Source organism: Phalacrocorax aristotelis, chromosome 2, assembly GCF_949628215.1.
Source record: "Phalacrocorax aristotelis chromosome 2, bGulAri2.1, whole genome shotgun sequence".
Taxonomy (NCBI): Eukaryota; Metazoa; Chordata; class Aves; order Suliformes; family Phalacrocoracidae; genus Phalacrocorax; species Phalacrocorax aristotelis.
Genome location: NC_134277.1, coordinates 125865914 through 125938002, shown reverse-complemented (window position 1 = coordinate 125938002; position 72089 = coordinate 125865914). Strand labels below are relative to the sequence as shown.

At 41.2% G+C, this 72089-nt stretch overlaps 2 protein-coding genes across 5 annotated transcripts; both read left to right on the top strand.

Annotated features, from left to right (window-relative positions):
* The first annotated feature begins 26328 nt into the window (after positions 1-26328).
* On the top strand, positions 26329-31131 carry PENK (proenkephalin). 2 transcript variants are annotated; one of them, XM_075085067.1, is made up of 3 exons: positions 26329-26463; positions 27148-27289; positions 30149-31131. In XM_075085067.1, exons 2-3 carry the CDS (start codon positions 27152-27154, stop codon positions 30812-30814), a joined length of 804 nt encoding a protein of 267 aa, XP_074941168.1. In that variant the 5' UTR covers positions 26329-26463; positions 27148-27151; the 3' UTR covers positions 30815-31131. The 2 variants fall into 2 exon arrangements, with proteins under 2 accessions (XP_074941168.1, XP_074941167.1); XM_075085066.1 differs by having other exon boundaries at positions 26366-26623.
* Positions 31132-43417: 12286 nt separating this feature from the next.
* On the top strand, positions 43418-54676 carry LOC142053423 (short-chain dehydrogenase/reductase family 16C member 6-like). Of its 3 annotated transcripts, XM_075085063.1 has the most exons (8): positions 43418-43507; positions 44338-44695; positions 48411-48542; positions 50030-50129; positions 51789-51933; positions 52947-53069; positions 53558-53700; positions 54031-54676. In XM_075085063.1, exons 2-7 carry the CDS (start codon positions 44366-44368, stop codon positions 53649-53651), a joined length of 924 nt encoding a protein of 307 aa, XP_074941164.1. In that variant the 5' UTR covers positions 43418-43507; positions 44338-44365; the 3' UTR covers positions 53652-53700; positions 54031-54676. The 3 variants fall into 3 exon arrangements, with proteins under 3 accessions (XP_074941164.1, XP_074941163.1, XP_074941166.1); XM_075085062.1 differs by lacking the exon at positions 54031-54676 and having other exon boundaries at positions 53558-53897; XM_075085065.1 differs by lacking the exon at positions 54031-54676 and having other exon boundaries at positions 52947-53051; positions 53539-53660.
* Positions 54677-72089: the final 17413 nt, after the last annotated feature.

Sequence of the window (72089 nt, the reverse complement as noted above, 5' to 3'; positions counted from 1 at the left end):
TACCTGCATAGGAGTAAAAGTGCCACAGTAAGGTCTAACAGGACTCTCACTATGGCCAGCCATTAAAGAACAACTTCACTCTCTCAGGCATATACAAGGAGAGGATATCATGAGCAGCATGAGAAGATACTTGGGTTCCTAAGAGGCTCCTGATTCCAGTCCCAAATACAATATATCCTGCTGTGATTTGGGGAAAAAAATAAAACATTGAAGCTGCTGAGTATGACGACTTCCGCGATTTGTTAAAAATTTCTCTAAGAGAGAGGTGCTTTAAAATGAAATATTTCTAACTTCTATTCTCTCAAAACACAGAGCCAGTAATGCCCAACTTGTTTCCTGCACTGTTCAGGAGGGATCCAAGATTGTAATACAGAAGGTGTTAATGATCTTTTAGGCTTAAGTGAGAGATATCTACTTCATATTTATGGTTTTCTTTTTTTATGCTCAAACATAGGACAGTGTTAAGTCTACAGCCATGACAGCATAACGTCAGGTGTTACCCTTTCTTCTTGCACGCACTGCCATCTTTTAACTAAACAACTATTTTAAGTAGTTCTTCTAGGGTTTCTTCTCCTTCGGTTCATGTCTGTGTCCACCTGGAGGCTTCCTTTCCTCCCCCTTTTAATAATGACCCCATAAACTATGACACACACATTGAATAAGAATATGCAATGTTGAATTCACACAAATCAGCAGAAGATGAATGTGTATTTTATGCAGATCTTTAATATTGTACCTTTGCTATTTCTCCCTGCGTTCTCCCCTGAAAGTGCCCTCATAAAGATGTGTTAATTTTTCTCTGTGGATGTCACACACGGCTGCGGCTGTCACTAGTAGCTTTTGGTGTTCATTCCAATACTGGAGCCCTGATCCTGGTGGACTTACTCAGAATTCATGTGAAAGGGGCACACATTCTGTTTCATTTTAATTTAGCAATTGTCAGGAGTCACAGTTTTTCCCATTTTTCATGCTGAAAGTAAGCCTTGTAACAGCTTTCAGGACTAACAAAGCTTTGAAGGGGTGACACTTGGGGAAGTTTCTAAAGATGAGCAATTTGATAAAGAGCAGAATTAACGAAACTCAAATTTAAGGTTTCTCTGTCTTTACTCTCCTCTGTGCATTCTGATGCCTGATAAAGGGTGAGCCTCTTTGCCTTTCCATCTGCATGGGGGCCAGTTCTCCTAAGTCTTGTAGGAACTTACCAGCTGAGAGGTTTCCACCCTTTTGTTAAAGGGGGTTGAAACTGAGCAAATTTCAAACTTGTTATAGGGAGTCTGATACAAGCACATGCGCACACAGTAGGACTGCACAGGTCTTATTTCATTCAGAAACCTAGGTATAAAAAACCAGCATATGAAAGTAAAACATACCTTTGGAGCAAAGGTGGGAAAATTGTAAGGAGAAACCCAACACCTTAGTCCTGGGAAAGAAAGAGTCACATAAAAAAGAAGCACAAGCAATCACAATTCCGCTCAGAAGTAATTTTGAGTATGCCATGACAGCCTGGTAAAAGAGAAATAACTTCATCCACTGAATGCTGACATGCCTTAAACTACACTTTGTCTTACAGCCTGACAAGCAAATTGGGGAGAAGGGAAGGGGGAATTTACGATACCCTTTGGGGTTTCCATTACCCCGTATGATTTTCTTGCATCTCATTTATTTTTGCTAACTTTTGTAATAGAGAAAGGCTACTAAGGAATGGAGGCATCAACATATTTAATGTATTTCACGTGTGTTGTTGCTGTATGTTTTATACTAATAAAGATAATGACATCAAAATATATCTCTTACCATGACAGGCATTCATGAAATGCAGAAAAAAAAGCCAGCGCACCGTCATCAATGGCAGATACACAGATGTGCCATGTCCCACTATGGTGCAAAAGGTCAGGGATTGGCAGAGGTCACAAAAGTTCTTGTTGATTTTGTCATTTTAGTGGTAGCTGGTAAAGCAAATACAGAAAACAGTTTTAGGTGGGTTAATAAGTACATATATAGAAAAATGTATATCTAGCATGTCACATCAAAATCTAACACTACATCTCTGTTTTAGTCTCCACAGTAAATTAAATTTTCACTTTCTGAAGCAAAACCATGTCTTTTCACAGAAAAAAATGTGTTTGTGAGTGGCAGACAAAAAAAGATGCTTATCTGATGAAATGTAGTTTTATGGAATGTGAATCAGGGCAATAATTCATCTTTCTTGCCATTGTTTTTACACATTAGTCATTGCCACAAGGTTTTCATCCCTGCAAATTACATCCTCCCAAATCACTACACTGAATCACAGATCTTTCTGATTAGCTGCTTTTATGTAGCCACCCCATAAACATTTGATTCTCTCCATGCAAGTAAAAAAACAGAGCTGTGATCCATCTGTTAAGTTATAGACCATAAGTTCCCATCTGTCATCCACAGACCAGTGGTAGTCCCCAGAGCACTCTCTGCCCATCTGCAGAGAATTGGCTGCTCTCCTTGTGCTGCCTTCTCTTCATCTCCAGCTGTTAAATCACATTAAGAGATGGGTAAAAAAACAAAGAAAAAATTGTGAACAACATTAATTTTCCATGTAAACAATTGCTTTAGCTGCAAGAGGGATGTTATACAATTGTGAATGCGCAGGGAGGAACCTCAGAGCCACATGCCTTTCTCGGTGGCAGCTTTGTGAACGCCAGGTCCCTGCCGGCAGCTGCCGCATGGGCTCCAAGTGGGGTCAGCTGTGGGGTGCTCCTCCAGAAACCCAGGGTCCTCATTTGAGTGTCAGTACCATTAATTGGTTCACTGCTCACCGCTTTGACAGAAAGGTCTACCACTTCAAGGAAGAAAGAGCTGGTTTCCCTAGATTAGGCTGGATCAGTTGCCTCCCCCACCAGCTGTTCATCTGGTCCTGCACCTAAAGCACCAGCTCGGACCATGGCTGAGCAGTCTTTGACAGCTCTCCTATCTCCACAGCTTACAGCCTGGGGTAGAAAACATAATTTCTGTTTACTTCAGTCTGCTAAGGTGCCGTAGTTCAGCAGTTGCTACAGATCCCACTCCTGAAGATGAGGAATTAGTGGGCCATTTCAGTCATCCCAATTTATTCTGACTCCACGCACAAAGCAACACTGCTGGGTCCCTACCCCTCGTTACGTCTGACAGCCCATGGTGGGGCAGCAGCAGCAGTGGTTTCTGTCCTCTCCACCTTCCCACCTCACCTGCCCAAGGCTACCAACCCCATCAACGCCACAGCTGAACGTGCTTTCCAACCACCTCACTCGCAGCCCAGCATGCAGATGGAAGTGCCATCAGTTCTGGTTTGTTTTAAAATAGCTCAGGGTTCTGCATCCTCAGTCCCTGCCAGATAACCTGCTGGGGTAAATTCTTCAGCTATCACAGTGAAATCTGACTGAGATCATGAAACCTGTAATACAATCCCAAACTGTCTCACAGACACCTGAACCCATCAAACTGTCCTTCAGCCAGCACCCTCCAGACACTGCAAACAATACTGCCATTACAGATCAGACTGAAAAGTAAGGATGCAAGAACAGCATAACCAATCAATATTTAATTTCATATAAGAGTACCTGAAGGGAGGGTAGGTGCAGAAGTGGTTCTGTTATCAGGTTTTACTCATAAGTAACTCAACAACATTTCCCATTTTAATGCGTGCCAAATACCTCAAAATGTTCCTGCACACCGTGCCAAAGAAACACAGTCAAGAGCCACATGGTAAAGGCAAGATTTAGGTGTTTGTGGAGTTGGCACATGATGTCAAATCTCACCTGGACAGGAGAGGCTGACACACATGGGTTACCACCCCATAGCCCTTTGCCCACCTGTCTCTATTTAATAAAGCAAATCTATTTCTGTGACCAACAGCTCACCAGAGAGTAGTACAGCTGACATCCATCATAAGTTCAAACATCCCAGTACCAATTTACTGCTGGGTCTGGTGGGAGCATCCTTACACACACAGCTGGGACAGAGCTTCAGTTCATACATGTGGATTAACACTGAGATGGCTCTGCAGTTCTGCTGCCAGTCCTGAGAGCACCAACATTTCTAAAAACAGGCTGATGCGGGAATACTCTGACGCAAAGCAAAATGTCATCCCTTACTCAACTATCCCCAAAAGTGCTGTTTCAAACCTTAACTCCCCATTCTTGGAGGACACATGTGTGTACTTACTTACTGCCTAGTAAAACCAGGCCTACTGACTATTTTGAATGACTCCATAAGTGAAGATGACCATGTTTGTAGGTGTCCACAGCAGTAGCTTCTTGGGGTCCATTGTGCCAGCCTCAGGGTTCTTTGGTCTCTTCAAATCCAGCATGTGTTTAAGAACTTTATAGTGCTTGATCCTGGGCTCACAGGAGCCCAGAATACTCCACTTACTATGTTAAGCAACTGACAGTCGGGACCCTGAGTGCCTCTGTTATTCATTTGGAACAAAAGGCTGTGCTTTTCTGGGACTTTATGCTTTGCTAGCCTGGAATTAGCACTTTGCCAGCCCCTAAAGCCCAAATCTGAGCTCATCCAAACTTTGGGAAAGATGGATCTGGCTCTAAGCCCTGTATTTCAAGGCCATCTTTAACCTAGTGTTAGCAAAGAGGTTTTTTTTTATGCTAATTCCCCACTTTCTCGTCAACTAATGGAACAAAAAAGAGGAAAAACTATCTGGGGATATTATTTTCCCTTTCTTTTGGAAATATATAGATGATGAACCAATCAGGCTATGAATGATAAACAACTGCTTTAAATAGATAAGAAGCAAATAGGCAAAGAGACAATAAGGTTATTAAGGGATAATACTGGGAAACTGAGTGACAGATGATTATCTGAACTTCATTTAATTTCAAATTTAGCATTTCTTTTATGTTCACTCCTATAATTTTTATTTCCCCTTTTGTTCACATACACTTTCTGCAGCAAAAAAAAAGGGGGATAGGTTCAGAATTTGTCATCATCTAAAGCAAAAATTAAACAACTGGCCAAAAACTTAGTGCTTTGCCACAGGTCTCCAGGGTCACATGCAGAGGCTTTCATGCAGATTGTTACCTCTGTTCTCTGTTCTTGCTTTTCGGACAGAAGCCAGCACTGGCTGATACAGGACTGGTTTAGTGCAGTTGGTAAGTTCTGGCCTGTCTGCCTACCCCTGAGACCTGAGCTGACTCTGTTCCATGCTGCCCTGGAGCATGGGCAGAGATGACATGTGGCTTTCTACCCCAATCATGCAGGCATCACTTCAGAAGCTTTTGTTAAAACAAACGTAAAGATAAAAAGTCTCACTTTTTTTTTTTTAATTAATAAGGAGAAACTTATTTGTGAGGCGTATCGGTTCATTTTGTTGTTCATTTCCCTCAGAACAAACAGGAAATTTGATTAACTGAGATAGTCTTGACTTCATAGGCCTGATGAGTGGTGTCCTCTTTTACTCAGGTACATGGGAAGGGCTAAATGCTCTTCTGAACAGTCTTGCTACTTTCTGTGGCACCTGGGGAGATGGAGGGAGAGGACTGGTTGTCCACCAAAATCATCTCACGGAAGGAGCAGCAATGCCCCACTCCTGTGGAAGCTGTCTATTTTTGAACGGCTGACCTGCAGCTCGATAGTTCTATCATATACTGCTCCCAACAGAGCTGACATCAAACCTTCACCAAACTGCACTCGGTCCTCTCTCCTTTTCTCTTGGAGCCCCAAAAACCATCTGGTAGCTTCCATTTTTTTACCCTTTGCTCTAAATCTTACCACCTTAAGCAAAAAGAAATCCTCATCCTCTCTTCTTCTCTATCCACACCTTATTCTATACTGTTTGGCTATTCAGGGATGAGTAACTTACCTCCTCTTTGAATAAAGCATCAGCAATTTTCCTATGCATGGTTTCATTCATTTGGCAGTTTTACAGCTGCTAATGCTACTGTGGATAGCATCCTTTTAAATAATGCCTGAAAATATTGTAATTTTACCATCAGAAAGTAGCAAAGTTATATGGTTCTATTGGTTTGTCCATGAATATGCCATTCCTGAACGAAAAAGGGTCACTAATTAGTTTAAAGTATTTTTTTAATCCCTACTAGAAGGAAAAAAATCTACTTTTTTACTAAATTAAGGCCAACAGTTCCTGCAATAGTATCTCTGATTTTATGTGCACAGGGCACACAAAATGATATAATAAGCAGAACTATAATGCTGATGTTTTTCATCAAAAGAATAATTCAGTATAGAATGACATCAGCATTCTAACTAATATTTCTTCATTGGTTTTAGGCAAAACATCAAAGAAATGTTGTGAGCTGATTTTTCATATATTTAGTTGAGGTCCCCAAGAAACATTTTATGACTTTCCAGATCAGACATTAGCTAGTAGGAAACGTTGGGTAGGAACTGGTAAACTCAAGTCATTGCCCAGCGCCATGGAAAACTACTTTTCCTTTGTGGAAAATCCAGACTTTTAATATCCCTTATAGGGATTCAACCAATCAGGCTCTAAAGAACTTCATCAAGGTTTTATTGACATTAACCTAAAAACTCAGGACTTCCTTAATTTGGGAGGGCAGGGGCTGCTGGTTTTTATGCACTCAGCGGAGATATTTTGCTAAACATTATTTGATTTTTTTTTTAAACTGTGTAAATGTTCTCAAATTCAGCTAAATCCTACAGGGCTGTAGACAAATAGTCCCTGTTGTAATACTGAAGAACACGGATAAAAGCAGGAGAGAGAGCCTTTTGGGAACACTGCTGCAAATCAGGGGAAATACATGTATCTTACCACGTGTTTAACTCCATGAATTTACGTACTGAATGAATTCCAACAAAATCCCACCTCTGAAGATAAGGAGATAATACAGACCCTTTCTAGTCATAAGTTTCTTTATCCCAATATATCCTGGGAGTAACATTTATGAGAAAATCCCCTGGCATTTATTTCACTGAAACAGTTTCACAGAGTTAGTTCATGAAAAATACAAAGCGGGCTAAACATAACCTCATTTGCCTTCTAGAAAGTGTAGTAGTTATGTTCTTTAGGGGACCTTTTTCATTTACACCAAGTTCTTTGGAAATCAGAGCAAGAGAAAGAGAGTTCCCATGTCCTCAAAGTGGAACTGTTGGGTTTCAATTGAAATCCAATTTCAGTCTAGAATTTAATCTGGATTTGAGCTTGTATCTCTCGACAATAAGGAAAATAAATGGACTACCACCCTACAACGATGTCTTTTAGAACCCATCAAGTGAGCACCAAAGTAAAGCAGAACAGCTGCTTCAGCAGTAGCAAGATAAAACAAAAAAAAATCTGTTGTGAAGAATACAGCAAACCTAAAAAAAAAATTAAGAAAAAAAAAAGCTGATGTGAACAGCCTGCTGTTCATTATCCTCTTGAGAAATATCTTCAGAGCCTCATATAGCCTGAGATATTGAAGAATCAGTAATGCTTTGACGTGCCTCTACAGTAGACTGCTTAGGAAAAAAGCACTGTTCTTGCTGCCAGTGAAGCTCGGAATTATATTTCCAATTATTCATTTTGCCTAACAGAGAACAATAAGGTAAAACCTTATTAGTATAAAGGTTGTGCAGAACTAGTATCTAGTGTAAAACTAAATCACATAACTACATAATGTGCACTACACTACTATTTGTGCTACAGTGCTATTTGTATCAAATACAGCTGCAGTTATGCAAAGAAAACCAATCCATCTACTCTCTATAGTTAATTAATATAGAAAAAAGGATAATCTGCATATTTTGGTATGCATTTTACTTTTACCTAAAATGTCTTTGTAAAATAAGCATATGCCTGAGCTGATATGAAAAACAAGTTTGCATTAATTTGTATTTGATAGCTATGTTCTAAAGGATAGAACCAATGTACAGAACAGGAGCACTGCTCATACACATCTTAACGTGGCTGGGAGCAACGGGGATGATGGTGACAGTAGCATAGAGCAGAGGGAAGGTTACTGAGGCTGCATGGTGGGTTTTTGTACACATAAAATGTGTTCAGCGGTCTTTAAAAATACCTCAGCCCAAAACAAGGAAAAGATATGTTCCTAAGCATATATACAGCAAGTATTTCAGCAAGTAGATAAACAGTCATGCTTATATATCGTTAGGTACATGCACAACCTTTTCCCTGAACTCCTAAGACAGTTATTGTATTTCCTTCCAGTATTCACTCCCATTCTTTCTAAAGGCAAATAGAAAAGCCAAAACTAATGAAATCATCCTCATAAATGTAATAAGCGGAAAACTTCACTGTACAAATCCATGGTTTATCCACATCAGGAACGTAACACACAGTTCTGATCTCCTCATCTTTAGGAAATACACAGAGCAGAACTGGAAAACTTTCAGAGAAGGGTAGGAAGAGAAATCAAGTTATAGACCGGTTTCTGTGTGAAGAACTGCTTCATAAGCCAATGTGTTTCAGTTTGGGGAAGAGAAGACTCATGGAGAGTACAAGAGAGAGCTGCAAAATCATTAGCGATGTGGAAAGGGTGGATAGGATTCAATACTTCACTGCCTCTTTTCATACCAGAACTACAAATGAAGCTACTAGGAGACAGCTTAAAAAAGGAGATGGGGAAGTTGCCGGTCACACCCGTATGGAGTGTTGCATCTGTAGAGCTCCTCAAGACATGACTCTGCGAATGGTAAAAACTGGCAAAGTTTCCAGGGGAGCTGCTCATATGAGAGTAGTCCTGTGCTACGGGACATGCAGAAACCAAGCCAGCTCAGGAGGCGCCTGTGCTGAAGTAAGTAAAGGCTAAGAAAATATAAGAGGGGAGCATTACAAATGCTTGGCCTGTTCTTGCACTTTCCTAGACAGTGATGTAACTGGGTACTTATGGACACGGTGGGATACTGGATGTGGAACAAAACAGATTGCTGGTCTAAGCCAGGATGGATCATTTTATTAGGATGAGAAGGGAGAAGGAATTTTTCAACAGGAAAAAAATATTACAAAATTTGCTTGGTTTATGATCATGAGTTCTTGTGTTTCACATTACCAAAGAGAAAATGCATCAATCTCCACCCAGATTTCTCCTTTTTTTTTTCTGCCATCAAAATGTCACTAGTATTCAGGTTAAAGACAATTCTAGTTCAGAAAAGCAGCATTTCACAACTACATCTTGTCTTCAGCTCCCACTGATTTCCAGGGCTCAGCAGTCATGAAATTCTGACTGCAAGATTGCAGAGGTAGGAAGGCAATCAAGTTATATTCTACAGTTGTACTAGAAAAAGAATAATTATTTTTCCTAGATAAAAAATTGTCACAAAATAGGAGTTATTTCATCAGGAAGCTCTACAAACCTCAGGTGTTTTCTGGCTACCCTCCTTCAAAGAACATGTCATGATCCTGCACATTAACAAGCCCAAGTCCGAGCCTTTCTCAAAACCATTCTCCACGGCTGACTCCTTTCTGTCAAAGGGGCAGCTAAGGAGCACACAGGACTCTGCATGTCCCAGCCTATAAGACAGAAATAACACTTCAGATCAATGAAGTTCATATCCTTCAGGGGTTTAGTTCAATGCAAGGAAGTATTTATAAGCTTTCTGCATTTTTCATCTTTCAATAAATGCTACAAAGATTATATTGTTTAATGTTTAAGTAGTAAAACCTTACTTAAGCCCTTTCAATTTCACAATTGTATGAAAGGATTGTGTGGAGTATTAACTACTTGGAAAAATAAATCATAAATACTCTTGCTAACAAGATAGCCATCAGCTACCTGGATGTAGTGCCAGTGGGTTGGCATAAATTGGAGTTGTCAGTGGGCTGGGGAGAAAGAAACAAGAGAAATAGTCAGGCTCAGTTCTAATTACTTCATTACTAAAATAACTGCAAAGGGAGACTAGTATGAGTCATTTTCTTTGGGGCCAAATTTTTCTTACTTTCAGTCACGTTGAGGAATACCATGCCGCACGCATGGTTCTGCAGAAATCAATGCTATTCTCATCAAATATTATTCAGTGTTAGTCAGAATATCTGCAGATGGCTTGTAGAGTTTGGGAATGAATTTTGAAACTAGCCTGGGATGAGGAAATACATCTTGGCATGAATAGAAGCCTTTTCTCCTTCCAGTCCTGAGATCAGAGAGGGCTGATATCCCTTTGCTATCTTTGCCCCTTCTTTCTAAACTTGCCAATTATCTCCTGACTTTGCATACAATATAGATCATCTGTCACATAGAGCAATCCCTCCTCCTGCCTTGAAAAAGTTATTTTGACACACCTGATTTTAAGAAACTGGAGGGGAGGGGAAGGGGGAAGCTAATCACTTTTTAAGGGAAACATGATATCTGTAGATTGTTAAGCATTTGGCACTCCTAAGGAGGTTGGAGGGAAAAAAAAATACTGGTGAGTTGATTTAGCATAAAAGTTTGTTGGAGTTCCTGTTTATGCTAGAGACAGGGAGACTACTTCTCCAGGTATGAGCTGAAGTAATTACAGATTCAATAGAAAATCACATAGCATTTACCAATAGGAAAAGGTCAATGTGGCAAAAGAGTTATGTCAAAAAGGTCTGATTTCCTCTTGAAGACAACAACATTGATAGAGATCAGTGCTGGAATGATGTGTCCACTTCTGGGATCGATGTTCTCCTGAGGCATTAGGAAAATAGAGGGACTACAAGAACTATTTCAAAGTTGGAAAAAATCCTTTACTGTGAGACACCAGACAAGACAAATCTTAATAGCTCGTTTGAAAAAGTACATTTAGAAAACATCTGATTACAGTGCATAAATACTGCCCTGGAAAGAAAACATCAACTAGGAAAGGCTGTGTAATCCTGCAGAAGAAGGATTAGAAGGATCAAGAGATGAATCCTAAGCAAAACTGATTTAAATTAAAAATTAGGCATCACTGCTTAATCGTGTAAAAAGAGGTTAATTACTGGAAAAAGCTATGAAAAGTACCTGATCATTCTCCATCTCTGGATACCCTTAGAACATGCATCTAAAGCCAAGATGTTGGTGTCATAACAGGGTAATCAGATGAAGTTGAATGACCTATGATAACAAGAGGACAAGACTAGCCTTAATAGCCAATTCTGGCTTAAAATCAGCAGAAAATAACATGATTCAAAATTTAGAAGGCTGAAAAATGTGGTAAAGAATTATTCTGCAGACTGGATGGAATCTGCTCTCACCTAATGCAAGTGTTGCTATTGGAGTACCACAGTACTCAGGAGCAAAATCGTAGACTTAGGAGCAACCTGCTGTACTAATACAACTCAGAAAAAAGCAAGCAAACATGCTTTGGTTATCTTGGTGCTTGAACAAAATGTAAACAAGTTCCCAGATATTTTGCAGCACTCGCATTCAGAATAACAAATGAAAAATTAAAGAACTTGCATCTTAAAGTCCTTTCAAAATCCTTTCAGTGATGCATCTGGGCTGATGGATCGTGATGGGATGATGCACACAGGAATGAAAAAGGAGTTTAAATTGAACCTGAGTCTTTCTAAAAACACAGGAATTGAAGGACGAAATTTAAATAGATAGTTTTACCCACATGTGACAAGACACACAATGGAAAGTCATTTCACAAACCCCAGATTTAACACTTGAGGTTTCTAATGAGAAATAAAGAGTGGTGGAAAACGGCAAACGAAATGCTGGGAATGTAGGCTGGTATTTATGTCACTTGATAATCAATGACACATATTCTCCATTGTATGCTGCTTTCTTCATTTAAACCCACTACCTTAAATTCTGAAATAAGGAAACTAACACTTCCAATTTAAATGGGCAGTTCTAAGGAGCTCTGCTGGTGAAGTGTCAACCATACAGCAGAACAATTTAATCAAACTTAACCAGTTTTCATCTTTACCTATATGTCAGCAAAACAAAAGTCCTGCAATTTAAATATAGGATTTTGTTTTTAATGTTAAATAGCATAGTTCTTTTTCACGGTGCTAATGTGGTTCATTAAGGCAAAATGGAAAGAGAGCTAAGAAGGCAGCTGAACAAGGCTCCTCTCCTTATGTAAAATTCAATTTTAACAATACATTATATATGCACTATTTTAATGGAATTTACTAAATGGAAGAGCCTCAAGAAAATACTTATTAGACCTTAGCATTGATTTATATGATGATTATCTGAAAATAATATTTTCTATGCTGGTGGCAGCTTGAAATGTCATAAATGTGACCTTTTTGTTATTCCTAAAATTAATCCTTTCCAATATCAGTGGTAAAAGGACATTAGGTGTTTTTCATCTTCATTTATATTATTCCTCATTAAAGAAATGTTTTTTTCACTCTTCATCATCTGACAATAAAAAAAGGACGCCTTTGATTTTCAGAGCAGCAGAGGGAGGGCTTGGACTTGAAAGAGAAACCAACATTTCTATTTGGTATTTTGCAATGATAAGGACTTATCAAGTTGGTTTTAGCCACATTTATTTATCAGCTGTCTGATAAAAAGGCTCTGTCTTTTTAAAAGCCAGGTAGTATGAACTCATTCTTGGGTACATGAGATTCAAATAAAAGCATAAGAACTTATTACTTGTTTTATTTCCTCTCTCATTATGAAAGTAATGTTAAATATCTTTATGTATATTGAATAAAGATAATGATGGTAAAAAGCATTAACAGGACACGGGGATATATGCGCTATTTCTTCAGGGAGCAGTATACAACAGACAGCAACAGATCAAATTCACACACAGCCGCACCACCTCACCCACGTACCACATTTCGGCAGGAGAAAGTAAGTGTAATGTCTGTGACGTTACAACACGGAATTAGATTGGATTTTCTGGCATATTTGGCAGAAACTACTAAAGTGCGTGAAAACTGAACATAGGTTGGATGAAACCTAAAATCCTCGTGAATTAGAGAAGGCAGATATGCTCCTGGGCCATGGAACTCCTCAAAAGAATAACAATGACCGTTCAAAATGCTATAATCTGTTGGTGACTCCTTACTGCCTTGTGCCTGCAAGCTGCTGTGTGCAGGTCATATCACTTGGCCACTGTTTCCTTCTGAGCTTCCTACTAAATTTTTTGGAGTATCCTCTGCCATTTCAGCACTCCGACTTAGCCAGAAGGTTTCTTGGTGTTGGCTCGTCATTGGCTTGTTTCACTCAGCAGCCTGAGTGAGTTGTGGCTTTTGTACCTTTGTCAGTGGCCCGTTTACTCCAGCACTTCTGTGCACCAGCAGGGGTGAAGAACTGCTTTCTTCCCTGTGTCTATAGATGAGACAGGCAGGGTTATGTTTCAAACTTCCAGGACAACATTTTGTTTAAAGGCCTACACATGATGAATAAACATAGGTTCTCATCCCTTGAAAGTCACCTTTAAAAATAAGAATAATAAACAGAGATCTCTATTATTAGGCAAGACTTACCAAGATAACGTGCTGCCTAGCTTGCTATTGACTCTGAAATCTAGGTTACTTTCCAAAGATTGGTTCCATATGGACCAATTTGCTATAGAGAAAATTGCTTTTCAGTTTAAGAAGTACATATAACACTATGACATGCCATCTGAAATGGAGGAAAGCTATCCTTTGTGCAAGTAATCCTATCTTACCGAATCTGTCTTCCAATAAACCAAGATGGAGGGAGTGATGGATGAGAAATAATCTACTCCTAAGATAACCTTAGTCTGAGTGAGCCTCTGCAAACTGCAGCTCCAAATTATTTATCAGAGTTTACAGAGTTTGTCTCGGATTTGACAAATGTAGACACATCTTAGGCAAAGCTCTGACTGCTTTAACTGAAATCTATAATCACATACATTTATTCTTTGCTTCATCTGTTTTGCATCCTGCTGCCTCGCTGCTGTTTCTGCTAAAACAAAAAAAGCTAATATTTCCATTAAAAATTTGTGTTATGAGAAGTTGGTACTGTCCTTGAATAGTAAAAGGCATCATTGTCTAATCAATGGAAATAAAATTTCATATCCATGATGCTACCAACAGCTTCTTAGACATAGTTCTCTTGTTTTCATAAACAATTCCTGTGACAGGCAGTTAACATTTTCTGATCATTATCTGCTGTTACCTACATTTTAAAAACTTGTTTACCAATTTGATTTGGAAACTTCAAGAAAATGAACTAAGTTTTTTTCCCTATCAACATAGAGCATGAGGAGTCATCTGTAATAGAACCACTAAATCTGCCACACGACAGAGTAAAACTCAAGCAACAGAAGGCTATAGCTGACTTTAAAATATATGTAAATACCTATTTAAATATGAAGAATTGTTTCACTGGTTTATATATGTATATTTATATGACAAATATGCAACTGTAATTTAGCTGAATTAATTTTGCAAAGGTCACCCTTGAAAGGTTTAGTAATCTGAAGCAGGTCTTCAGGTGAAGATCATCTCCCCCATATTTTTAGAGATGATTAGAGAAAATTGACAAAGTAAAACCAGAAAAGTTCAAACTATGTAGGAACACAATGAAGAAGTAAATGGCATATGGAAAGAAATACAACTAGGCTGAGAAGGAAGCTATTCGGGTAACACGGCAGCAGCAGGAAATGGCATAGATGAATGCATTCATCCCTAAACCACATAAAGAGCACTGCCCTCGCAGGAATGAGACTGACTAGCTTGGTCAATGCAAGTGCTTCGAGATGCTTGGATGGGAAGTGTATAGATACAAAAAAAACTGAGTGAAACTGTACTGAATTTTAAAAGAAATCAAACTTCTATTGATTCTTTCAAGATAAATTTGGCTTTGCCAATAGCAACAGAATTAACAAGGCTTATCTTCAGTATATAGATACTTATGGGCTTACAGATACATTCTCACTGAAATATACTGTGCGTTAAAACATCAAAATAGGAGGTGGAGTGACCTTCCCTAAACATCCTTATTGCACTGATATACTGTTCCCCATTGCATAATTAAATCAACTGGGTGAAACTAAATCAAGCAATAGGGGTGCCACCACTTACCTCATACGCAGCTTAATCTTGGGGAACAGTCTAAGCACTTCATTATGTTAAAACATTTTCCTGAAAAGTACATCAGATGTTAGCTCAGTTTAATGTCACTGCTCACAATCATGCATCTATCTTCTTCTTTTCTGACTGCTTTTCTTTATAATAAAGCAGTTATAAATCACTGTCTGTAATGGAATTAAATCAAATGATGCATAGCAACTAAAAAGATCAGTGCCATAAAAACTGGCAGACTGGAAAAACATTAACATGAGTACATGACACACAGACAAGGAAAAGTAGTTTTGAACTTCATCTAGAATATAAAATATGGTATCGCTGTAGCTACATTAATTTAGACCAGCCAAGATATTGGCAGTAAATTTCTAAAGGGTGACACATTGTCCTCCTTGGCCACAAAATTACTCCTCATGGGACTGAGACACGGGATCTTAATTCTTAGGTAAAGATTAAGTAAGATTAGGCAAGGAGGTTGTTGTGACCAGGCGGGGAAAGGTGGAGCACCAAAAATCTCTCGTGATTTCATGGGTTATTTTATTAAAGAGAGAGTTAAATGCTGGTATTTTGGGGCCACTCAAGAAGCCCAGATTACCCAGCAGAGTAAATTACCTGTCACCCTTTCCTCCTACTCAGAAAACATGGAACAAAACTGAAGAGTAACCTGGAGGGTAAACATTAGCATGGGTATTAATGAGATGAGTTTCTTTCCTGTAACATATTGTAATTGCTTTTTATTTTAAGTTGACGATAAAGAAGCAATGATCCATAAAAGTAGCAATTATTTAATACTTAGGTCACTGCACTTCAGATACTACTCCTCTGCAACTTTCATACGTTCTAATTTATAACGCAGATAACTGCACAACAGATACTAATCACAACTCAAAGTGAAGAGTTTCTTTTCACAAGATCAAGGAGGGAGTACATGATTAAAACTGAACCTCTCTCTGTTTCAAATAGGCCTCCTAGAACTGAATATCATACAGCCACATATAAACTACCCATAAACCCATACAGAAATGAAGAGTTTTACAGAATTACATTAGATCTGTGTTTGTAAAATGCATTTGAAAATACCAGATTCAGTGTGATTTTTCTTTCAGAAAGGCTTGCAGGAAAGTTCTCACCCTGTAAAAATATATGCACTACTCATTTCTCTGTCTGCATCAGTGGACATTACTGAATTCTGCATGCTCATAATGGTAAGCTTGTGCAGAAGCTCCAAGTCATAATTTAATTAAACTTTTAACTGAAGACATTATTAAGAGGTAAAGTCACCACCTTTCTTTGAACTTCGTATTGCTCCATACTACTTGCATTTAATTTAGCATTTTATTGCAATGTTTGATAAAACTCATTAATCCATATCTGATAAATTAAAAATGTACTCATCCTTTAAAAACTTAAAACTTACATCTCTCTCCATTATCCTCAACTCATTTTGCTGAGTATTTGCAATGTTTCACATTACAGTTCCCTTTTTTGAATGAATACGTAGTAATACAATGACTGTATTGTACTGCAAAATATTCTCATAAATAAAATAACACTACCTTTTGTTTTCATTTTTCTCCTTACTAGCTTAAAAACTATGATAATCCTTAAAGGGTCTCCCAGTCACCAGTTTTCAATTAGTATTCTGTCGTCTAACTTTTTGATGGAAAACTCTGGAGGTGTAAAATAGAAAATATTCACTCCTGTGAATGTTAGCAGAGAAGGCAGGGAGCTTATGGGAGAAAGTAAGATATGATTTTGACTCAAAACACTGAGATTCAGAAGCAATCAGCAGGGTTCTTCACAGCTAAACAGCCAAACCAAGCCCAAAGCACCAGCCTTGGATTTCAAACATTGGATTATGTCCACACAGAGCACATTTTTAGTAAAATGGGTTTCTCAGGCTCAAGTACACATTCAGACTACGCAAAAAAAAAAATATATTAGAGCAACCACTTCTCCCCTCCAAAGCTCCTTTCAACTGCCCGTGACAGAGGATAACACAAACGTGGATGTCAGACTAAACCTGATGACGGGTGGAAGTATTTCACCATAAAATAAAACAACTGGCAAAACTGGAAAACATGATGTGTCTTATACTTTCTCCTGCCTTTGTTTTCTGTTGCTGCAGCTCCATTCTTCATAAGAGCTAATCAGAGGAGATGTTAATTTGGTCATGGCCCACCACATGCAAAGAAAGGGAGCTCCCGCTTGGACATAGAGAACCTGGAGGCCATCAAACATCCAGAAGACAATTCTGCAGACAAGAAAAACCACTGGAACTTATCTGTCTAGCAGACCACCACAAGCACTTCATTTTTGAAAACTTGGAAATTACATTAATGAAGTATTTGGTCTGGCATTTTTCCTTATGAGCTCTAACTTTGAGCTTTACATATATAGTTACAGTTTATTGATTCATAGCTATAATTTACTAATTTATACTTTACTTCACACACCCCTTCAGTAGGTTTACATACGTTCAGCTTGTGTTGGTGTCATGGTTTCAGATGGGAGAGAGTTAATTTTCTTCACTGTAGCAGGTATAGTGCTGTGTTTCGGATTCAGTACGAGGATAATGTTGATAACACATAGATGTTTTAGCTGTTGCTAAGCAGTGCTTATACTAGTCAAGGATTTTTCCAGTCTCCCATGCTCTGCCAGGGGCACAAGAAGCCAGGAGGGGAGGGGGCACAGCCAAGACAGCTGATCCAAACAGACCAAAGGGATATTCCATATCATCTGACATCATGCCCAATATATTAACTGCGGGGAGCTGGCTGGGGGAAGCAGCAATCACGGCTCAGGGACTGGTGGCGGCGTTTGGCAGGTGGTCAGAAGTTGCATCACTTGTTATTACTATTACTATTACTGGGGTTTCTTATTATTAAACAATTCTTAGCTCAACCACGAGTTTCTTACTTTGGCCCTTCCAATTCTCTCCCCCATCCCTCTGGGGTGGGGGGAGTAAGCGAGCCGCTGCATGGTGCTTAGTTGCTGACTGGGGCTAAACCACAACAGTTGGGCATCCCATCTGCAACTGTGGTCCTGAGTTCATACACGGTCTTAACAAAAGAAGAACCAGAGGCTCAGCTGCTGAGCAGTCAGAGCCTCCACTGTTGTCCTAACAAAAACAGAAACTATCATGGAGAAAAAAACTCGACATCTCAGACATATTTAGAAGGCAACCAGCCTGCAATTCTTCAGTGATGAAACCTGACATGGGTGCCTTGGGGACCCCTCCATCCCCTGCAGGTATTCCTGTAAGTTTCTGCACTGTCTAAACAGGGGTAAAAACAATGGGCTAAGGTTCAAAATGACAGTCAGCTCTTACGTATGGGAATTACTTTATACACCCCATCTTCAAAGGGAAGCAAAGCAGCTGTGTGACAACATGCAGCTCTATCCTCAAGTGCTGAAACCAAGAGCTGAACAACCATACAGGTCACAACAGTCACCCTTGCCCAGAAGCACCCTGACCTCCTTGAAAGCCTCCCACTTCCTTCTGTTGGTTTACGGTGGTATTTTGATCAGTTGACCAGGCAACACAGATGCCAATTATTTTTGCCACATCATTCAGTTTGCTATAATTTTAAAGATGTTCATTAATATTTATTTTTGCAGTCTTTCGAATAACAAGCTTGCCGCTTTTCAAAACTAAGGCAACATTAAAAGAAACAGCAGGAAAACACCAGTACAGAAAGCTCCTCCAACTTCTGGCATCACTCTGTTGGCACACACGTTATATCCAGTTTTAGCACAAAGTATACACCAGACCAATCCTAAATATTCTGGAAATTGCAGCCTAGTTTAATCATAAAAAGCAAGATGATTAGACAAATGAGTCATTTTATTTATTGCCACAAGAAAATGGCTGAGCACTTTAGTCAACTTCGTAGGACAGAAAATTTGCTGCTGCATTTTTGGACGGTAGTCCTCATCTCAGTAAATTATTTATCTCTCATCATCGTGTCCCATGATGAAACTCTACCTCATCCCAAAGATCTGAGTGAGGTGACAAGGCAGTTACTAGGTTGCTCTCAGAAGCAGGTGGAGAGTCTGCCTCAGCCACTGACTAGCACTGCTGTCTGCAGGGAAAGGGGGAATACACAAAAGAAACGTCAGAAGAAGATAATCAGCTTGAGGAATGTTTTATGACATAAACTAGCCTAATCTCATAAAATCTTAACAACTGTGACTTTCCCCATTCTACCTCATCCAAAACTTAATTTTTCTTCTCTGTGAATTATTTGCTTACAGTACTCGTTCTCTATACCCAGTGTTGATGAATTTGAATAAGTTGAAGTACAACTTATTTATTAATGTTTAAAATATATTAGTATAATACTGTACTATTAGTATATTACTATTGTGATATTTGCATTATTTTCTATTCTATGTCTTTTTTTTTCTGAAAAGACACACCAGTTTGTTGACTCAGATGTGTCTGAATCCAGCTGATTAAATCCTAGGGTACCTGTGTAGACAAGGGACACTCCAAAGGTAGTTCAAATCACTACGTTAAAAGTCTAAAATATCTGATATTTTAATCCTGTCCTAGAGCTACAAATACTATATCTGATACTTTGAATGAACTCAGTCAAAAGCTATGAAATAGCATCACTTGCTTTGTCTAGCAAAATGCTGCCAAGCCAGGTTCTATCAGGTCGTAACTGATAGCATTTACATTAAATTAGAGGGAAGTGGTGAATTCACCACTTTGAGGTGACACAGAAAGCTTTTGGCAGAACTAAAAAAGACATGACAGCGCTGGTTAGCTGTGTGACAATGTCGTTCTGACCACTTTCATACTAAGAACAAACCCTGTATTATACCTCCACTTTAGCAGTGGTTGCCACTGTGATTTTATAAGCTTTCAGACTGACAAAGAAAAAGCTAGGTGTCATGATAGCAAGGCCTTATAACAACCAAAATGCGAGATATATCTTTGGAAGGTGGGAAAGGAGTCAACCACAAAGCAATCTCCTCCAATACATTTATGCCATCACAAAATAATCAGAATATTTACCACATCTGTCATTTTCCTTTAGTATCCACTGTCACCGCACCTACATTTTCACTCAACTCTTCCGCTTCCAAAATCATTCAGGATCTTCCCAGCCTCTGCATAAATTCAATCTTCATGTTAAACCTGGACCTCAGTCATATTCACAGCTTCAACCTTCAGGAAATATTTTCACCAGTTCTGCACAAGAAAAGCAATAAGGGCTCAGCTGGCCGAGGTCATTTTTTAGTTTCTGGAGTGTTCAATTATGCAGCAGGAGAAATGAAATTACTTTCAAGTATAAAGCAAGCAGCTTTAAAGAAAAGGAATGTAGATGGGTAAACTGAGACAGGAAAGGTCAGAGTTCAGTTTCCAGGTTTTTTAATAGAAATACAAAGTGCAGAGAGGTACAAACAATGGCTAGTGGAACAGGTCAAATATGTGTAAAATGAAGAAATGTGGTGATAATGTTTCTTATTTCCTTTTCAAACACTCTTAGGATATTTTCTTATGTTAGCATCTTCTTCCCTGTCCTAGCTAGATAACTTGATTAATTAGACCTCCAGCTTTCCTTCCTAAGGAAAACACCTTCTGGAACGTAACTGAAGCCCCAATTCATGTAAAGCGACTGAAAATCATTTACACTGAAAGAAAAATGGTGGGCCTTTCACAGGGTGCTTGTGAGAACCCTGTGCTTTATGTACCTTTCCCACTCCATTTTTTGCATGAACGTCATCTCTTCAGTATTTGCAATTCCGCAGGGTTTACCACTGTGCCTCTAGCTAATCTAGAGTGAACTCTACCATAAATGAGCATGAAGTTGCTTTTGCAGCTGAGGAATTTAGCCCACCATTAGACCAAGGTATGTTGTAAGAGAACAGAAGGCTCCATGCTGCTCGCACACGGGCTGTGCGCTACAGCCACAGCAGGCTGTAAGGCAGGCAGATTCCCGGTGTGGGCAAGGGAATTTCCAGCAGAGGTGTAATGAAATAAAGTATGACTCTCATTGCTATCCGGACCACCTCTGGGGAATCCCACCAGCGCAAGGCCAGGAGAGGGAGAGCACACATGGCCCTTTGCTGCTCCCTTCGTGGCCTGGAGAGGCACGAGAGAGGTCGTGCTCAGGCCACAGTGGGAGCGGAAGGGAGACAGCTCAGTGCTCAGCTGTAAAACACTCCCTGTTGGGCTGCTGGAAATCACAGCAACCACCAACACCGTTTTAAATTACATTCTGAACTGCCCAAAATATGGAAGTTTCAAGTCACCTCTGCCTGCCCCCTGAGGAGCACAGCAAGGAATCCAGATAGCCTGTACCCTGTCTGCATGTAATGCATCAGGCTCTCCTTACAGCTCCAGTCTGCAAAAACAACTTGTTTTGAATGTTGCGCTAAAGTGTGAACACAGCACTCCCCAACTGGGCAATAAAATACTAGCAATGAAAATGTGAGGCTGGAACTGGGGAAAAAGCTCCAAAATTCTGCTGTATGAATGTGAATAACGGGAATAGTTGAAGCTTGCACTCCAGATATATTATTTAGACTCTGCTTGTTTGTTTTTCTTAATATGACTGAAATGATCAAAATCTCTCATTTACAATTTTCAGCTAATCCTTCCACATATGCATTAGACACTGCAATCCTTTTCATAGATGGAATCTAATACTTCCTTTGTAATTCATGGCTGAGTTTTCTTAATTCAAAAAATGAGGATAAATCACTCCACTCATGTGGAGCAGTTATTGTCTTAAATAATAATCACTGTGCCTGGATTCCATCACAACGTATTTTGCTACTGAGCACCCTGTTTTCTTCTTATTTTATTGGAAATACCCCTCCCATGGCCTCTGTGGAAATGAGCAACATAATGCTTTTATAACGAATACGGATTTTGTACAGTTTGTTCAACTTACGCTGCAGAACATTCTTCTTACTGCAGTTCAGGCCTGATCTCAAAAATCCTTGAGAGCACATATTCGTGTGCCTGTGAGAAACAGAGAAGTGTGTAATAAAGTGAATCTCCGTGTTCCTCCACACAACAGTATAAACCTCTCCACTTTGTTCTTATCTTGTCTGATACAATCGCAGGTAAACTAATGCACCAAAAATTGTATTTGTGGTATGCTTATACCGCATGCATGTCACACTCTTTATCTCACTCAGAGAAAGTAGCGTGAAACCTTCTCCCCCGTTAGAAAGCTGCACGGCATCAGCCACGAGACAGGGACAGTAGCTGCCAGTGTTCCTTCAGTGCAAACATCTCCTTGTCGCCACTAGATCAGCGCATGGTTTTGCCTTCTAAAAAAGGTATAATTTGTTCAAGGGCAAAAATATTATTAGGAAGACCCAGCTTTGCCTGAGATGAAAAGTTAAGCATTCCGGTCTTCCGTACAAGATTGTCTTCAGCAGCCGTGAGCAGAAATATCTGCATCACTGATATCTTTCTTATTTCTTCATACCCTAAATTATACACTTAGATGTATATTAAGGGATATACAGAGACATGGGAAGCACGGGAACACCTCTGTCCTGTAAAGGCACACTTTGGGCAATGCCATACCAACCTTACCTTGAGCTTCTCTCTGTATTACAGTTCCTCTCTGCCTACATTAGACATAATTTAATAAAGATATTTTAAAAGTAGAAGTGCATACCTTATATCTATAGATTAATAACTCATGTCTCTGACTTACTTTGATGATAAGGTTGGTATAGGAGAGTTGACCTGCAATGCCTTTCTCGGCTCTGACATCAGTTATATATGTTTCCAGTAAAAATTAAGCCCATTTAGACTGAGCTAAATGGAACCTGACTGTTTGGTCTTAAGAAATGCTGTGACCTTTTGCACTGAGCTGAAGAAAATAACCAACATGCTGTTTTATATTCCCTATTCCTCATTTCAATTCTGTCAGAAAGGCTCTGTGTTGCGAGAAGGGTTGCTTGGGGTGCTAACAGCATGTTTATTTCACATTTCTATAAATCCATCTTCATTTAATGATTTTGTAGCAGCTCAGTTAGCATCATGAGTATAGCTTGGAAAGGAAAACTGGTCCTGCAGTAGAGATACTGATGTGAAATCCAAGAGAGAAAGATTTAGTTTCTAACTCGGCTGCCCGCTTTCGGCAAGACTTTGTAAAGTCATTCAAATTGTGTTCTCAGTCAGTAAAAATGAAGATTATTTCATCTTGGCTTCACCTTGTTCTAGCTTAAGTCTGGGAAGTCTGGACAAGCCGTAGGAGAACAGGGCCCTCGGGGCTGCAAACACTACTGTAATACAAACAAGTTTCTTTTGGCTGGTGTATTTTGATGACAGATAAAAGGCATTCGGTATCTGTGGTAATTTTGGATTATATAAATGCCAAAGTTTTTATCAACATCAGGACATTTTTATTATGAAGTTAGTAGGGAGCAACAAGTTATCATCTTTACTGCTGTGAAAAGTGTTCTCTTTCTTTTTATGCCTCCCTATTTCTTTCTCAGCCCTCTGTTGCTGAGGAAACATTATCCTCCACTCCTACAGTGAGTAATTTTCCTGATGTAGGTTTTGCTGTATTTTGTCAAAATTTTCCAAATTCTCTCCAGTTTTCATCCTCTCTCTGCAAAGAATACTTTCCCATACAAAACTGAACTCAGACTGGGAATTAAGGAGCTTTCTTCTGCTGACAGTGGGAAAGTGAGCTCTTCAAGAAGTATTTTCTTAATTCCTCCTTCCTTGTATTACTATTTATTGTCTTTCATGGCATCTTTCATGAGGAAGGAAAGGACTCTGTGTAGCAGGTACTGCTACACCTAGTGGGAAATGGGTAAAATGAGAGTCTGGCTGGGACTTTCTCCCCCCTTCCCACCCTGCCAGGCCCTGGGGACCCTCATAAACCTCCATAAGGGTGCAGGATGAGGACCAGCAATAGAGAGGAACCAGCCAAAGACTCAGACCACAAAGGATATGGAGAAGCAGATGAACCAAAGAGTCAGGGATATCTGTAGCACTTCCAACAGCCACAGCTGGATTTCTTCTGCCCAGTGCTGGCTGTGCACAGATACCTCTCCTCTCTTTCTTACAGTATCCTTGCACCTGTGCATTTCACACCTGGTCTCTTTCCATCTTTTCCTCCTCCCTGGTCCCCACCAGCAGCCATAAGACTTATACAGTGTAAAAATAAACCTCCCCATTACTCCCCTTCTACACAGAATTTACATGCCTTTTATTTGGTCCTTTTATATGCTTTATTCTTACTTCAGCATTTGTCTTTTCCTGTTATAGTCTGTATTTTATCTAAAGGGACTACCTGTACCTCTGTACACAGTGAGATTCTGACACTGGCTGGGTTTTCATCATGACCAGATAAAACACAAGAAGTGACATTAAGCAGAGTAATGAAGGACGTGGCAGCCTGAAAGGCTGAGTGGGCAGGCTGAGCATGGACGCTCGTGTGCAGAACGATGAAAGCAGGAGTCAGGCAGCCCAGGGACGTGGGATGTACACTGCAGGAGGAATAATCAGGAGGCTACTGGGCTATCTGTCCCATCACGCCATGCTGACTATTAGAGTGCAAACCAATAAATGATGGCAGAGCTGAGGGTCAGTAATCGACCCAGAGGACTAATCTGACGATGTCCATCAGGAAAAGCTCTGCTTGTAGAGAGCATCCTTATGACAAAAGAGGCACCAAATGTGTCACCTCTGGAGTTAGTCAGCGCTTTCCTAACCATCTTCAGAACAAACTTTATAGCATTCCTGCTGATTCAGTGGTGTGGCAATCTGCTCGTTGCTCCAAATGCAGATTCCTCACATGCTAACATAAATACAACCACTGGGATGATTTTTAAAACATCTACCTCTTCTCTTGAGGGTTCACTTACGAAGTTGGCCAATATTACTACATAAATGGAGAGCCTGATTCTGTTCTCATGTACACTGATCATACACAAGAGCTACGTCTTTCAATGGATCTCTGACAATCCAGACCTTCATTTGAGCATCCTTAATCTGAGTCAGATAGCTGATGTAAAGACTAACAGGTGGCAGAAAGCACAATTTCCATACAATAATAGTACTGGATTTTGTGTTAGTTCTGGCTGTATCTCAGTTACCAGACAAGTGTGTGACATCGATGTACTGCAGCATTAGGAAAGGCAAATGAGATCTGAGGAGGTATAAATTGAGGTGTCTTCCTCCTCCAGGGGAGATAATTATGCATTAATGCCCTAATGAAATTTCAGCTGACGTACTGTGTACTGTTCCCATCGCTCGTGCCCAGAAATTATGAACTCCAAGTATAGCAAATGCAGAGAAAAACATTTACATGAAAAGGCCCCATCTCAAGACAGAAAGCTGAAGAGCACAGCTTGTTCACTTCAGCAAAATGAGGTCTAGGGAGGAAAATAACCTTAACCCAGAAATACACTAGGAAGGGGAAAAATGCTCTTTAAACTGAAGGACAATGCTGAAAGGGGGTTGGTTCCAACTCAAACTATTCTATCACTCTATGAAAGAAGAACAAATAAATATAAACCAGCTAGAAATTGGGGCTGGAAGCAGAAGGTGGCTTCTGACAAAGACATGCAGCTTAACACAGCTGTGGCTGAGCCCCCTACAAACAAGAGGTGTCAGGGCTCAGTGCAACTGCCCCGCATCTGTTCCCCAGGACATCAAATGGAGCAGAGCAGCGAGCTGCCCCAGCTCCCTGGTTTGGCAACCTTGCAGAAGTGCTTGGAGTTTTGCCTCTGCCTGGTTCCTTCCTATTTGCGTTTTCCTGGTCACCAGCATTGTGAAAATAAGGCAAATCTACCCATACTTGTGAAATTTCGAAACTTTCAAGTCAAAACCCTTGTCTTCTCGCTCGCCCTAGTAAAACCTGCTTCCACCAAAGGCAGCGTTTTACACCGGGGGCCCAGTGAGCAAGGTGGAAGGCACACAGCCAGCACTTCTCAGCACCAGCGCTTGGGCTTTTGGCAGGGTGGCAGGGAGAGAAGGGGACCGAAAAAATTTTTAAAAATAAGAAAAAAAGAAAAAAAGCACACCTAAACCCAAAACCCCCAAACCCAGCTCCGCTCCCCGGCGCTGTGCAACGCTCTGGAGGGGAACGGCGCCCACCGCCCCGGGGAGCGCGGCTGCCGCCAGCCCCGGGGCCACTCTCTGCTCCCCCCCACCCCACCCCTCCCCAACTGCGTGATTCACGGCGGTGTCTCATCCACCCCCGCCCGCCCCCGCTGAAAACTTCCCCCGGCAACTTTCCCGGTGCCGGTCCCCGGCTCCCCCCGACGGCAGGGGCACCCCCCCACACACACCCCCCCACACCTCCCGCCCAAGCCCCGTCGGAGTCTCTGACGGCGGGGTGGGGGGGCGGGGGGGGATGTCGTAGGTGCTGCGTCAGCGGGAGCCCGACGGCGATTGGGAGAAGCCGCGCTCTCCCCGCGTTCACGAATTATAAAGTGCCGTCGCCGCCGCCCGCACCCGCTCCCGCACCGCTCCGCTGCGGCGCGCCCGGCCCCGGCCTCGGCAGCAGGCGCTCGGCTCGGCTCGGCGCCCCCCGCACTGTCAGGAACCGCAGGCTGTGAGTTCCTCCCGCCCCCCCACTCCCCTCCGCGCCCCCTCCGGGGTTTCTCCTCCAGAGGCTGCTCGGCCTCGCTATAAATAATAGCGGCTCCGACGCCGAGGCTCCAGCAAGGCGCAGCTCACTCCCCAGCAACTCCCGGGAGCCCCGAGGGGAGACGGTGTGTGAGTGAAGTGCGCTGCCTGCGGGGTGGGGGGGACCGGCGGGGGCCGGGGGCGGCTCTGTCGGGGCAGGAGCCCGTCGTCGGGGCGGCTACTCGGGGCGCTCCGACGGCAACCCCTTCCCGGGAGGGGCCGCCGTCCCGTCCGTGCGGTTCGTCTCCCCCTGAGGCGCGGGCTTTGCGGGAAGGGCGGGATAAAGTGTTTTGGGGCGAGCGCTTTCACCGGACGGGAGCTTCTGGGCGCTTCATCGTTGGGGTCCGCTCCTGCCGCGGACGCAGAGCCCTTGCCTTGCAGCTGCCAAGCGCCCGCTTACCTTAAGCGCCCGCGTACCTCGCAAGCGCAACCGCCCCGGCTCTACAAAGCGTGTGAGGTACGGGAGGTGCGTGCGCCCCAGAACTTGATTTTAAACAGTTTCGTGCCGCTTTTTCCTGCCCCGAAGCGGGGGGAGAGGGGGGGAAGGCAGTACCGGGGCTGGGAGCGGGGCGGGGAGGCGGCTGCCGGCTGATCTCTCTCCTTCTTGCAGCCCCATGGCGATGCTCCTGAGACTCGGCTGCTCGCTGCTGGCCCTCAGCACCTGCCTGCTGCCCCGGGCGCGGGCGGACTGCGGCCGCGACTGCGCCGCCTGCGCCTACCGCCTGGGACCCCGCGCCGCCATCCACCCCCTGGTAAGCGGGAGCGGGGCCGGTGGGACCCTGCCCCGCCTCAACTCTGGGAGGGAGGAAAGGGGGAGGGGGGCAAAGGAGCGAAAGAACACAAATTAATAGTGGGGGAAGCGGCCGGGGTCGCTTGGAAGACCCGTTGTTGGGGGGGGGGGGGAGGGAGGAGCGGGTCCCGGAGCGCAGGGGAGGGGGCGACACAAAGCCAGCGCCCCCCGAGGAGACCCCCCTCCCGGCCCTCCCGCTGCCCGTCAGCGAGCGGCGGCTCTCGGGGCGGGGACGAGGGACGGGGCACCCCGCGCCGGGCGGGCCCGCGGGGAGCAAGGGAAAAGCCGAGTGAAAACGTAAAGGGCAAAGGAAATCTGGCCGGAGAGGGCAGCTCTGCAGGGAAAGGTGGTCGGCAGGGCGGGGGGAAACCGGCAGGGACAGGGGTGGAGGGTCCCGACCCATGGTAGGGTGAGCTCTCTACAGGCAGGATGGCTGTCCAGCTGGAAAGGGGCAGATCTGCCTGAAATCTCACCAAAAAAAGTGGTTTTCAAGCCTGGTTTGAGTAGCAATACCTCCCGCTGCTCTTCCTCTGCTCTTCCTTCCTAACACGGTGCTGCACAGTGTTAGGAATGTGCCTGAGAAAGAGCCCTTTGACATTGTCTCCTAAGAAAAATCATGTTAAGAAAACTCCAGAATGCAGGGGCGGGGTGGGGGTGGGTGGGTGGGAGTGGCAGGGAGGGTTGGTGTATCTGTAATTTTAATTATATTGAAATTATTTAAAAGTATAGTCACAGAGGTAACTCAGCTTGAAATTTAAGGATTGGGGTCAGTGGAAGTCTGGGGTCTCTCAGCCCTCCCTGAAGAAGGTGGGAACTCAGGCTGCCGAGTCCTTTGCCAGTGGCACCTGCGGTTCCTGACCTCAGATAGATGCGTATGGAGGCATCATGCTCTCAGCACGCCTAAATGATCTGAAAAGTTTCGTTCCTAAGATGTCATCGATTATTTGGAAGCACACAAAAGGAAGGACTGGACCCTATTCTTATACAGAATTAGGAAACACTGAGTACTGCTTACTTCAAAAGCAAGGACTCACTCTTAACCACAGCAGGTTCATAAGAGCAGCATTCTCACGATGGCTGGCGAACAGGTTTTTGCTTACATTAGCTTTCATTCAAACTTTAGCTTTAATGTCAACTAGGGGAAAAAGCGGTAGTTTGCCCTTTTGGAGGGAGGGACGGATACATGCTTTTCAGAGTACGTGTTGTGGGTGTCTATATTGATATTGTCTCTTGTACACGTTCAGTAATTATTCAGGAAAGAATCAAAGTTTCATTCCGTAACATCACTTATTATTTGAAATGGGAAAATAAAGCAATGTGCTGTACCGCATATTCCTCATACAGGTACAAATAGCTTTAAGCAACAAATGTTTCTAATAATATAACTGATTTTATCACATTGTATCTGTAAGATACAAAATTTATCACATTGTACGTGGTCATTCACACCTATGAGGTAGCACATGTTGATTTGGCCAGAGGGGGTCATTTAAAATACTTGAGAAGAGAAAAGGAAGGGAAAGACCTATTCTTGCTTTGATTTAGAGCAATTTCAGTGTCAGACTGAAGCTGAGATCACATTCTCTTTATGGCGCAACTACAATAGATAACAAGCATGTAGTGCCAGTTAAATAAGTTGTTGTTGCAAAATACATAAATCCCTTTAAATTTTTTATCATATCAAAAAAATATAAATTTCTTAGAATAAAATTGGGCTTAACAGACAGGTAAGGCCAGAGGTAGAGAGCTGGTCAGTTAGCTATTAGAGAAAACTGTACTGGGGTTTAATTTCACACTTTTAACGCATATCAAGATCCTCAGAAAACATCATCTACAGGCAGAGTGAGTATCTCTCTTATTGAAAGCACTGATCATTTCCTGTTTAATTATTGTGTATAAAAACCATGGGCAAGAAAAATACCCCACTGGATTCACTTTTTTTCCAACTGAAGAGTGTGGCTTCACAAGAAGTAAACTCCTCTGACACAACAGAGATAGTAGTAGCTAGTATGTGTGTTATTATCTTTACATGACAGGCTACAAGATATGCATACAGGTACTGAAAATTTTTTATGTCTTAGCCTGAAAATTTTTCATTACAGTCAGAAGCAACACAGCTTAGGAATTTTCCCCCTCTTTCTGATTGTCACTACTTTGCCTGTCAAACTAGCAAAACCAGAAGTTTGATCCTGCCTAAGAGAGCCTGTATTTCTACATCTGAGTTGATACTCATTTGAAAGATCTGTTCCACAAAGAGAAACTGATGATAACAGACAGAAATGTAGTTTTAGAGCTGTGCAGTGTGTTGAAGATACCGAGCAGTTCAATACAGCTGGCTTCTTTGCAAAGACAATGCCATGTAACTCCTTCCTAAAATTTCTGTATGTCACTTTTAATTACGAAGATTGAATAGACTTCTACACTTTCATTATGAAGCAAACCACAATTGGTTCTTAGCTTCCCAGTAGTAAATAAAAAAAAAAAAAAACCCAAACCATAACAACACACCTGAGCGTAAGGCAGGTGGAGGAACTGTACATGTGGCTTCCTTTGAAACAGAAACATAGGGGCACCTTGACCTGCAGGACCCTTGATCCATCTTGTCCTGTATTCTCTCTCTTAGAGTGTCCTTCAGAGAGGGGTGAAGAACTTCAGAACAGACAGTTAGGAAATCAGCTGTTCACAAAGGGCAGTCCTTCTAAGCCACTCACAATAAGAGGCTCACACATGGTCTTTTAAAAACAAGAAAAGCTAAGACAAGGTGGCGGTGAGGTGCTTGTTACTATTGAATCCTTTTCAGTAAACCGCATCCATTTTTCAGGCATGTACACTAGAGTGTGAAGGAAAGTTGCCTTCTGCCAAAGCCTGGGAGACCTGCAAGGAGCTTCTGCAGCTGGCAAAGCTGGATCTTTCTGAGGACGGCAACATTGCTCCAGGAGACAAGAAAGAGCTGGATGAGAACCATTTGCTTGCAAAGAAGTATGGAGGCTTCATGAAAAGATACGGGGGGTTCATGAAGAAAATGGATGAGCTCTATCGGGTAGAACCAGAGGACGAAGCTAATGGAGGAGAAATCCTGGCTAAGAGGTATGGAGGGTTTATGAAGAAAGACTCGGACGACGATGCCCTTGCTAATTCCTCTGATCTGCTGAAGGAGCTTCTAGGAACAGGGGATAACCCTGAAGCAGGGCATTACCGAGAGATAAATGAAAACGATGGGGACGTCAGCAAAAGATATGGAGGCTTCATGAGAAGCATAAAGCGCAGCCCCGAGTTGGAAGATGAAGCCAAAGAGCTGCAAAAGAGATACGGTGGTTTCATGAGAAGAGTGGGCAGGCCAGAATGGTGGCTGGATTACCAGAAACGATACGGTGGGTTTCTTAAGCGCTTTGCCGACTCCATTCTCCCTTCAGAAGAAGATGGGGAAACTTATTCCAAAGAGATCCCAGAGATGGAAAAGAGATATGGTGGATTTATGAGATTTTAATACCTTTCCCTTTATCCCTTTCGTCCTAAACGAGAAAGACTGCCTTATTGGTCATAACTTATTGTAACGTGTTGCTTGTACTGTACAGTTTTTTACTGTCCTTGGTTAATGATGCGACCTGCAATCTGTTGTTTCGGGTTCTGTGTTCTTTCAAGTCAAATAACTAATTTCTGGTTTAGTCAAGTTTCAGTCTGTATTGTAGTTTCCATGCTAGAACTATTTTGATTACTGTATCCATTTTCTTTAAAGAGGAAGTACATCTACAGTAGAGTTGCTTAACTGTATATACAATAAATTCTTCATCCTAACTGCATAAATTCTGAAATGCTATTTATTTTCTCTCAGTCATTTAATCAAACATCATCTCAATTTTTCTTTACCCAGTCAGAGTAATGCCAAACTCTTTTCTGTAATTACAGAATTTGTACTGCACACACAACAGCTGAAACAAATTTTTGTCTTTAGTTTTCTCGGTTTCTTACCATACTAGAATAATAAATATACTCTAAAGCAGATATAACTGCATTTGCTCTAACTGCTCTCATTTTAACCAGTTAGCAGAATCAATGTTTAAAGCCTAAATTTATAATTCATAGTGTTCAGCCAATTCACATGAAAAAAAAAAAACAGAAGCGTGTTTGTCTTAAAGCACTAAAAACATTTCTTCAGTGCACAACACAATGCCACGTTCGATTAGTTACACCTTTTATATCCATCCAATATAGGATTGTACAGTTGGCCTTAAAGATATAAACACTAACTAAAAAATGAGTAAGGCCATTTGTACAAAATAAACATGACCCAAAACTGCATAACAAACTTCAAAATCCTAATTTTACAGAGCACCTGCCAAATGGTTTTCCATGGAACAGCTTTGTGTTTGATTCTTCAGCTGGTATAAATCAGTTTGACACTCCTGAAATATTGGAAACTGCTGATCAGTCTTTTCTATTTCAAACAAAGGCAGTATGAGTAAACCTGAGAACAAAAAGAAAACCCCATACTAACACTATAGATCCTTTGGCATTTACATAGGTGGCAGCTACATCAAAGGCCGGCTCCCATCATAGTGTACACTTCGTTCCATAATTCTGAGTGTCCCCTTAGTTTCCTCCAGCAGGTGTCTGTGAGCACATTTCCCCCACCTGCTGCTACTAGCTACTAGTTATTTCCCACTTGAATTAACATGACAAAAATGGCTTTGGCCACAGGCACTAACAATAATTCCACAACAGATGACCAAGACTTACAAAACTACAACTACAGTATTTAAAGCTTCTACAGCCCAGATCCTTGAAGAGGTTTAGATACCTGATTGTTGCTTAAATAGTTTATGGGAGCTAGATGTCCAAAGCCATCTGTGGCTCTGCATTCAGTATCTGTATTTCAGTTTTGCACAGTACTACCTGTTGACACAAAGGGGAAAATAAGCGTACGACTTTTCTTTAACTTCAAGTCAATGGGATCTTCTAGGTACTCAGGACTTTTAAAAATTAAGGTGTGTTTAAATATGCACTTAAAAGCCTCATCACATACAATTAGTTGTGATGATTTTTGGCTTGGTCCTTAGAGGATGACACAGGTGGTCTGAAGTGGCCAAAATCCTGCTGAAGGGTTGACAAACTGCAAGGCGTTCCTTTTGCTTCAGTAAAAAGCAGGGAACCTATTTTCCTCTTCCTGCTGTACAGAATTGGTGGTACCAAATTTTAAAAGGTGGAATATACAGATGCCTGTAGAAGTTCCATGGCATTTTCATCATTCAGTTGTGTTCCCTATCACCTTTCTAGAGAGTTCTTCAAGACGCCACCAGCCACAGGAAAAGTCTTCTACCCTTTCTTTCCCCCCATAGCACCTGCCCACTAGTGGCTGGAGGATATCCGTCGGGCTCCTGGAACACATTACCCTGAGTGGTTTCATCCACAAGGACCTCGGGCTGTGCATACGGAGCCTGCTCTGCAGCGCAGAGCCACGCATGGGATGCAGGCATCAGCAACAGGTTTGCTTCAAGCATACATTTCAGAAAGAACTAAAATGACAGTGCAGTTTCATCCTTAATCTTTCACTTCAACATTTATTCACTTCTTTTCCCTAAAACTTACTTAGCTTTAATCTAGTCGGAGAGGCCCTTGCCAGCCTTCTAACTAAAACAAGCATTGTTGTACTTGATGATGCAAAAGGTTTACCAGTTGTTGTCACCCGTCCTTCACAGTTCACAAAAATTGGTGATTTAATGAGAAATAAAACTCCCAAAGCTCTAGAGTCCTTGTATGTGTCTTGCAGAATGAAGTGTTTTGATCTACTAAACCTTACATTTATATAAATTTATATAGTAAAAAAAGTACTTGATACAAACATCTAACTGGAGTGTATGCATGCAACCCAAAGCAGCAGTGAGGGCAAGCAAAGTGGAGGAGTAAGTCTCTTCCAAGGTTGAACAGGCAGGTGGCAATGCACATGGAAGGGGGACGCGACTTTGATTCTCTGAATAAAATAGGAAAGCTGAATAGTCCTCTTGCCTTCCCTTGTAATTGAAAACCTCTCCAGACACTTTCGTGCTTTAATAATTATAATTTAAAAGATGTGAAATTAGAATAAAATCCAATTTCTTCTGTTGTCATGGAATTTCTTAGCTTATGACTTTCAGATGTGCCATCACTTAGGGGCTCTCTAACACTAAAGTGTTCCAACATTCTCAGTAATTAACATTTCATATGAAATCAGCTCAAAATGTGTCACTGAATCAAGCAAGGTTTGCTGAAGTCCACTTTGCTAAATCACAAATCAAAACTAAGGTTGAAGATGGGGTCTACTGGGCTGGGAGATGAAAAAGGGTATCTCGCTCTTGGTACAAGTTCGGAAAGGGTCACCTAGTTTTTCTCTTACAATACATTCCTAGAACTGTCACTTCACTGGAAGATTATTGAAACAGCTGTGTTGCTTTATATAAATAAAAGCAGAAAGGAGGGAAGCCTGGTGCCTAGAAATAAAATTAATTGCAAGAGTATTCTCAAGGAAGAAATGTCATCCTGAGACCAAAAAACAGATTCTACATTTCCTTTCCCTGGCTTTTATCATTGCCTTGGCATTTTTACATGGTGATCAATATTCCAGAGTATGGTCAAATATAGTATCATTGGTCTGAATACAGAGTAAGTATAACAAAAACTGAACACGAGCAATGAATGGTGGAAGGGTCAGTCCCAGAGACTAATGCCTAGCTGAGGTTGAGGCAAGGATGAGTTGGGCTTTTTAATAGGAATTAATTAGAGGAAGGAAGAGAAGGGGGAAAAAAGAGGATTTCCTGAATCAAACGGAGTTATCATACAGGAGTAGATCACAAGGGAGAGAGAAGCTGATGAATACAATGATTTCTGAATACAAACTGCATGCAGCTGGAGCTTTGCCTGAAAGCCTAAGCTGAAATCTTGGGATAATGAGGAAAGGTCATAGCGCCATTCCCACATCACAGATGAACTTGGCATATTCTATGAGCTGAAATATGCAGAGCACAACTTTGAACTTCCTGGAGGTTTTTTCTGGTAAATGATTATGCAGTATGATATATAATAAATATAAATAACTACAAAAATATTATTACAATAATTATTTTGTAATTATTTCTAAAGAATTATAATAATTTACGTCATAATTTTTATAACCTTATCATAAATACAAGTAATTATAACATCAATGTTGTTAGCTGTTTCAGATAATCTTTCTCAAAATAGAATCTTTATAAGAACAGAAACATGTTCTAATTTAATATACTGAAATAAGCATTATTAAACTGTGTTCAACATAGACTCTAAATGCACCAGCTCATTTTAATTGTGAAGGGAACTTAATAAGCAAGAACCGAAGTTTTCAATGTATGGTGTATAAGGGCTTCTCTGATATTAAGGATGGTTTTGGAGGCCTACACATAAGGCAAAATGACACATTCATAGCACAACTCCACAGTTGTTGTATATATCTCAGTGCCACAGGAAGTTTTCTTTACAGCCTTCTCCCTCAAGCACTACAGAGCTTAGCTGGACACACAGAGCAAGATTCTTCCTAATGCCAAAAGGAGCATTCCACAATTTGGAACTCAAAAGGCAAATGAATGGTTAAGTTCCCTGACCCTAGGTTGCTTTCAGACTGAAGGAATTCCTGGCATGGGTTAGCTGGCCCCAAAACCCATTTCGTTTACAGTGATGTTCTGGGACAACCCCACAGAGCATACCACACTTCTGGTCTTTTGAAACACTGAAGTGAAATCTAAAAAGTCACATGGAGAACAGTGAAACCACTTTCCTACCAGAGTCTTGAAACTTTCATGCTTCTCTTCAGTTCCCACCAAGATGGGTGATTCAAGCACCACCAAAGAGATCCCTCTACCTGTATAAGCTTTGCGGTCTGGTCTCTTTCTCCAAGAGCAGCTGCTTTGGCAATGCACAGACTTCATCTCGTCCACCTCCTACCGTCTCTTGTAGAGGTGTGTCAGGGGAGGTTTAGATTGGATATTAGAAAAAATGTCTTCACTGAAGGAGTGGTCAGGCATTGCAACAGGCTGCCCAGAGAGGTGGTGGAGTCACCATCCCTCGAGGTATTTGACACACGTGTAGACATCGCAGTTCAGGGCATGGTTTAGGAGACATGGTATTGTTGGGTTGGCGGTTAGACTTGACGATCCTAGAGGTATTTTCCAACCTTAATAATTCTATGATTCTAAGATTCTAATCCCTCTGACAGCTTCCACTCACAGCCTCGGCTGCAATTTCACCACCCACAACACTGAAGTTTGCTTTCTGACACAAACTGTGAAAGACAAATGTATACATCAAACTGGAGAAAGAATGAGACCTCCAGTCCTAACTATGGGGGTTAGGTGGCTATTTTTAGGTTTTCTGCTTTTAATATTTCAATCATAATCCTTTGCTTCCCACAGTATTAAAAATAGTTACACATATCAACAGGAATGCACTCATTAATACATCATATCTGTATCATTACTGTACATCATCATATCCTGACTATTATTGCAGTTACAGACCACAACTCCACCCACCTGATAAGGGTGGGGAGCTATCATGAACATAGCTGTAAGCAAGGAACAGGGTAGCAAAGCTAGCTGTAAATCATTAATCTGAGCATTCAATTACTAATCCCATCAGCCTCATTTAAAGCATTTAAGCTGACAGTTGCGTATCCAATTAACTGTTGCTATAGAAAATGAAAATGCTCAGAGGTATTTGACAGACAAATCTTTACTGGCCCAGCAGGGATTTAGACTGAATTTATTTAATTAGATTTTGACTTTACCTAAATTAAGCATTTACTATAAGCCTTGCTGAAACCATGGAATGAAATCTCTCAAGGTTAAATAGTCATCACGAAAGCACATCGCTCTGCTAAATGATTTGTTAAAAGCACTGCACTGCACTGCTTCCTCAAGGAGAAGGCTGGCATATCCCCTTCTACGCAGATTACAAATGCTAAACCTTTCCATAGCTATCCATGTCTGCAGGTATACAAGGGCATACGTGACCTTTGCCTCTTGCATTTCTGCCATTGTTTTCTTTCTCACCAGTCTTCTCCAGCCCTGCAGTGACTGTTTGCAAAAGATCCTATAAACTCTGTATTTTCCTACTAAATTTAAATGTATGCATCAACCTGCAATCCAAGCCCACAGTGAGATCTGTGTACAGACCTCTGATCAGAGCTCATCTCGATTCCAATCCATATAAAATTACAGGACACTGAGTTATGAAAACTATTCCTATGCTCCTATGAGAATCTGCATCTTAATTCTTAGACAATGCCTCTGGAAAATATTCTAAAACTCTTATTTTGGTAATGCTTTTTCTTTCTCTCATGAGCAGAAGGCAATGGCAGCAGCAGTATAAATAATAGGTGAATTTCTCTCATAAAAGCGGTTGAGGCAGATAAGCCACATAAGCCGTTCTTAGAACATATACACCAGCATTTTTCAATCATGACCTGCAGTATAAATGGGTTTTACAGTGTGACTTTCACATTTCTCTACATTTCCATCTTCATTTCTGCAAATAACTCGCTGACAAGGGTGGGAAATGGGGCTGAAATTTCAACTCCACCACACTTCTCCACCTAGAAAAATATTCCGTAGAAGAATATCTTTTTTATTTTATTTTTTGTTAATACGGCATAGCTGTCAAGCTATGACAGCTAATGACACAGTTAATGAGACAAAGTAATTCTCAGAAAGTGCTTAACTCATTCTTTGCCCATCAGCCAGAAAAAAAGCTGTCAGCTTCCATCTGAACAGAAGCAGTAGAAATTAGTTGAAGAACTTCCATGGGAGCCCATGCATGCTTAAACTCTGCTTACCAAGCTGTGGATCAGTAGACTCGAGATATGGGAGCTGTTTCACTCCCAGGTATCCATCATACTGAGTTTCTCTGTAGTAACTGAGACCAAAATTATTTAAACAGGTTAGATTAAGAGGTTCAGAAGCAATAGCTTCTCCTTCTGAATTGTTCAGTGACCCCTTAGACTCAGGGAGTTTTGCCAGTGCTGCATAAAATGAATCTGTTCACAGCATCATGACCATTCACAACATGTAGCGCCTGCAAATGGCTTTTAAACATACCAACCTTCACTGCCCCAGCACCAGTCCTTCTGGGCCCTCAGAAAACCAAAGTCAATGGTGAGGCCTGGCCAAAAAAGATGGCAGCATGCCAACATATCTACTCCTCTACCCTCTTTGTGGAAATGTGAGTACCATCATCATGCAGTTTTCTCAATATCTTAATGAAAAGAGTGATTAAAGCAGTTAACTAACCTTAACCTGAAGCAAAATAAATCGGCATAGCAGTCAGTAAAGAGAAATGCTCAGAGGAAATTATTTTTTTAATAATATCCTTCACTATTGAAGACACCTCCCCTTCCAGTTCCTGCACAGCTTTGAGATCTTCTGTGTTTCTCTGGCACTGTTCATACTCTCCAGCTGTTCTGATCTCCTGGTTGCACTGCTTCCTGGCATCAGTATTCTCTGTTTGGTGATTTTCAGACTATTTGATTGTTAAAGTTTGTTAGATGCATCATGTCATGCCTTAAGAAAGCTCCAACTACTATAAAACAACAGTTTGTCTGCCTAAGTGCCCATTCGTCCATCAGCAGATGCCCTTTGCCTTCTGCCCTGTACTATCTCACTACCCTTTGAGTCCAGAGTCCCTGATCTCGCAATTAAAGTCCTTCCTGAGCAGGAATACCATCTTTCCTTTTCCCTACCCATCACTGCCAGGCTCTAAGGTGGCACAGTGACACTAGGTACTGTTCAGTCAGGCTCAGTGAGATCAGAAATCTCAACTCTGTAGTCCTCAGTGCTATTGTCATTAATGTAATAACTCATTTTTTCAGTATACAAAAAGAAAGGCAAATTGATTAAGAGTATGTTCAAGTGCCATTATACCCACATGCAGATAAACAACCAGTCCTAGTGAAATAGCCCAATTGCTTCAAGCTAAGAAGAGTTAAAGGGAGAAAGGAATATATAGTTCCATAGTCATAAATAATTTCAGTCTTTTCAATTAATTGGGGGACAAGGAATACTGTTTGATAGAAAGAACTGGTCAGAAAAGACTTTGTGTGTCTAACTTACAGAAGCCATCATTCTCCTCCCCAGCTCCTCCTCCTGGGGAATATGGACATTTCACCCAGGGAAGCAAAGACGGTTTTCTTTTTGACCTGCCTATATACAAGAGAAAACTTTATCATTATGTCCTCTGTTCATTTGCCTAAATGTGCCTCCAAGATGCCTGGCTTTTTCCTTGTGAAGAGCACAGTCAGCAGTAGCTTTTTTCCAAAGGACACACAAATTTTAGGGGTTCTGCAGCTTAAATCCTTAAGTGTCTTTAGGCACAATGACACTGGGCTCTGTGCTTTGTGCCCTCTTCCTCAGGAATGGTACCATCAGCTGTGTGTTTTCCTTGGACTGAAGCAGCAGAGAAGCATTGGTGCCCTGGGTGACTTACACCAGCTATGACTGCACTGTCACAAACACCACATCTGGATACTGCCGGATCACAAGGAGCACAAACCTGGTGCTGGCTAGGCGTATACTCCAAGCACCTTCTCAGTCGTGGAGTAGTGTTGCCCTTTGACCAGCATCATGATTACCAATGGACAGCATATTAAGCATCTGCAGGGTTAGATGCAGATGCAGATGTAGATGAGCAACAGCTTTGAAGATGTCCGTGGCATGCACAGGCCTGCTGAGGTGCCCCTACATAGCTATAGAGATCTGAGCCGCAACACCTCTGCAGGCTCGTTGTAGGATTCAATAGCTGAGGATTTTCTTTACAATATTAAAAGTCTTAAATGCCTATGAGAAATACAAATCCTCCCATAGCTGCAGTTGCCTCTAGTTGTCCTGTCTCCTGGACTGCTACAGCCATCTGATACAGCAATTCATAATTTTCACTTCAACACTCGGACTGGAAATTAAATCAATTTGGCTAACTGTGTGATGAAGTATATTGAATCAATTAGGAGAAACAGCATAGGAAAGGACATCCTCTCTTCTCCCTGCTGTTCCTTGGAAATAAAGCAACACATGCTCTGACTCAGGATACAAGTTTTTTGAGCTGGAACTCCTTTTCAACCTCTTCCCTCATATCCCTGATCAACTTCATCTTGAGGTAGAAATGACAGGTTCACTGCAGAGTGTATTCCCTCCTCGGTGTTCTGCTGTAGTCCTGAGGTTTGCCCAAAGCTGTTAGAAACAATATGCACAGATCCAAGGGATACACTAAGTTTGTGCTGAGGATTTAACTTCCTTCTGATGAACTAATAAAACCACTACTTTGATTTTGTTTAGGTTAAGCCTTACCTATCTGGTGAGATTTCAGACTGACACCTTTGACCTCTATGGATCAAAAGAATGTTTTGACACAGACAATTTGAGTTTTCCCTGCCCTTCTGGAAGCTGAAATTATTAAAGAAGGGCAGGAGAGTTAAGGTTGTCGCATATCCTGTGTAATAAGACATTCCCGTATTTCATCTCGTGCCCCATATTGGATTACTCCTAAAAGTCAATAATGTGACTAAATTCAGTATCACAGGCAGACGCTATAAATGTCTTGTCCAGGCCCTTATAAACCTGGACTTTTTTCTTTTAATAATATTGGGTCACTACCATCACTGAATACTAGTGACCTGCAGAGAGCTCCTTTTCCTTGCCAGTCCTTACCGGTGCTGAATATTTCACCTTTTGTAGGCATTAGGCACATCTGGATTACTTTTGTCTCTCCAAATATATGAATACAAATGTTTTTACCACATGACCTGCACAACTGCATTAACTGTTAGCACTGATATATCAGACTACTTCTGAATGTCTGACATAAAATTCTTCTGAAAATTCAGCAGAGATCTAAAGTACTATTAGATGCTGCATAAATTAGTCAGAAAATATTAAAAAAACACTTAATTTGTCTGTATTTATCAAAGCATTTTTTTGGCACATCTCTTTGCAGGATGTGAACGGCTTATATTATGTTTTAAAAAGACAAACACAAGCCATTCAGCTAACCAGTAATATAATTATTTGTCCAGCACTTTATTAAAGCCATCTCATTCTACTAAACCCATTCTTTTCTTTTTGGCAGTAGAGTTTACATACTGGTAATACATGAATGCCTTATTAATATATTGATACAAACTTAATAGCTGTTTATAAAAAGCTCTGGGATGCAAGAATTACTAGCAATTAAAAACTTATATTTAAAGTATATACTGCAGCTCAGAGGTCACAATACATTTCAATATCATTCACCTCACCACTTCGCAAGTAAGCTTCTTCACATTCTCGGTAACAAGAATATGTTGGTCTATGTGTAACCACCAAAAATATTTGAATGGCCCAGCTGGTTTGAGAACAGGAGGTAATTCTCTAATCTTCACTACCAATCAAGAGGCCAATAAAATGAGTTACACTTGCATTGACTGTTCACAGCCTAAAGCAGTTTTGACAATTAGGTGTAAAACAACAAACATATACTTACTGAAATATTATGTCATCTTTATCACCTTGTCAACTGCAAGTGCGCCAGAGGATTTACACCACGAAAAAAATCACAGCCAAGTCTACATGGGTAGATTTTAGCAGGTGTGTTTGAGCAATTCTTATGTAGTCAAAAGAGCAGGATAGTGAATTGTTGTGATAGACTTGCTTGATAGGCTTAATTTGATCTGCTTGCTGTAACTTCTCGCAACATGGAGTATATACAAGGTACACAAGAGATGCACAAAAATGCTGGTGGACTGTCAGTTTTAGGTATTCTTAGCTGTGTGGTTATTTCTGTTCTTGTTAGCGGGGTACCTTTAACTTTTAAATTGATCTATTTGTGCATTTGCCCTGTTTCACATATTTAATAGCTTCATTATAATTAAAATTAACGCCAGCCATCTGAAGGTTTGTTACTGGAAGGTCAATAATAAAAACACCTCTCACAGAACTGTGTGCATGGCTTCTCTGGCTGTAGCATTATTTTTTTTTCAGTGTAGTCAAACCTTGTAGACAATTTCATAACTGTGTTTTTACTATCACTTACGAAATGGAGCTTTCAGTACAAGCTGTTCAAAGTTCAATGCAGAGAAAGGTAAGTTTGGGGCTAGTTACTGTGCATACAGCAGCCAGAAGAAAATGTTTCTGTCTGACAACAAAATTCAACATTTAGAAACACTGGGACAAAACTGGGACAAAAAGCCACACATACACATGATTTCCAAATGCTAAACAAGGCTCAACGGGAGCCATCAAATCTAGCTGGTGGTGAGCAGAATGTGACCTATCCTAAATACACTGTGTAGCCCCCAAGTCCTTTGCCACTTACTATGTCTGCTCTCTCTCTAAAGCTAGCAATGAGCTGTAACCCTCCACTACCATACCGAAGCCTCTCATTTAGGTATATAAATTATTAATCATCATTCTCATCTTGGCTATTTATGGAATTATAGCTAGCTGCTCCTTAGGGCAGTTCAGTGTAAGCTGGGAAAATAGCTGTTTACATACTTGCATACCCATGCGCTTTGGAAACAGGCTCCTCCTGTTATCTTACAGATTGGAAGGTTCTGGTGGCAACACCATTCCTTACAAATGTGGTTTACCTTGAAATGTTGTCCTAATAAACAAGCACCTCCTCTGGTTTGTTCCACAACCAGGAAGTCATCGCAGAATCACGCCACCTTCTCCTTCCCATAATCTGCTGCTTTTCATAGGATCATAGAATGGCTTGGGTTGGAAGGGACATTTAGAGATCATCTAGTCCAACCCCCCTGCCAGGGACATCTTTAACTAAACCAGGTTGCTGACAGCACCATCCAACCTGGCCTTGAACGTCTTTAGGGAGACTTTTTTTGCCATGTAATTACTGATAACAGTGTAAGACACTTGGACTTACCTTCCCCACCAATTTTGCATAGGTTGGCACCTTGTTTGGAACCATGGTTCATTGAGGCTTTGAGACCTGCCTTCAGCCTCAGTGGGTATATTTCAGCTTCACCTTTTGCTGGGATCTAAACAGAATATGCCAGAGTTAATTGTGCATGGAAGTACATAACTTCCATACAATTATTGTTAGCACTGACAGTGGTAGAATTTTCCACCACATTTTGTGGTGTAAATTGCATCGAATTATATGAACTACCATTGTATTTCAGCTGAAATGAAAAATCCCCCATGATTCCTTGTGAACAACAATGTGAATTGTGTTTACGACAAAGATGTGTGCTCCAGAGCGCATCGTGATTTTATTCAAATTCTTTCCTTCTATGACGGGCTGATGAACAAGACAAGACCTTTGGTATTGCTTATTTAAAATGCAAAGTGCAGGAAATAAGTAGTGCTCTCTTCATTTGCCTTTTTACGTAAACAGTGTGTGGAAGATGTCACGGTGGCCGAGGCAAGCTGAGAACGTAACATGCAAAGCAGAGTCTTACGAGCCTAAGTGGGAAAACAGGTTTCTGTTGAGTCTCGGAAAAAAAGTACTGACACTACGGTGGTGCGGGGCTGCAGTTTTAAAACTGGGTAATGTACGTATGGAAAACTGAGGAACCACAAGTGTCATTTTAAAGATGTGAAACAATGATAATAAGGCGATTTCCATGTTGCATAGGGAGACATTTATGATCGGCATCTCCCTTTTTATTCCCATTCCAGCAAGCAGGCAAGCTGGAGAACAGTAACTTATGATACCAAGCGGGTAGCGTTTAACTTCCTAACTCCAGTAAGGCAGCAGCAGAGGGAGGAAAGGGCGCTTGCTTTCCGAGCGCTCGGCCGGGCCGTCCCTCAGGTCCCACGCGAGGTGCCAGCCCGGGGCGGCTGCCTCGGGCGGGTCGGGCGCGGGAGGGACGGGCGAAGCTCGGTTTCACGACGCGGGAGCAGAGGCTGCCTCCCAGCAGAGGGACGGCTTCGGGAAGCCGCCCGGGACCGACACCCGGTCCCCACAGCCGGGCGGCCTCCCCGACCCCCTCACGCACAGGCCCGCCAACTCCGCCTCCGCAGCTCCCCGGGCCGCCGCGGCCACCGCCGCGGCCACCTCCCCTGCCCCCGCCCCCGCCCCCGCCCCCGCACGGAGCCAACCCCCGGGGGCCGGGCTAGGCCAGGCCGGGCCGGGTGGCCGCCCGTGCCGCGGCGGGCAGGCGGCTGAGGGGCAGCCGGCACCGGCGGTGAGGGCGGGGGCTCCGGCCGGGCCGGGCCGGGCGGCGGAGGGAGGGCGGGAGGGCTGAGCCCGGCTGGGAGCCGGGCCGGCGGCGGGTGCCGAGGGGGGCACGGCCGCGGGGAGGCGGGAGTCCCTGGCCGGGGAGCGCAGCCCAGCTGCCGGGCGGCGGGAGGGCGGGAGGCAGCGGGCTGGGCCCAGCGGCGTGGTGGTGGTTGGCGCACCTCCGCCTTGTCGTTCCCCTCCGAAACACGGCAAAAGAAGAGGTGTGGGCTACGTGCAGGGTGAAATCGCAGGGTTCGTAAGGCGCAGGGCCACGCTTGTGAGCGGGGTTGGTAATTTCCTTGCGAGTGAGAACACGCTCTGTGGTTTCGGGCACCCGGCACGGGGAGGTTTGCGCGGCGTGGATGCGTTCCTGCTGCCTGCTCTCCGGCACAGCAGGTACATTTTCTGCTGAGGCGGATGCCTCCCTTCCTAAGGCTGGCACCACGCCAGGGTTTTCAGTACTTTTTTTTTGTTCAGCTAATGTCACCTTCCTAATGAAAACTAAGTACTGTATAGCTACTGCCACATAAAATATATGTTACTAAACCTCTATAAAAACCCACATGGTAGCTGAGCGCTCTGGGACAAAACAGCAGGTGTGTAGGATCTAACAGAAGATACTTGCTTTAATCTTACCATTAAGAAGCTGGCAGCTTTCACAAAACAAGTCTTTAGTTACATTTTGTAGCTGCACGAAAGAACAATGTGAACGAAATAGCTGTTTGAAAGTTGGTCTCTTTTTTTAGTCAATGTCTCAGTATTCTAACATGTTGTATTTCTGGGTTTGTGTAACAGAGGAGCAGTGTTTGTGCCTGAAAAAATCATGTTCAACTTCAGAAGCATCCTGAAGATACTACAGTTCCTGAAATTATTAATTTTTTTAATTTTTGAGAATTTAATCTTACTCGTATTTCCTCCACACAAAAAAACTTTTGCTGGGGAAATAGTGCTTATTACTAGCTCCGCAAATGGGATTGGAAGGCAGATTGCCTTAAACTTTGCTCCTTTGGGAGCAACCTTGGTTCTTTGGGACATTGATGATGAAGGTAACAAAGAAACAAGCAGATTAGCCCAAAAAAATGGAGCTAAAATAGTGTTTGTCTACCACTGTGACTGCAGCAATAGGGAGGAGGTCTATGAACAGGCAGACAAGGTAAGGTACAGCTTCTGGCTTCTGATTTGGTTTCTTGCTTCTGATTTTTTTGCTTCTCTTTAATAGTATATGCTGATTAATTTTGGGGTTTTTTTTAGAAACTACTATTCACTAAAGGGAAATAATCATGTAGAGCAGTGATTTTCTCTTTTTGACAAGTAGCTTCTAGATGGAACTGAAACGATGTTCACAATGAAGTAACTGGGTTTAATCTGTTCTGTCAAGATTTCTAGTCTACAGTATTTCTAGTCTTCATTATGAGATGGTAACTTCTTTTAGATTAAGGGTAAAACATACAGCAGATGTTAGCTCCATGTATTAGCTTGTTTAAGCTTTAAAACTTCTTTAAGGTGTCAAGAAATAAAAAAAATTTTAAAAACCTAGTGGAAGTTATAAGGGAAGGGTCTTTTTCTTTGACCCTTTGTTTATAAAACTGTAGTTCTGTAAGGCTGATTCGGGGTGTAATGGTTTCAGAAATACCATCAGGACATGGCTGGTCTTCAGTCAAATTGATGATTCAGCTTCAGTTTATTTTTTGGTCAAGCCAGTTGGAAAGTAAGGAAGAGAAGGACTCCATTTTAAATGAGACTCTTTAGCTGTGCTGACCTACGTTTTGTAAACTACTTTTTTTTTTTCTATTATTGGAGTCCATAAATTGGACATGAACATTATTAATTTTTACTTGTCCTTTAACTACATCCTGCCTGAAACTATTTCCCAGTATAACCTCACTTATAATCCAGTTACCCATTCTGCCGTTACGTCCAAGGACAAATTCTTCTTTTGTTAAATTCTCAGTGTATGTACATATATACATGATTCAAGTCACAGCTTTGACATTCTGTGTCTGAAGGCATACATCAGAGAAATTAGCTAAAATATTTCTTTACACGTGAATGTTGATAGATTGGTTTGGAAAAGCCTTGAAGTGTAACATTCACTTTCTGTGAGTTGTTGAGGGGGGTGGGGGGGTCTTTGTTTTGTGCTGTTGCTTTTAATTTTAACCAAAACAGTTAAATTTTTTCTGAACATGGCTATGAAAGTTTGAAGTAAGTATTTTTTCCTCAAGAAATGTTCCCAAGGGAAAACACTTGTAAAGGTTAAGTTGGATTCAGTATCTGTAAGTATCTGGAACTGCAATTCTCATGCTTGCAGTCAATAAGCTATTATTTTTCCCGTACTTGTTAGCAGCATTTGGGGCACAGCCAACTAACAGTGCACAGAAACAATTCCATTGCTTGGACAGTGCAGGCAAGGATATATCATATTATAATAGTATGTCTGCAGAGATGAGCAAGTTGTTGAATGTTCTGTGCTGACCCAACATGCAGTGTTCAAGGAGGACGATCTTTGCCAGTTACTTGGGTGGTACAGGTGATGTGATCCTCACTGTCTTAAGACATTGATTACCACTCCTGCAATTTTGGAGTAAGAATCCCAGTAATTTCAACAATCTTAATATCTGTTCTCACTTCCCAGCAAGATGAAAAATCATTCTGAGCAACTTGTGTTCAGTACTTCGTATGCAACGCTTGATCTTTATTTGCAGTGATACTATAAATCAAATGGCAGTTCTTCTAGAATCTTCTTTTTGCAAGAAAAAAACTCACTTTAGAATTTACCAAGATCAAATGTCTTTAAAAAATAACGTTTTAAATTGTCATTAAATCCCTATTCCCACGAATGCTATCTGCTTCTTGCAAAGACATGCACCAAAATGATTAGGTTAAGCTTTTGTAAGTAATTTCTGTTAGACCTTCCTATTGATGCTGAACGCTTTGAAATTATTTGTTTGATCTTAGTTTAGCAGAGTCTCAAAATGTTTGTTTTGTGCACTCAAGTAATTCTCAACCTCCAAACCCATTAACCGAATCAGCCACAGGGCTCCAGCCTGCTGTGCCCATATCAGCAGAGAGTATTCTGAAGTGCACAGACTGACCTACAAGCAGAAACTCAAAGAGCTGTTTCAAATTCAGGAATTGGTGTTAAGGCGTTAAATTATTGTTAGCTCTACCAACATTTTTGTAGGTATCTGCATTAATTGAACAGTCATGTAGGAGCCTGAAGTTCTTCTAGAGCAAGAGTTCTTCAGCCAGGGGCTTCGTCTACTCTTAGAAATCCCTGCAACTTTTTAATTTGTAATATGAAAAGTCTTGAGCTTGGACACAGTAGATAAAGCATTAGCAGAAAAGTTAAATTAGTTGCTTTGATGTGGGATATTCATGGCAGAAAAAGCTAGGTTTGTTCCCATAGTGGAAGCTTTCTTTCTAGGAAGCAGATCAGGTCATCGAAGTCGATGAAGAAGAGGTTTTAGAATAAACTGGTGAAGTGGCACTGATCAGGCAGTGTCCACCTGGGAATTCTGGAGGAAATCAGAGATGGATCTGATGAGCTAGAAATGTGGGAGGGGGTGTTTTGCTGTAACAGGTGTCCAAGGAACAAAGAGTAGCAAATATGCCCGTTTTAAAGAGCACCTGAGAGGACACAGTGAAACTACAAACCTGTCCTATAGAAAATTAGTAGAAACGATAATAAGGAGAAGAATTAATAGACACCTAGAGAAATACATAATGAAGTCATGTGGACTGCCACAGTAGTTAGAAGGTACAAGTGGGGAGACAGCACAGATATATCCTGCAAAGGAAGAGCTGGGTAACCCTGCCATACTCAGCAGTGTCTAGATTTGCATTCATTTGTGCAGAGGGAAAGGAGATGGTATGTGAGCCCTGCTTGTCTATAACAAGGAGAAAGCCTGACATAGCTGGAGGAGTATCAACTGAGTCTTCACTGAACACTGAAGTTCCATGAAAAAGCCAAAGCAAGGTCAAATGTTGGAGCATCAGATCCAAGAACCTATCTCCAAATTGCCAGACAGCAGCGTATCTGGGATTTTTATGGTTTTGCAGTCATGCTGTCATTTTTGAGACACCAAATAACTGTTTGCCTCTAGCACAGAAATCTCTGCAGTGAGCCTGATTCTTAATACTATAAGTAAATCTTGGCAATCTGCTTTGATATAAATCCAAATAATGGAATAAAATCTTTTTATAAAATCCCAAATGAAGTTAATGGTAATTTTGGCCTTCTCTCCAAGTGATGTTATCTATCAGTTTCATGGTACATGCTCCTGTACTCAGAGGATTGCTATCCCCCAGGGATCTGCAGTGAATTCTTTTCTGTTCAGTAGAAATTAGCTGAAGAGGGGGATGAACAGGCTTGGCTGAGGAATACTCACAATACCAGAAATAGGGGACAAGAAATGTTCAGGTTGCAATGAAAGCATGCTCACAGTGCACACTAAAGCTTTGTGACTGATTACCTTAGGCTCCAGTGGAAACCAAAAGTATTCTGGAGTTCAGGGAGCAATTAGACAAATTCTTAGGGGAAAAAAATCATTGGGATATATTAAATACGAAGATATAGATACCTTATCTGTCTCAGGAAGATCCTAAGCTGCAGAGTGTAAAAAGTTGAGGAGTACACTGGAGGAGACCTTAGAGTCCTAGTCCTTTTTTCACCGCTTTCCCCTATGAGACAAGGGGCTATGGTGCTAGACGGGCCTTTGATCTGGTGCAGTACAACAGTTCGTATGTACTTATGTTTCCAGTAGAAATATAAATAATTGCAAATGTCACTACCCATTTTCATAAATAAAGCACAAGAGGCAAGCATACCTTCTAAAGCTTTCTGTTTATTCTTTTTTTTTTTTATTCAGGTTAGAAAAGAAGTTGGGGACGTTACTATTCTAATCAATAATGCTGGCATGCTGCTTGGGGAAAAGTTTTGTGACCTTTCAGATGCAGATTTTGAAAAGATGTTAAGAGTCAACTTCTTCTCTCAAGTCTGGGTAATGTATTTTATTTTTTTTCTCTCCTGGGTGACCGAAAGGTACAGGCAAGTATTTTAGTGTGAGAATCACCGTGGTGGCACCTGCCTGGGGAACCCAGTTTGGAATAAGGATGGGAAGAGCCTTGAATGAGGGAAGATACTGTTGGCTTTTTTTTTTTAATCATCCTGTAACTGGAGAGGCACCAAATCGACAGTCTCCCCGCTATGTCTCAGTAACGTTAACAGAAACCTGCCTGGGCACTCTGGTAAATCAAACATTTGTGCCATTCTGTCATGAAACATGCTCTATCTGTGAAACAACTGTGGCTGAAGGTAGTGCTGGCATGATGGCATGTGACTTTCCTGCTCCTGATGTTTGCTGGCATCAGAAGACTTTGTCTAATAGACTTGTAGCATTCAGGGAGGCACAACGAGGGTTTAGTGGTAGACTCGGCAGTGTTAGGTTTATGGTTGGACTCAATGATCTTAAAGGTCTTTTCCAACCTAAATGACTCTGTGATTCTATGCTGCACGTGTTGGTGTCAGTCCTCATGTTATGCTTTCCATTCCTAGTCACCATGTGCTTAATATACATACTATCCAGATGAGTTTTCTATGTATTATCTTTGCTGTGTTTTCATACCTCTGAAAGTGTTTGCTGTTATTTGGGCTCTCAGTTGACCTTTAGGAGGTTTTGTTGCAAGGGAGCATTAGTCTTGCCCCCTCTTGCATTTGTTGTTATATACCTGAATGAGCTTCCTGCAATCATGGGAAAATGTAGCATTGCAACTCCCTTGCTAAACAGCATTTCCCGAAGGAAAATCACTGCAGATAGAAGTCCTCTAAGCATTTCCCAGCCCACAGTGCATCATTCTTCCAAATACTTGGGGCAAAGAGACAGGGAGAGATGTTCCTCCTGACAGGTCTGAAGAGACAGGGCAGGAGGACAGGGACCGTTGGCCCTCTATCAAAAAAACATGTACTAGGCACACACATCTGGAGTCAAATAGACATTGCAGCACTTCTCAGCTATTGAAAACATTTTGTTACTGCTCTTGTCTTCCCCCTCATAAAACACTAACTTCCTTCTTATATAGTTGGTATCACCCATAGTGATGGTTTGGGGTGCCGAAGTTGTCGGGCAGTTCAGTTTGTAACAAATAGGGCCCATCAACAGCTGAGCTGCCCTTCATGTGTTGGCTTCTAGCTCCCTCTTGTGTACCAAACCTTTGGTAATAGAGGATTCAAACCGCGAGGAACCAGGAGGCAGAGAAAATACAAACTTTGCTGCTTTTAATAACACAATTTTAATGCTGACAGGTCTTCAAAGAGAGGGCAGTCATTCAAGGAAACACTGTCTCTCGTTTATACATTCTTACAGAGATAGGTCACTTGGGCTTCTTGTATAATGAAGGCCCAGAAAGCAAATCGGGTTGTAAAGCTTAATTAGGAATGCAGTATTTTTGGCACGTCTAGTTGTAAAGTGGTTTTTTTTATATGTCTCAGACTTGCAAGGCCTTTCTTCCAGCCATGATGACCTGTAACCGTGGACACCTGGTTAGCATAGCCAGTGCAGCAGGATTGTTGGGAGCCTACAGAATGTCAGGTTAGTAGCATCAAGTGCCATTACAAATTAGATCTACATGCTAATAACTTTTCTTGGAGATCTCATAAATGCTTGGCTTAAGCAGTTTATACTGACATATTGAACGCTCAGGAAGAGCCTGCAGGTACGGAAGGAGGTGGTGGTGTATTGAAGAGGATGATGGCGGCACGTTGCCTGCATGGCACAGGGAGCTAGCTCACTGCAGATTTTACTCTCTCACTGCAGCCTGTCTTATCTGCACAGGAGGAGGACAGTACACTCATACATGTGCAGTGAGTGGGAGGGAGCCCTGCATACAGGTTGTCTAACACTTTCTTATGCCAGGTTTTCTGTAGATGAATGTTCAGAGTCCTGAGACATCTGAGAGTTATACCTGGAACTATATATTTAGTTGGAAAATGCTTTTCAGGTCCAGAAGGTATTTGGGCAAAATTGTCATTAAAAATTCAAATTAACTGTGTCAGCTCCATATTCTCAGCTGTTTCCCTCAGGAGAGCTGTCTGCTAGAGTCCTGACTATTTCATCAGCCTGGATCTGCTGCCCAGTCTCTCCTCAAGCCTCTCTGACATCCTGACTGTATATCTTAGGTTGCCCTATGAGAATGTGAACTTCAGTGTAATAAGTATCTCTTGTTTCTTCTGCTGATTGACAGTGTTACCGTAGTGTTTATTTGCCACCCGTTATTGTTGGGTCAGATTCAGTATTGATAATAGGTCACAACCAACTTTCATCATTTAACTGTAAGGCTTATGAGAGTGGACCTGCCCATCCATGTACTATAACTTTTTACACCTTTGCTTTTACCCCTACATTTTTAGGTTGTGTGGTTCCATCATCCGTTATGCGTGAATCCCTGAAGAATAACAGACTGTCTCTGTTGCCAGTTTTTGAAGTTACTCTTTTAGCAAAACCGGATTTTGTTGTATCTATTTTCACACACATTTGAAAAAGCCTTAGGAAACCACATGTACATTCTTATATTAAAATAAGGTCCTTACAGTTGCAAAATTGTAGAATAGTTTAGGTAGGAAGGAATCTGTGGGCATCATTTGGTCCATACCCCCAAATAAAAGCAGGCCCAACTTAGATCAGGTTGCACAGGCCCTTGTGAGGGTAAATTTTTATTTCCAATCAGAGAGTTCCATACATTCATCAAGCAATACAAATCAGACAAGATTCAGTCTTCCTGGGCAAACAAAATAGTATTGTAGTTGCAGGGTAAATCAGAAGTAGTAATAGATTGAAGCAGCATTTATAAGTAGGGTATTTAGATTTTACCGCTGGGAATAGTTCTTACTGAAATGTAAGCTGTGATATTAAAGGGTGAAGACATTCTGAATTGAAAGAATGCCTGGCTTGTATCTGGGTATCTGGAAATGTACATAAAATGTTGAATAAGCTCATCTTCCTAAAAAAAAAAAAGTCCTCTGGAAAGGATTAATCTTATCCTTAGACAACTGTGCATCAATCATGGGAAAAGCCAGTAACCTTCCGAGTTAGCATCACCAACGTGCACAGCATCCTTAAAATATTACAAGACTGCTAATTATATAACTCGATAATATCAGGGCTTACATAGTTTTACAAAGCATTAAATTCTCTATATAGCACTGTGGTGCTGTTGACATATTTTGGATATTTCTTTTCTTCACTTTTCAGGTTATGCTGGAAGTAAGTATGCCACCATTGGAATGATGGAAGCCTTAGATTCGGAACTGTATCATGCAGGAAAACAAGGCATTAAAACCACCATAATTTGCCCCTATTTTATTAATACTAAATTATCTAAAGGTTTTCAAACCCAGTAAGTAAAACTTAGATTGTGTACTGTTTCATATGTAAAAAAATAATCACTACTCGCTAGACATACCATATTCAGCCTCTAGCTATTATAAGGTTGGTTTGCTGCTCAATTCAGTATTTTGGCTCTGTTGGCACAAACGGCTATGTCTCCTGACATAAGAAATCCAAGCTTTGCATACAATTAATAACTGACATGCAACAGGGACTGCATAATAACCTCGCAGTTAAGGAATGGTTAGGGATGCACAGCAATATTTAATACAGCCTTATCTGTCAGTAGAATGGGCACTGTTGAGTTTCTTGCCCCCAGTACCTTTGGCACAATGATTACAGTTATGGCTGTCAGGATACCCATGACCTATCATTATTAACTGTATTAGCAGGTACTATATTTATCTGAGTGACAGTGGCTGTGGTGGTAGTTATCTGGTGGGTCGCTGTGTTGTTGCAGTGATGGTAGAGGCTGCAGGCACCGAATTAGCCATTGCAGAAAAGCAATACCCCAGTGGTCTTGGATTTTCAGTGCACGGTTCCTGCTTCCACCATCCATCGTCCATATGTAGTACCATATATTATGCAGAGCACAGCCTTTCTCCTGGCTGGAAACAGGCCTGGACCTGGTCTATTTAGCTGTCACCTCAACATCTACAGTAGAAAAGGAGGAGCTGTGTGGAGAGCAGAACTATTATGTGTAGAACAGCATACAGTATGGCTTAGCTTGGCAGTTTTCAATGCCACAACCACTGTGAGCATTAACTTCATTAGGGTCAGAGCAGGGCTTGCACAAAAGTTATTAAAATTCACAACATCACCAAAGTGTTTTTAGTTTATTTTGATGATAGCAGAAACAAAGAGGACTGGAAACTCCCTTTTGAAACTACTTGAGAGGAAGGGGGAAAATTCTTAAATTATTTAATTAAATTATTTCTGTGTTAGAATACATCTCAAAAGTAAAGTTTTATAATTTCTCGTCTCAAAATTAAACTTTTAATGCTTTGTTTCTTGTTTCACCAGAAACCACCTCCTTCTTCCTGTTTATGATGCAGAGTATGTAGCCAACAAGATCATGGATGCAATTCAAAAGGAAAAGTTTTATCTAATCATGCCTCTGTCTATACGCTTTTTTCCTTTCAAAATGTAAGAATGTGACTCACCTAGCACTGCCGTCTTTCTTTTGCCATATGCCTGCAAAATCAGCCGGCAAGTTTAGTAAAAACAGTCCTCTAGTTAGTATTCCCACAGTCAATCCAGTTATATGTACCAAGTTATGAAGTGGTTTTAATTTTTAATAATCTAGGCGAATAGCATTTCTCTGGCCACTTCTGCCTCCAATATACATCTTAAACTATAGCTGGGTATAGAAATTTCAAAAATTTTCCTGGGGTGGTACACAGAGAGTAAAGCCTGGACTAGAACTGTCTGTTTCCAGTAACTGCCTCCACCGCTGGCTGGGCTTTCACAAAATGACTTGGTCTGTCATTCATTTCCTCCGTTTATAACATGGGAGCACCAAGTGTGTTATTGCCAGATGTTAGACGTATTGAGCACACAATATATTTATCATTTATTTATCGAGTACATTTTTGTAAAAAAATGTAAGGCTAACTCGGTGTTTGTCTCATCAGTTTCCTTCCTAGAAAGATGGTACTGCTCTTTGAATCTTACATTAACATCACCAACAGCATGGATAAAGCCTTCGGTCGGAAGAAAAAGGATTGAAACCAAACTATTCTGAAGACCTCGAGTGCCATCTCTTTGAAAATTTTCAGTAAAAATTAATTTTTAATCACGTTTATTCTTTGACAGAAAATTTGCTTCTTGTATGATATTTGACATTGGTCAGCATGCAATTTAATCTTTTGTAACTGTCTTTTAATTGCTGATTTTTAGTCACAGCCCTCTCTCTCATTTCATAATGGCACGCTGCTTTTATCTAAGCTCTCAATAAACATCAGTAACATCAGGCAGGGATGTCTGACTTCATTTCATGCTCTGAATTCTTCAATTTCTGAGCAAAATCTCAAAGCGTGAGAAAAGCACGCTACTGTTCATGCAGAAAGAAAAAAACCACAAAGCATTTAATGTATTTCCCTTTCAGGGCCAAAGCAGCACTTCAGTTCGCACAAAGCAGACATGAAGAAGGGCGCTGTGGGATGATGTGCTCTGGCTGGTGAGCTGCGTGGGGAGCCTTTGTCCTGAAGAGCAGTGTACTGCAACAAGCACTGATAAAGCACGTGCAGTGCTGTGCCGCTTACCGTGCTCCTCATTAGTCACCACACACTTTTCCAGATACAGTTCCACAGGAAATGTGTGCCTTGGTTTTAATCTGTGGCTAGAGGCTGATACCGGATCATTTATCAAAGGCTGTGGCTTAGAAAGAGCATTTGTAAAACTGAAGTGGTGGCAAAAAAATCATGTGCCTACTCAGAAATGAAAGATGATGAAGCCCCACAATCAGACGAAGCAGACAGAAAAAAAATCCTTTATAGAAATTACTTATATGGTCATTAATTGCTTTTATAAATTTTGTAGACTGTTCCGACAACAGAAGAGTCAGAGTTTATAGACATGGGCTCTGCGGTGAGCATCTGCTGTAGGCAGCCGCATGGTGAACACTGGGGAAGTCCATAGGTATCTGACTCTCTTCTCTGACCCTGTGGGCACCGATGTGGCTTTGAAGCACCCTGCTGAGCCCAGACAATTAGGTTAAGGTGTTAAGGAATTAAAGACAACCTTGAACAGTCATCTATTGCCCACATTTGTCACCATATACTAACCCCATACTTACAAGCTCCCTTCCAGCTACAAATGCCTGTAAGAGTGCACACTTCAATTAAAAACCTGGTTTTTTAAATCCCAGTGTTTTCAAAGTGCACATACAGTCAGTAAAGTCTTTAATGTAGATATTACTATCTACTATACTATACTATAGATATTACTGGGAAAATTTTAGCCGAGAAGGCAAAAGCTATCTAAAGTTTGGCTCTATGGAAAGCAAGGTTAATTGATTTCTATTTTGAAAAACTCTCTGGGTGGTCAGTAATTAAAATATGCTTTTCTTCCTACTTACTGAGCCAGGAATGAAGTCTAAATTGCTCCCTGCAAATAAAAATCCTTTTCTCAACTGTAAACAAGTATGTTAAATATTGGGATTCCCTTATTCCACATGAATATTGCGATTTGGCTCCAGGTTAACGATTGTTTTTAAGTATGGTTGCAGGAGACCATACAAACTGGCATGACGTTATATTTGTGAATGTATTGCGGGCCTGAATATGCTTAAGACATAATTTCATTGCTTGTGCTATAGAGCTTATGAACAGGGCTCACGAGGCCAAAAGACATACATTTCAACATGCTTTGTAAAATGAGGCTCCCATTTGAAGTAGTTACCTGTTAGTGACGTTAAGATTTGGTGGACTCGGCATCCTTAAAAATCTGGTATGTCGGGATGAAATATTTGCAGCCAAAGAGCACATTCTAGGGGCTCTGACTTTGGCACCCTGGGTATTTTTAGTTTCTTTCACTAAAATATGCCAACCTTATCGCCAGCATTTGCAGTTGTAAGTTTACCATCTATATACACAGGACTTGAGAAGATTAAGAATAATATAAAGGAAACAATGTTTTATTTTCTAAGCCGTGTTTCACGTAGTCTGCGTAGCCACCCTGCAGAGCCTTGTTGCGTATTGCTGCAAGCTTAGCCAAAGGCACTCTCTGACTCCGTTCTTCTGGCTAATCTGCATGTCTCAGGAAGGAATTTGTAAAGCTTATACTTTCTAAGTCTCGCAGTGATCTGTTAGATCTTCTTATCAGCCCTAGAAATCAAGAACTCGTTCTTTTCTTTGAAAATACCAGGAAAATATTTTTTACTTTTACAGAAAAGCGTGATGGATCCTGTAACGGAATTCTAAGCCGAGACCTTCCTATTTAAGTGCAGAAGCAGCGATTGGATGCTGTTTCTGTTTTTAATATGAAATTATCTTTTGTGTTTTGAAACAGTGTGCCACTTAAGAAGCACCTCAGAGTTACTGACAACTAACTCCTGAGAAATATGTGCTTTCCTTCTCTGAGGCTTTCATCTTACTCATAATTCCTCCACACAAAAATGATGTTGCAGGGCAAATTCTGTTACTTCTGAAGCTGCAAATGGGACTGGAAGGCAGTTTGTCTTCATTTTTTTCTCCACTGGGAGCAATCCTGGTTCTCTGTAAAACCACTGAAGAAGAGACAAGCAGTTTAGCAGGATTAGCCACGGGCTGAATCTACCTGTGTTGCTGCATCAATAGAGAGATAATCCGTGGTGTCAGATAAAACATGGGTTCTTGCTCTTTTTTATATGCATTAGTACAACATACCCTTTCAGACCATATTTTGCTTATAGACAAAGTTGTAGAATCAGGTATCTTATAAAGACCATTAATCATACTTGACTGTAAGCATTCTGAGGAAAGAAACATATGCATGATGCTGGGTCACCTTGTAATCTAACGGACATCTTTAAATAAATCTTAGTGGCAACCACATGCAACTTTAATTTCTCAGCAATTTCTGTAACCTCTTGGACACTTCAGTGCCACTCTGTGACACTCCCTGAGCACCTAAGCGAGGGCTCAGGTGGTTTTCGTGGTACACGGCACCCTGTGACTCGTTAACTGCCAGACCAAGAAGAAGAGAGAGGCTCACTGTGGGGAAGATTCTCATTAATTTCACTTAGTGTTGAAACACATGCTACAGGCATCTTGCTTACTAGATACTAGGAGTTCCCAGTGTCACCTTATTCTCCTGCTTTACCAAGCAGTAATTCTGAAACTGGGGAATCTATTACAAGACAGGTTAGAGTGGGAGAAGGAAAGGAAATTATTTTAGTAGGACGGCTTTTAGAAAAAGGCACACCAAGATACTCAAAGCCAATTTGAAACTAGTTTTATGTACTAGCTCCTAATGAAAAGTGTATTTTTAAATTCTGTAGTGTTTGAAGGAAGTCTTACTCATGTCTAGCGTGTATCTTCTTAGCCTCCACATGGAATGATGCTAGTTCACAGTTTGCACAAGCAATGGGACAATTGTGGAGGAATAGACTTGGAGCTGGAAGTCAGGAAATTCCCTGTTCCTCTGTCACTACCTTTGCCTTTGACCAAAAGGCTGAATCCCGCTGTTCCAATAGCCTCATTTGTACCCTGGGAGGCACAAAGAATAGTGAAAATGGCATAAAGTATGTATAAATGTACTGTCCCTGTTTTTCACTGTTACAAGGCGTGGACAAGGTGGCTTCATGTCTGTACAATTTTCAGGCTAACTAGAAACAGAGTCTTAATCTCTTTACTTTTATACCTAGAAAAACATCATTACTTTATATATTAGCTTATGATTTTCAATACCTCATGAGGTAGAAAGGCCTAAATCATCCCAAAGCGCTCAGTTATTAGCAGATCAAAATTCTACCTTGATTACTATTATGGATTTTTCTAGTTCCTTTTTTCAGTCAATACAGGGCCTCTGTTCAATACTTCAGATACTTCAGGAGGCCACAGACTGCTAATAAAGACTGACTGCTTTAATTTAAAAAATAATGAATACAAATTTAATTGCCATTTACCATTGCACAGAGCGGTTGCTGAAGCCAAGTAAATGATAAGGCGGCCATCCATTTCATTAACCAACCTCAGCTGGCAGCTCTGCCTGAGGTAGCAGTGATTTAAATAGTCATGAGGCACTGCTCAATGCTTTCATAAACTCCGTGCTTCCCGAGTGTTCATTGATCAAATGTATTGTCTCGGTGGAAGTGGCATTCTAGTGATTGCTCTGTCACCTGCTCCACTGCTTCTTTCTCAGGCTTGTGGTTAACAAAAACACATTAGTATTTTCAACATGCATTTTGGGTGCCGTTTAAGTCACCATTCACCTGATCTCTTACTGCTCTCTGGTTTAGATGAATCATACCCAGGAATGACTTCTCTGTTGTGTTCTCATTAAATGGAGTTTAGGTAGCTTGTGTCTACAGGTGTGTACGACGTAGATGTCTGCTTTGGGTCAGCTGAATTCCCCAGATAGCAGGGCAGCCATCCTGTCTAATGGAGGGAAGATTCAGAAATCTCAAATGGTATGTTTTTCACTGCATCGTTGCAGCAGTTTGTCACTTGAAGCATTGCTTTTCATCCCACCTAGCCACGGGCTGATGATTAAAGGTACTTCTTCAGAAAATTGTCCTATACAACTAGTAGTTCAGACATGCAAGGAAAACACATTTTCTGTTCCAATATCTGCATTTGTAATCTCCAAAGCACCAAAAAAATAGTAGAAGTGACAGACATAACGTATATGTAAATGTACTGCCCCTATTTTTCACTCATGGGAGACAAAAAGAAAATGTAGGGACAGAAACTGCTTCTCTATTCCTCCATTTCCCAATTGCTTAATCAAAAGACCCACAAATCATAAAAATTCTTAATTGAAAATTATCTTTTCACTGTCAGCATTTTTAAATTATTAGCATTTTTAATTACACATTTATGGCCTTATGAATAAGTTTTTTTAAGAACAGGAAAATCATCAGTTCTATATGAAGAAATCACTCAATAAATAACTTAGACTGTTAAATTATTTACTTTTTACCAAACTCAGCTCCTTCAGGAAAAAGCATTTGTAAAGTAGCAGCAATGGTGAGCCCAGTACAAACAACTGTGACGTTGACACACAAACAGACAAAGCATCCAGGAATAAAATTCAAATATCTTCCATTATCTAACCCGTCTTACCTGGTAATTAAGAACTATGCAAGTTTTGTGAAATACTTCCATGTTCTAAGACACTAAGAGCTCTGCAGATGCTGTCGGTGTTGCCCACGGGTTAGTTCTAAGCATCTGCCTATATTGCAAGTATTTTTATTTATTTTACTCTTCCTTTTGACCATACAGTCAGCCAAGTTGCATCGATGAGCCTTGCTAAGGCTAAGCTTTCAGGGCAATTCATCACCAGAAGAGTGTATCCAAAATAGATGTTATGAATTTTGTTCTAAAACCTTCTGGTTTTTATTTCAGCAGGGAAGACCGAATGTAATTTTCAGCTGTGTCATGTTTTAAAGTGCTTCCTGACTTTCTGACATGACAGAATGTATACAAGATTCAACTGTCCTATAACGAATGATACAAGGGACTTGAGCCTAGTGTTGAAGGAGAGCACATATATAATTAAAGGAAATCAGGTAAATATGAAAGGGGGGTAAATATGAATGGTAGGGTTGTATCTCCTAGCTCATGTGTATCAGAAAGTAGTTTCCCCAGAAGATGTAAATTTCTTGAAAATCTTTGAGCCACACAAACTAAATTTTAAGAAGTATGCTAAAATGATCTTCAAAGCATTAGTTAACTCTTCTTTTCTCACTTTTTTTAGGTTTTCCATAGTTAATAGAAACACAAATTTCATGCGCGTATATATTATTCTACATTTACATACATAAAGATACTTTCTTTTCTGTAACAGAGTGGGCTAAGCAGGGCTGGCTCAAGAGTCAGCAGTGTTGCCTGTCTGCCTGGGATGATATGCTAGGAGGTAACAGGAAATAAGGAATAAGATAGAAACTACTCCAGAATAAGAAACGAGTTTGAAAGAAGCCAGAGAGTGTGATAGCCCTGAAAAGGTCTTTGAAAGCTACTTAAAGTCTGACAGCAAATAAACTTAAAGTAGGAAACCAGGCTAGACCTGATGTCTACTTTGTTATCTAAAGTCCTTCGTTATCGCTAGCTTACGTTTCCCTGGAAGCTGAAGGAATAGCAGTGCCTTAACTGCTGAACTAGTAAATCTGAGAGTGCCCACATAAATTAACATCTGTCAGTTAGAGAAGAACCATGATTCTAACCATGCCTTCAAATGCAGGAGGTGAGCGCCCATACTGTGGGCCCGTGCGGGAGTGGAAATGGGAAGAAAATTGTTTTCCTCCAGTATTTAAGCCATGTTACATAGGACCGTGCTTCCCTTATATGGATATATTTAACACCTGGTAAACTGGTGGTGTTTCTTTACTGCATATCGTTCTTTAACTTACATATAGTTTCATGATAGCTGATTGCTTGCTATGCGAAGGCTTTACAGTGACTTTCTAATTAATGAAAATTTTTTTACAATTAGTTTCTTTTTACAATCTCCTTTCCAGAGAAGGCACAGACTTTTACATGAGAGTCAGAAGCCACTGCAATAACTGAAGTAAGAATCAGGAAGAGAAATATAATTTATTTTATATGAGAAACAAGTTTGTTAGATATCAGCAGATGCAATAGACAGAATTCCTACATAGGGAACAACCTGTACAGCTGGGGAATCGTGGTACACTTAGTACAATGTAAAACTTAGGTGTTTTCAGCCACACATAACTGCAACAGATGCATTGTTGGGATAAATTCTCACCACACGCACTTTGTAAATGAAAGGCATGTTTCCAGCATGGAGATGGCATCATATCTAAATAAATTAATGCTAATTAATTAGTTTTAGTAGTTTGTATTCCACCAAATGAAAAATAGCTTTAAAATAGTTCCTCCGTTATTATTCCAACAGAGATCTATTCAGATACTTATTAACATAACCTGTTAAAATATCTAAATGGAAAGTGCAGAAGATTAATATTAGGAGAATTTGATAATACTACCCTTGCAGCATTGTGTTTCTCTTGTACTATTAATAGGAAATGTCATCACAAGGAAGAAGCATTTAACATTAACTAGCGTTGCGTGCAAAAGGGAGAGGTGGGACATACTTAGCTCTTAAGTGCACAAGCACCCTTTTTGTGCTAGTATTTTTATGTTTCAATTAAATATTTTTGCTTCTGGTTTGTTTGCTTTCTTATTAGAGAATTAGCCTTTGTGGTTTTCAAGCACAACTTAAAAATTAACTTGGAGACACTTCAATACCTGGGATTCTTCTTTGAGGCTTTTGTATTACCCATATTTCCTCCAGACAGAAAGAGCACTGCTGCAGAAGCAGAGCTGCAGATGGGATTAAAATGCAGTTTGCCTCAAGCTGTGATACTGTTGGAGCTACCCTAGTGCTCTAGGTCACTGGCAAAGACAGTAAAAAGAGGCACTTAGGTTAGCCAGAGAAAATGAGGCATAAGGAATGTTTGCCTACCGGCATGGCTGCGGGAGTAGGGAGGAGAGTCACACAGGTAAGGTGGGACTTCTTGCTTACATGTTGTTATACCCTAGAAGAGTAAATCTTCTAAGATTATGTTTTGTTAAATTGTGACATTTGTTAAAAGGGGACTAAAAAACAGGACTACGTTCTTTCTAATTCAAGAAGGAAGTTGTAGACAATGCTTAAACTGTGTCTGTAATAAATAGTCTAACGTGCCTTTGGAAACTGCTTCATCTAAGCTTGCCTGTAAAACAGATTAGCTGCTTTGGTCAAAGATCAGATTTAGATGTAAAAATAGAAGTTTTCCCCTTTGGTTGGCTTTCTGAGACTCAAAATTTTCAAGCGGTACCAAGAAAGAATAAAAAGCAGGAAGCTTACTTCTGGTTTTGTCCTTTATGTTTAGACAAATGCATATCAGCAGCAGTGCCTGGTAACCCTGTGGTTTTGGGGATGTGGCTACAAAGATGGCATTAGTGTCTCAGTGTAGCTGCTGCCTTACACCTGGGTGACACAGCAAGGGTAAAACTCTGCTTGTGGTATTCACCGCAGCAACAGCACAATCTGCCTCCACTTGGCTCTTCAACTGCACTTTCTCCTCAGCATTTCTGGTTGGGACCTAAATGTTGCTAAAATGTAACAGTAAAATAATATTCCACTGATTGCAAACACGAGAAGATCCGTTTTCAAACTCTCCTGGCTATTAAATGAAGCCTGTTTACTACAGGAAAAGACTTCAAAGACTCTTTCTTATAAGGAATACTTGTTTCCAGATATATTTATTTCAGCCTGTCATACTCAGAAAGAACTAACCAATTTTCCTAAAACTGTAAGCCTCAACAAAAGCAACAAAAAGCAATAAAATAGAAAGTTACATGGAAAAAATCATTTTATCACCTGTGCCAAACCAGCCACAAACTCTCAGGTATGGGAGATCATTTTCCTTTGCTTCCCTGAGATACGTCTTTAAGCAAAGGACAGCAAGCAATTACAGTCACGTGTCATGATTTTGGTAGAAAGTGCTAAGAATTTGGCAGAAAGGGGATTTATCCTGAGTGGATGTTGGCAGAATAGATTACTATTTTTGGATTACAAACAGGTATCTAAGGAAGGAAAGGCATGGAAAGCTACAAAAAGATGCCCAACAGTTTACACCTCTTTCCTCCTCCCTAAAAAAAAAAAACCTCTGCATGAGTTCAGAGGATTCAGGCTCTTCCTGAAGTATGCTGAGATCTGGAGCACAGTGGAGGCTGCTGGAGAGCTTCAGGTTGGCCAGGTAACTCCCCCATCCCACACCAATGGCAGTATTTTCTGTCAATGTTCACAGACAAACACGGACACACAGTCACAATTCCCCCCTTTACGTTACAGCATGTGAAATTGCTCAGAATTCCCCAGGTAATAGCAAAGATACCTACAATGTATATCACATCAAATAATAGAGGGCTGCCTCCCAGTTTTCCTGACTTGCTGGACATGGGGCTACCAGGCACGTGCGAGGCATCATTGCTCCCCACGCCTGGGTACCTCCCACAGTTACAAAGTGGTCAGGCAAAGGCTGATGTCCACATCATGGCTTCTTCTTCCCAGAACATCTGGGTCTTTGGCCTGCCACAGTGCCAGTCTTCCCATGGGTGACTCTGGTCCAAAAAGCAAAACATTCTTAGCATTTCCCTTGGGTTTAAGATTTATTTAAAAATGCATTCTACTGTTTAAAAAAAAAGGCAACCCAGCCTTAGCCAGCTTCAACCACCTGGACAGTCTTGTTTCATTCAGCAGCTCCCAATGTACTCTGGAATGTGCTGGAGACCATGCCTGTGATACCAGAGACCTCCTGCCTCCCCACAAATGTGGGGGGAAAAAAATCTGGAGCTTGCAGTCATTTTGTCATATGTATCAGAGAGGTCTTGGATGACACTGGATGAGATCTTCCTTTCATCATGGACTATCATAGAAGTACTCTCCAGAGCTTAAACAGCAGAAGGAATATTCCTAATGACACTCATTTAAATTCAAAGTACATTACATAGAATTGTGGCACACTTTGAAGATCTAACTGTGCAGCACTTGCTTATTTATGCTAAAATGTATTTGCTCATCTGAATGATCCCGTAGCAGCAAGTACACGATCTGTCTCACTTAATTTTGGTTATCTGGAAGCAAGGCAGCAGACCCAAGCTACTCATTCCATTGCCTGATTGGTTTCTGAGAGTATGAATCACTTTGAAGTAATTTATTTCTAACAGCGGATGAGGAAGTTTGGATGGATTTCCTATCCTGAGATGTCCTTTTAATTGTTTAAAAATGGGGTAAAGGAATTCCACCCTACGTTCTTAGTGGTATGAATTCAAATATTTGGACTTTTAATATTCATCACAAAACAGACAGGAAGGATATAGCTAATTTATATCCAAGTGTAAACTGTTATTAATTACGTGTATACCATAACAATATATAACATCAAAACACCGCAGTGCTGTTGATATGTTGGATTATTCCTTCTTTCTTCACTTTGTAGATTAGCAATTATTTATAACTAACAATTTGTACTAATTGGGCGAGCTGGAAACAATAGATTCTGAGTTGAATGCAGCAGGCAGTTAAAACTCCAGATGTCTTTCCTATGACTATTGAATTACCTACAGGTGGTCAAATTAGTATTTTAGGTAAACAACCTTCCTCTGGTAAAATCTGCCTCACATCACCCATTCTCTGTGGAGATCAATGCTGAGTGAAAAAAATTTATTCTTTATGGGATATTATCCTCAGAAATGTTGTTTGGGTCAGGAATGAGTAGTTCCCATTTCAGCTTTAGTGAGTGTGGTTTGGCTAAAAGGATTGCTTCCCGTTTCTTATTCACAACTTCAGAAAGGCAAACATCATGAAAAATACTGATCAAGACCTGAAGTTTGGATTTAAATTCTGAATTTTTTTTATCTCTTTATTATCACGCACATTGCTAGGGTACCATATAAACACCTATGTTAACTAAAAATGCTGTTTTTCACTTATGAAAACTAAGCGGCCATAGAACAGAAAACAAAAGTCTTTGTATAGATAAATAACCACCTAAAAGGTAGGGACAAGCAGTAAGAGCAAAGAGTTGATTTCCAGAGTGGCGGTGGGCTGCTTGGGGAACACCAGAGAGAGCTGTGCAGGGGACTCCGCTCATTTCATGCATTTGTTTCTGATGTGGAATAGAGTGTTAAGAGTGAAGTAACAAAATCAACTGATGATATTAAGGATAATTTAATCATTTAGTTCACTCCTTCCTTTGCTCAGCACCTTTGTGTCCCAGGCATCCACAGTGCAGAAGTACTCGTTAGCTACCAGCTAAACTAAAGCAAACCAACTGCTTTTGGGTTTTTTTTTTCCAAAGACTAAAACTAGCTGAAGTTTTCAAGTTAGTTCACTGAAGGCATGAGTCCCCAGGGGTGGTGTAGACAGCACCATGGCCAGAATATAAGAGAAAAGAGCAACTCAATGACTCATTGCAACTTCAAAAGCAATTTAAAGGTGATTAATCAGGCAGGGAGAGCTTGGGAGACCCTCGCTGTGGCCTGCCTCCATTTACAGCACAACGTCACAGCACTGAAGAGCAGAGGGCTCAGATTTGGTGGTGGGTTGCCTGCTGTCCCTGCATTGCTCTGACTTGCTTGATGGAGCGATGGCCAAGCTGTGCCCATTCTGGCTTTTTGGTCTTAGACACAAAGATCCTAAAGTCTGTACTCACCATACCTACCCAGCTACACACTGAAGGGGAAGAAGCAGGAGGGGTTAAAACTTGAAATGTGCAGATTATTTAGCCAGTGAGATCAACTGCTGCTAGATCAACAGGTCATCATGCATTTCAGTGATCCCCAATTTTCTTGTGGGCAAGAAGGAGGAAACGTATTATGCTCCCTTTGATCCTAGCACTGGGACGTAGACCTAACTCACTCAGTTCTATGTGCCTACAGGCAGGTGCCTGTACGCTAAACTTCAGGGCATGCTGTGGCACAACAGTCTTGGCAGTAACTCCACATCACACACATACACGTACACCAAAGGTGTCCTTTCACCTGGTTGCAACTTGCTACCCCGGTTTCTCTCCCACGCACTGTCCCACTTGCCATACAGAACTGTGTTGGCTGGATCTTCCTTCAGCCCACCAGGTGCTCCCAAAATCAGAGAGGGCAGGAGAGACCACAGCCCTGCCCTAAGCCTAAACCTGCCCCAAACCATCCATCTGGCACTGGGGAATTAACAGCACCTGACTGTTAGTTAAGAGAACTAACGCTCCTCCCGTTCCTAACGGGGACGGCGCCGCACACCTGCAGCCCCTGCTGCCAGCCCTCACCCCGAGCAGGGCCATACACCCCAACACCAGACCAGCGAGGGGTCTTGCCTGTGCACAGCACCTGCTGTGTCAGCCATGCTGCTGCAGGGCCACCACCACCACCCGTGGGCTCCCCGGCAGGCCCACGCAGCCTGGTTCCCAGGTAGACCTACAGCAGCCTGGTTCCCTGGTAGACCCAGGGCAGCCCGGTTCCCTGCTTGGCCCACGGCGGCCTGCAGACGGCAGCCAGGCCCAGCAGATCCTCCCTGCATCCCCTGCTGTGGTTGGAGGAGACCTGCTGTGTTCGCCTCAACTCACAAACTGCTCTATTAACCCTGCCTTAATCAACGGTAGTCACTTTATATTACTTATAAACACAATCATTGTATATTAATGGCTATTTAATTCCACTAAACTGGCAGCTTCCAGTCAAGAAATTTAATCTATTAAAGTAACACCACACAGGTACTTAACTTTTTTTTTCCCCTAGCATATAATTCCTAGGACGCATCGATTATTTGGAAAGAAGAAGAAAATCTTTAGAGACTTGTCAAACCCAACGCACACAGCCCTCGGCCGCAGCACTCATTCCCTGAAGGAGGAAGGGGGATCATCCCAGGAGAGCAGAGGGCAGCAGGTGGAAAGAAGGCTCAGAGCCGTGCTGGTGCTGCTGTAGGAGGCAGGAGCGGTGCCGGGAAGCGCCCGCAGCCCCAGCACCGGAGGGGAAAGCCCTGGCAAGGAGAGGCAGCGCTCCATCTCTCATGTCTCCTATGTCTGAGCCATGCTGTCCTGCATTTGTGAAAGGCAGTTTCACAGCCACTTCACTTGCTTCTCAAGTCCTGTAGACAAAACTTAAAAGGCAAAAGGCCAACTTGTTCTTAATTTTTTAGGTTTTTTTCCAGTTGCTGGTGATTTCTATTTCCCTGAGGCATGCGTTTTTATGGCGAGAGCATTCACCACTGAAAGACATCAAGGGGTCCATCCTCTTTTCACTCCCTTCTTCTATTCCCTGCCTTCACAAGCCCCCAAAATAAGTTCACCTTTCAATGGCACAATAGAGTTGTACAGAAAGAAAGCCGTTTAAAGGAAATAGATGCACGTAACACTGTTATAAAACTGTAATATCGTAAATCCAGCTGATACCTTTAAGAACTTCCGTGGCTGTAGCATGCCATATAAGCACTGTGCACAAGGGAGTGCCCTCTACTGAGTAACAACTGTATATTGAAAGCAATATGTTTTCATGACTATTTCAAAGTTTACGTGAAATTTTCATGGTTTTGAGCTGAAAGTATTTTTTGCTTTTTTAGAAAACTGTCCTGTGTATCAGAAAAATCATGTACACCTTCTAATGCATCCTGGAGTCATTCACATGCCTGGGACACTTCTTGTATTCCTTCTTTAAGGTTTTTGACAACAGCCATAATAGTACCTTAATTAACTGCAAGCCTGGCAGTAAGAAAAGACTGGGCACAAGAGTGAAAGTGGGAGAGCAAATTTTTATAAAACTGCAGCAAGATATTTAAAAAGAGATGTCCAGAAGACTGCTGGCTCCAGAAGATTAGACATAGAACAGAGCCAAATTTGGAAACCATTGGTGACCTGAAACAACAGTAGCCAATGAGGTTGCCCGATGTTTATAGGGGGAAGAGAAGGATGAGCACAGAAAAATCCAGAAGAGTTGGGAATGGACAGCCACAGCTCCCTGCACATCAGCTATGCTAAGGGTGATGAAGATGCAGTTATGAGCACCTAACAGAAATAGTGTCCTCCAGGGCATGATAAAGAGGCAAATAAATCACTGGTCTAATTTACAGTGGAAAGTCAATATTTAGGGTCTACTGCAGGAGACAGTTTCTATCGTTCTCATTCCGATGCGGGTTTCCTTTGGCATTATGTATCTGAGATGTCCTGAATGGACGTCTTCACCTGCTGTAAACATGAGGACATCCAGGATGTACAGCAGTGTCAAATAATAGTGCTGTCCCCGTGGTCCAGCTCTAGCACTCAGGAAGGCTGAGTTCTTCCTTCTCATGAAGCAGATGAATCTCCATGTGGAGAACAGCTACTCAGCAAATAACCTCAGAAACAAATGAAAAAAATCTGTCCTTGTGCAGACATGCAGTGTAAAAACCATAGGTGCTTTTGTGCACCTGCCTGAGAGGGTCAGACACTGTGAGACAGATGCAGTCATCCACAGGCTCCGTCACTTGCTGGTTCTGCAAAGCCTGCACAGCATGTGGGTATGTTTTACTGGCATATCCAAACCGGAGTGACCATGCGGATAACCTGGAACTAATGTGTAGCTCTCTGGGGCAGAGACACCCACTGCATGGCTACATACTTTTGTAATATAATCTTTGTATGCTCCCTGTATGCTTCGGTCTTGCAGAATAAATGCTTTCTCCCAGTCAAGTTTAGATTCAGTTTGAACACCCCATCAAATGACATTGCAGTTCTTCATGCTTTTACTTCAATTTCCATTGGAAGGCAGAAGTATTTCACAGCCTGTTACAACTCCTGATGTGTAACATAGCATAAGAAAGAAAAAGAGCTTCTCCAGGAACTCTGGCATCCTTTTGAGTTACCTAGACAGATGATATCCCAGGCTGATATGGTCCAGGTGTCACCTGGCTGTCCCAGTGGTACTGCTTGTCAGCCATGAGCTTCAGCTTTTAACACGTGGTAGTTAATGAATTTGTTGAGAACTGTCAGACATAATTGCATGTATTCCTCACGCAGCCTATGGAAAGACCAAAGTAAAGGAGACTGAAGGCAGGTAACGAGTCTGAAGTACCACTGAGATTTTGAGCCCTCTTTGTGTATGTGAGTGTGCAAATTAAGTCTGCCTTCCCAGAAAAGTCTCCGTATTCCTGCAGAAAACTGAACACGGAGAGTTGCCTTCAGCTGGCCCAGATTAGGCATGCTTTTACAGAAGTAGAACCCTGAATATTTATACATAGCACAAGTTAGTAAACATTTGAACAAGTCAGTTACTGTGGGAAAAAGTCCTATAAATTTCACCAGGCTCTGGAAGAAGGGTTATTTATTCATTGTTAAAGTCTCGCAATGTCTGCAGCTGTTCTTACAGATTTTATTGAGAGGGAACTCTGTAAGACTGGATAATCGATACTGAAATAATTTGCTTTGAAATAAGGAAACTTGAATGTGAATCTCTGCACTTTTTTGGAATCCCCGTTTCTTATTTTATCAAGTGCACATTTTCGTTTTCTACTTTAGACGTAGAGTACGCTGTCAGAAATATCACGCTTGAAGTTCAAGTGGAAAAATGCAAGCACACTCTTACTTAAGTACTTAAGAATGTGTCTTTCCTCTTCATGGTCTCTTTCTTGTCTCTGCCAAATATTGATTAGCAATTATCGATTACTACAAACCCGGTGAAAATGTGCGATAAAATAGATGGTCAAGCCCACAGTCATTTTCAATCTGAGTCACAATGAAAAGGTGTTTTCAAATCTTGTTATGCTTGAGGTGAATAGGATTCCTATAGAAACACATGCTTCGTATATATTTTTCCAGTCCCATGCATGCATATATTTAGTGCAAGAATTTCCATGAGTCTCAAGCAGAATTCTCTGGCAAAGTGCCCTCCGAGGGAGGAATCAACAATTCCCTGTTTCTGAAGCCTCCGTTACTGACTGTTCTCTCAACTACAGGGCTCAACTGAAGTGAGGGTCCTTCTTCATCTGCAACCCAAGAAGGTCAGATACATCGTGAAGAACAGTGTCAGAAATGTAACTGCAGCATCATCAAATTTTTTACTAGAGAAGATGGTATTATAGTAATATCGAAATAGCATATTGCAAGAACTGTACATTAACATAGAAAATGTGAATTTAACAGGGGATTTTAGATACAGTTAAGGGGGTTTTAGATACCATTGGTGAGGGGAACACAATATTTTTAGGGCTAACTAAAAATGTCTCCTCAGTTTAGCACCTTCAAAAGCAAAGCTAAACTCTTTCGTTTACTTTGCAATCTTACATTACTCTGTTGAAGATCTACTCAATGAAAAAAGATCGAAAGCAAATGTCTCTGAAGATCTTAAATGCCAACAATTTAGCAATTTCTATGATCACATCTACCCTGTATTCTTGGTCATGTGGATTCATCTGCTTTTGTTGCCTCCTGTGCAACATCACAAACATAAAATGAAAACGAAAGTGAGACATAAAGAAAACCTGTGAAGTATAACTTAACCATTTTGATTTTAGTTTGAATTGCTAAGGATGAGCAAGGAGAAGGTGACTTCTATAGTTTTAGGGGCTAACAGAAATTCTGTATTTGCCACCTCAGTTTTGCACCAAGGAAAACAATAATGCTCATTTTCAACCACTTTGGGATTTCCAACCACCTGGATAACATAATTATTCAGAAAAGGAAGGACTGAAACTAGATAGCTTTAAAACATTGGTAGTAGTAATTTAAACTTCTTCTACAGTCATTATCAGAATTAATGATTTATTTAGGTTTAGTCCTTGTTTAGGTAATATTTTCTCTATGATACTGAAGATTTTCAGGATGTTATTCCTGACATCTGCTAAACAAAATAATGCTGTGAAAATTGCTCTTTATTCTTCCACAAATACAGTTTTATTCATTTTTTTTTAAAAAGCACATAAGTCACATTGAGTCGCACACTAAATATAGCTGGACTTTTAGCTCTTCCTTATAAAACTGTAAATGAAAGTTATTTTAGTATATATTTACACATTGCATGTAAATCAGTAAAATAATTACTTTCACACAAGGTTATTTTTAACTAATCTCTGTGTAATCTCTGTAAACCATGCACTCTATTTGTCAGTAAATAGTTGAGAGCTTCTCCTGTTTGTAATTTCTTGCCTTCTGTTTGATGATGTATGGGGCTGTGGAGGGTGTTAGATAACTGCCTTTAAAGAATAGGCCATGAAAATATTTGAATGCAAACAAGCATATAATTAAATAAAGAATCAAATAAGAAAGAGGGAATATGCTGTTGTGGAGCAGGCATCTAGAAACTAGTTTTCTCAACTGATTTAAGTATAAAACAAATAAAAAAACAGATCCTCAAAAATAAACTATTGCATTGAAGCTTCCCCTCTTCAATAATCTTTACCTTTTCTTTTTTAATTAGTATTCTAAAAAATTATTTTTTAATATAATTACTTGTAATTTCTCAAATTAGAGCGTAATAGAAAGAAATCACAAAAAGAATTCCTCGGGTTATGGCATTCAGCTGCAAATTCCACATCAGTGTGCGCAGATATGCACACAGTTATGCACAGGGTCAAATAACAGCCTCACTAATTTCACTTTGAAATACAGAGAACGTTAGTTCCTGTCCCAGAGTATTCTAGATGCATAAAAGTAACTAAAGACAATGCCGATGCAATTCACATTTCATTTCAGAACAGAGAACCAGTTTCCTGGCCAAATTCTGAAATGAATTTGCTGTGTCTTTTATTGATCTCCGAAAACTGTAGCAGGGGATGCCTGGAGAAAAAGCTTCTTGCAAAAGCAAGACCTTGCCTCTGAGAAGGGCAGCGGGCACCTGCTCAGCTGTACCTGCCTTCTGCCAGCATACCTCTCGGCTCCACCATCCCAAACTCAGTCCCACACCTGAGGAAGCTGGAAAATCAAGATGGCATGCAAACGTGGTGGAGTGGGTTGGCATGGGGTAGTAGCTCCTGCACGCTTCATACTGAGACCTGCTGGGAAAATGTAAGAGGATACAAAGAATAAGAAAAGTGCTAGGAAAGATTCTGTGGTCACTCTGGAATTTCCTTAGAATCTAAAAGAAAATAACCTTCAGTTGAAGGTGGCTAGACTTTATACCTTCTTTATTATCTAAGGTTCCAGAAGTGTGATCTTCAGCCTGACCTTTGGTGTTCAGTAAATCTCCATATGAGTTAAGCAGCTGTAGGTTAAGCTGTGAAGCTATCAGTTGAACTGGAAATGTTTTGGGGAGGAGTGCTACAAAATTATATTTTTGTAGAGGAAAAGTGGTAAATGTCGATTATAATTGGTGCTTGTATGGCACCATCTGCAATGGTCAAAATGATCAATGACTAGTAAAAAAGGTGTTACTGTACAGAGAAAGTATTCATACTTACTTGTTTATGAATGAAAATGAGGCATGAAAATTCACTTACTCTCACAGGTCCTTCATAAAACTTTGACAGCAATCTCTGTCACCAGGTTTCCAACATGTTGGTTCCACTGCACATTTTTCGTTTTAAGTACGCACAGCCCTATTTATCACTAAAATGCCTGACAACTTAAGTGTTAAATTTTCTTAAGTTTCTGCTTAACTCTCAAGAGGTAGAAGATGAAGGAAGATGAACTCTTATAGAAGGCAGAAGATAAAAATACAGGCACTGTCTTCATTTATTTTTATTGCTTTATTAGTATTCGTTTTTGCACTTTCCTATCAGTATGACAATCACTTTTTCGTTTGTGTGTTCATGTGTTTGCCAAGCCTGCCTAACAGCTCTTATCATGGATAAGGAAGCTGTAAGCTTGACAAAAAATTGGACATCTGGAGGCTGGAATTCATTGGGCAAGGAGTTTGGGGCTGAGCACAGAGGAGAACTAGGGGTGGTTTTGCAGGGTTTAGCCCTCAATCATAAAAACTTATACCAGAGAAAAATGTTGACTATTTACAGTTTGTATGTCATGCCCTATGGCAGGATTGCTAAAGTTCAAATGGC

What these genes read in the sequence shown, in the direction of transcription:
- PENK (XM_075085067.1), top strand. Translation starts at nt 27,152, where the DNA reads ATGGCGATGCTCCTGAGACTCGGCTGCTCGCTGCTGGCCCTCAGCACC. An exon ending in GCGCCGCCATCCACCCCCTG is followed by an intron (nt 27,290 to 30,148) that starts GTAAGCGGGAGC and finishes TCCATTTTTCAG; the next exon opens with GCATGTACACTAGAGTGTGA.
- LOC142053423 (XM_075085063.1), top strand. Translation starts at nt 44,366, where the DNA reads ATGTTCAACTTCAGAAGCATCCTGAAGATACTACAGTTCCTGAAATTA. An exon ending in TCTATGAACAGGCAGACAAG is followed by an intron (nt 44,696 to 48,410) that starts GTAAGGTACAGC and finishes TTTTTTATTCAG; the next exon opens with GTTAGAAAAGAAGTTGGGGA. An exon ending in ACTTCTTCTCTCAAGTCTGG is followed by an intron (nt 48,543 to 50,029) that starts GTAATGTATTTT and finishes TATATGTCTCAG; the next exon opens with ACTTGCAAGGCCTTTCTTCC.